Below are 71,287 nucleotides of genomic sequence, written 5' to 3' on the forward strand. Positions count from 1 at the left end.
AAACAATGACCTCGTTCTGAGTTGATGGGAATCAGGAGGACTGAAAAAGAACTTTCTAATCTTGTTGTGAATGAGAATAGAGCAAGATAAGGCATAGATGTAATTAGACAAGATGCCGAAATTTGTACATCTTCATAAGAGTTTAGAGGAAGAGCTCTGTGTAAGCCTGGACTTAATTGGCATAAAAAGGACACAGAGTTTCAGAAGTACTGAGAAAACAGGCAATCTAACCAAAATGCAAGTTTAATAGGTGCAGTGTTTGGCTCTAAATAGGGATCACACAGTTGAAGTGAGCATAATAGGAAGGACAACTAGCCAAGACGCTGATGACTACCGACCCCTAAAGAGAGTCCGACAGCGGTGGGAGAAGTATACAGATCCACTAGTAACACAGCTACAGAAATCCATTAGTAGAAGTCCTGCATCTGAGATGTTACTAAAATAAGAATGGTAAACAGCATTGACATATACAGTGTGTGAGTAATGAGTAGCCAGGGTGTCAGCTTTAGCTGGATAGTGGTTGTGTGATGCAGTGAAATCTATATTTGTTAGTTACAAGAGAATGTCAGAATAATTTATAAAAATTGAATGTCTAGATAGTCTTCAGAAATGTGCATGTCTGCTGTGTAGAATGAAATACATTTTGTGCAGCAAAATATGTGAATGTGTACCAGAACTATAGAGAAGCTGACAGGTTGATATTATGGAAACATCATATGTGTAATGCTGTTGAGAGACCTTTATGTCCCATATTTACCATGTGGACTGTTGTATTTTCAGTGTAAAGCCACCGGTTTTCAGGGTATTTGTCATGTTCGTACTTCATTTTTAGGTACATAAGCGCAGATAAGAAAACAATGGAGAATCTGAAATATCAGTGATCTTCAAATGGTTTGTTGTTGGTGTTTATACTGTGTTAGACAAAATGACTGCAGCAGTAACCAACCAGCCGTTTGTGACGAAGGAAATCTTCTCCACCATAAATGAACCATTTTCCAATCTGGGCTTTAGGACTGATTATGAAAAGAGCCACTTGTGTGAATTTCTCAGGAATTAAGAACACTCAGAATAAGTGGGATTCGAAGGTTTCCTAAAAACTGGTGTGGTGCCAAGGTCACCCAGGCAGTGACTGGACTCAAAAATCTGTAAAAACAGATTAGCAACAGAAAAATGGAAAAGCAAATCAAGGCGTGAAGAGAACAAGACACTTTGTGCCTGAGCTCCTCCAACTGTACTATGTATAAATTCAGGCGCCGTCATGACTAGTGACTGGCCAGAGTCTGCTGCTGCGTCGTTCAGGGAGGACAGCATGTTCAGTGTGTGAAAAATGCAGCAGGGCTGCTTTGCTGCTCTCAATCTACACACACAGAAGCCGAGTGAAGGACTGAGATTTGTGCAGAAAGAAGTCAGAATTTACTGCAGTTTTGAGCTACAAACAGAGAAAATGGTGAACAGGAAATAACAAAAAAAGACAAAAAATAGTGGATGTTGACGTCCTGTGCATCTCTGCCTCTTCACCATCTGTTTCTGTTTCCGTTGGAAACACATATTATCACTCAGGTTAGCTGAAGAGTCAGGTGTGATTAAGCCGTAAACACCGCTTTCCCCTCAGCTGAAAACTGAATTCGTTTCAATTCTTGAAATAAGGTTCTTGACGGTTTCGTTTCATTTTATGTAAAATCAAGCACACCGTCGGTTTTCTGAGATTTTAAGAGAAATAAAGCAGCACATCCGCAGCAAATTAAATAAATGTCACTGGCAGAGGTTCAATAAATAAATATCACCGGCACAAAATTTAATTTCGCTTCATCTTAAAAAGCAGTCTCTTTTGACAGTGAATAATCTGTGTTGCTGCAGCCAGCAAACTATGAAAGAGCTGCATCCTGCTTTGACTTATCACATAACACTACGCACAGCTCTGGTGTTGGATTGACTCAGAAAGGTTGACACCAAACTGTGCTTCAGATGTCCAGTACCATAAAATAACAAGCGTCAGCCAGTGATGAGTAGTACAGTTGCATCTGTTTATGGCTGAGCTTTAACGTAGGGTCTTTACGCTGCACACAAAATTGATCATGGAAAACAAAAAGGAGGCAACTGGATTTAGGAAGCGTGAGGAGAAATAGTATTAGTCTTTTCTTTGTTGACGGAACATGATGTGAAAAATGTCCTCGCCGCAGTGTCAGTGACAGCAATTAGTCGGCAGTTATGAGAGACTGTGGTGGGAGTTTGGAGGAGTGAGACACACTGCAGCAGACAGTGTGGTAGAGCCCACTGAATGCGATGAAATGTATCAGACTCCACAATCTGCTGGCCAGTCAATATTTTCACACTGCTGAGAAGCAGCTGGACCTTTTGTACACTGTATGGGTAAAAGCAGAACAAATTTAACTGTCAGAGATTTTTATTTTTTGTGAGCCAGCACTTTCGGAGCAGAGATCAAGCGTGATTTCGTTAAAAATCTCCTGCTGACTTTTCAGCTTGATCTCTATATTCAAGCTTCTTTTGCTGTGGTACATTTTGTGTTTTTAAAAATCGGGGATTTATTGACATTTTACTGTTGTGTAGTGTATAGTATTCTTCTCTTGTTTCCCATGGCAAGAAAGACTCTTGTCGTTATTCTACATACTGTAGGCATTGTGTTGGTGTGTCACAGGAAATCCATACTTCCCTCCATGCTCAGTCTCAAAGGTCCTTAAGTGAACCTTGTCACTACAGATAAAGCGGAGCGCTTTATGGCTTTCATTCTGAATCCCTGCGACTGACGAAAAGGAAACATACTATACAAAGGGACAGTTCACGTGACAAACTGCTTTGTCAGAAAAGGCCATGGAGAAATCAGACTGGAAATGTAGTCTCTCCACAATGCGTGAATGGGAGGTAAGTAAAACGAGTAGTTTGACGTTTTGGGAAATAATCTATTTGCATGCATGCTTGCATGGCGTTACGTAAGACACAGACACTAGCTGGGTTATTTTATCTTAACATTGAGACAAGGAGCCAAGAAATAATCCAGCATATACAAATCAGCAGCAAAATAAATCAAATAAATCACTGGTTTATTTAATGCAGGAATATATATTGAATTATTCTTTAAGTTGTTATTGTGTGTTTTTTGTTTTGCAGTCCCCAGATTATGAGCCGTTGCTCCCTGTTTCAGAGAAGTCTAATCCTCTGACACGCGACGTTGACCGAGCTTCGGCCAGTTCCATCGTGAGAATGTTACAGGCCTGCGATGCCCAGATGTTTCAGGAAGAGGCAGGAAACACCTACCAGGTAAAGTTCAGGGGTCAAAGCATCAGTTAAACAATCAGGTTTCTCTGACAAAAATTTATTCTGAAAATTTTCATTTGAATGTCATTTTTAGAGGCTTTTGAGTGACCAGATGGTGAAAACCATGATGGAAGTTGCCATGAGGGTGGAACTCATTCTCAAGGTATTATCTCTCTGTCTCATTCTCAAGGTATTATCTCTCTGTCTGTCTGTCTGTCTGTCTGTATTTCTGTTGGTCGGTCAGGTCTAAGGTGAAAGCTCGTCTTGTGTATCTTTCCCAGGATCCTGATGACAGCCTCATTGTACTGAGTGGCTGTGGGACTTCTGGTCGACTGGCTTTCCTCATTGCGGTAAAAGTTGCTGTTCTGTTTGAGAAATGTTCAGAAATGGAAAGGAAAGCAGGCCAAACCAGATCATGTCAGTTATATTAGGAAAATGACGGGGATATAATGGTCAACTCTTGCTTGTTTCATAGAAAATAACTTCCTATGTTGTGTGTGTTGTTAGTCAGGCTTTAACAGAGAGCTGAGGCAGCTGAACCAGATGTCGGTCTGTTCTTACATCATTGCAGGAGGAGACAGGTGGGACTGGCAGCTGTTTTTATATAATTGTAATTGCTGACTTTGTGAAATAAAGTATTTGTGTTGACGTGGGTCATGAAAATTATTCTGTAATATCACTTACACTGATGTTTGCTAACATTAGCTTCTAAAGGGTGCTCTGCATTAAACAAATGTGTGATTTCTGAATTTGTAAGGAGTCCTTTCTTTTAAAACTTCCTAAATTTAACATTAAAAATGTCTTTAGGTTTTATCTTGGTTATCTTCGCTCTTAATTTCCTCAGAGCTCTGCTTTCCTCCCAGGAGGCTCCTGAAGACGACCCCAGATTAGGTGTGCTCAGTCTGAAGAAGGTGAGGGATATGGTGGGAAGTGTGTAGTTGTTTTGCATTTTGCACACAGCTCCAGCATTTGACCACTGCATGTTTTTGGTGCTCTGCAGGTGTGTGAGGGAAAAAAGCGGGTTTTGTTCATTGGCATTTCCTGCGGACTGTCTGTAAGTCACTCTGATTGGTCACAGTCTGAATTCAGTGTAGATAATTAACTAACCACTGATGTGTATTGATATGTGGGCACTAGGCTCCATTTGTTGCAGGTCAGCTGGACTTCTGTTTACAGGACCCTGAGGTTTACACTCCTGTATTGGTTGGCTTCAACCCTGCACATCAGGCCAGGTGTGTGTGAGTGTGTACACCTTTACGTCCAAGAGTGCTATATAACAGATAACTAGGGTTTAAATTTCCCCTTGAGTTTGACAAGTTTATTTTTCACATGAAGATGTTCACATGTGTAGGGATGAGCCCATGCCAGGCTGCACATTCACTTTTTTCAGTGTGGTGCAAAGGATGCAGGAGCTTGCCAAAAGTCACATGGCCTTTCTCATCAACCCAACAGTTGGGGTAAGAACTTCTACTTATAGTCATCATACACATCATCCACATTGTCCACATTGTTTTATGTCTTTCACTAACTGGTCAGGTTGCATTTGTGACTAGATTCAAAATTAGAAACAAGAAATCAATTCATCTGTCTTTTGGTCAGTAACTGTTGTGTGTGTGTGTGCGTGCGTGCGTGCGTGCGTGAGTGGGCGTGCGCGTGTGTACGCTCCTGTTTTTCTATTCTGGTGGGGACCACCACCTGACATATCACTCACACCGTGGGGACCGGTTTTCCCCATGGGGACCAAGCATTGCAATCAATAGAAAACAGCCTTCTTATATGCCTAGTGCAGTTTTCTTTTAAAAGAAAATTGGACCCCAGAGGGTCGATTTTCTGGACATTTGTGTTTCGCACAGTGCCCTTAGTGGTCATGAACGGTATTGCAAGTGTGTGAATTTGCACTGGTGGGGCCCATTTTCCTGACAAAGTGTGAAAGTCTGCATATGAGAAAACTTTATATTTAATGAAAATGATTATAGTTTGCGCACTTTATATAAAAAATCTTTTTATGATATGAAATTAATTTGCATAAAATCAGCAAGGGGACCCATGTAATCACTATAATGTCATTTAAAAGCAGATTAAAACCACAAATTTTAAATTATATATATATATACAGTATATATAGTGGATGTATGGATTTAATTGTTAAATTTACCCAAATCAACAATTAACATTTAAAATAACATGATAATTATATAATTATATATAAGTAATATTTTTATCAAAATTGTTCAGTCACCCAGCCAAGTTACTCCCATACCTTGGGCTGTGGGACTGGGGTGGCTGGAGGCTGAAGTGGAACAGCTGTAGCTTCTGTCATGTTGACTGTGCCAACAGGTTAGGACTGACTTATGTATGGCCTACATTCAAAATGAATTATTTTGGCATTGTTATAACTGACACTTTGTGATACAACTTTTAACCCTCGGGTCGACGAACGCAACAACAAAATGCTGTGCTTTTGTAAAATAAAGAAAGAAGACAGGATGCGCTCTCTGCCTTCCCTGTCTCTGTCACCTCTCTGTGACCTGCTTGCACACGTCACTTCACTTCTTTTCCACACTCTCCATTGCTCTGAACTGCTGACCCTAGGTACTTAAAATCCTCCACCTTCTTCACCTCTACTCCCTGTAACCTCACCGTTCTACTTGAGTCCCTCTCATTTACACACATGTACTCTGTTTTACTGCGGCTAAACTTCATTCCTCTCCTTTCCAGAGCAAACCTCCACCTCTCTAGGTTTTCCTCCACCTGCTCCCTGCTCTCACTACAGATGACAATGTCATCTACAAACATCATGGTACACAGAGATTCCTGTCTAACCTCATCTCTCAGCCTGTCCATCACCACAGCAAACAAGAAGGGGCTCAAAGCTGATCCTTAGTGCAGTCCCACCTCTACCTTGAGCTCCTCTGTCACACCTACAGCACACCTCACCACTGTCTTACAGCTCTCATACATGTCTCACACCAAGTACTCTCCTACCTGTCTCCCTGATCACTTTAGCTGTAGCTGTCCAGTCATCTGGAAGAACCTCCTGACCTTCCAGAGCCTTTTTCAGCTCCTCCCTGAAAGCCACACAACACTCTTCCTTTTTCAACTTCCACCACTTGGTCCTCTGCCCTGCCCCTGTCCTCTTCATCGTCCTCACCACCAGAGTCATCCTACACACCACCGTCCTATGCTGTCTGGCTACACTGTCCCCAACCACCATTTTGCAGTCGCTGATCTCTTTCAGGTTGAAACGTCTACACAAGATGTAATCAACTTGTGTGCCCCTGCCTCCACTCTTATATGTCAAGCAAATCCCTGTGACCTTGGTTAAAGGAATAAGCGGGTATAGATAATGAATGGATGGATGGATGGATGGAAATCACATTTCTAAACCATTCAGAAAGGGTCGATCCCACGAGGACTGTCCCAGTCATGGGGCCCCACCATGTATTAAAAACGGGTATTTGTGTGTGCGCGCGTGTGTGTGTGTGTGCGTGTGTGTGCGTGTGTGTTCAGCCAGAAGCCATCAGTGGCTCTTCCAGAATGAAGGGAGGCAGTGCCACGAAGCTTCTGCTAGAGGTTGTCTTCTCTGCTGGTCACGCTGCTGCCTTCTCACACACACCTATCACATACGAGTAAGGATGAAAACACAATATCTCTGGTGAGGGAAAAGAAACAGGTCAGATCAGAATGTATTGAAACTCTCTTCAAAGGTCAAAGCGCTGCAGATCATTTACACACGTCATGAGTTTAATCTGTACATTTGTTTTCTGTCTCTGCTCTTGTAATACCCTGTATTTGTCTACATTTTGTCAACTTGACAAATTCTCTGTTGTGTGCACCCAGAAATGTACAGACAACTACATTATTGCATTACAAACTTAAAATCAAACATAAATTTATCTAAAACCTTTACATTTCAGCAAAATTGAAGTCACATCAACCTGGGCAAAAACCTTTTTTATTGTATTTCATTGTGCGTTTCTGACCTCTAGAGGTTGTTGCAGAAAAGAGATTCTGTGATTGTACTGTATAATTAGTTTACTGGATTGCACATGCTTTGGCACTACCAGCATAGCAGCAAATACGTGTACTAAAAATATTCAGTGTTTTCAGATGTTCTTTATTTGGTATATAATATGCACATAACAAAAATGTTATGTACCTGCCAGTAACACAGAAATTTTCATGCTTGTTTTTCTGTCCAACAGAGGCATCCTGCAATACATGAGAGCATATGAGACAGCTGTGAATATCACATACGCTCACAGGGAGGGGATAACTGCTTTGGTAGAGTCAGCTGGACAGAGGTCACACGTCCCATTTTGCACCTTTTACTGTAACCGTGATCTTTTTAAATAAGTCAACAGATTCAGAGTACTTTTTGGTGTAAAGCAGCATCATGGCTCTTATGTTTTTACTGAGGGAGAGACCTGATTTATTCTGCCCTCCACAGAGCATTAACAATATTCTGTAATTTCCCCCTACATTTTTTTGTTTGCAAAGTGGAAAAACCTCTGAAACTTTCCACTGAAATCCACAGTACTGACATATTTCAATGTGTATCAGCAGCACTTAAAGCTATTAGATTTGGCTAATCTGGAACTTATTAGTCCACTGAACTGCTGTATGTGTTCCAGTTTGCAGCGCGGGAGGTGTGTGTGTTACCTGGGCTGGGGCTCCCTGGCTCTGCTGGGCCTCATTGACGCCAGTGAATGCAACCCCACGTTCGGAGCAGGTGAGAGTAAAGAGTGAGTGTGATGTATTCACTGGCAGCAAAACAACAACGCTTCATTTGCATGTTAATTCATATGAAAGCTACGTGAGTACAAGAGTAAGTGCACCCATGATTCAGTAAATCTAAAACAAACAGTGGTTAATTATCAGGAATGTATTTTAGTAGATTTACACATTAAAAAACCTTTTTTATATATTTATATATAATATTATATATATATTGTGCTTGTGCGTATCAGACTTTGGAGATATTCGAGGCTTCATCAGTGGGGGATACAGACAGCTGAACAACAATGAGGGGCCCCTAGCGTCACTGGTATGTGATGGGAAATAATGAATTAACATCTGTTTAAATATAAGAGGACAATTTGAATTAGAGAGCAAGTAATTATTGCAAACAGAGAACAAAGGCTCTAATCTAACACAATGCACCATATCATGGTGTTTGACAATGAAAAACTGACAGATTTACTGTCCTTAAATGCCTACAGCAGCTCTGTTCATAGTATTCACAATATGGATATATCTAGCTTTAGCTTTTCTAGTTAAGGGTCTTAAACAAGTCTGAAAATCCCTTACAAGGTCATATAAAGTATTAAAAATGTCTTAAATCCAGTAAAATGAAATACAGCACAGTGTAATTACATATCAGTTGCTGTGGCATGTGACTTCAGATTAACCCAGAACAGGATTATTATAAAATTCACCCTACTGTGCCTGCTTTATGAAGCACAGTTGTCCTTGATGCCAGTTTTCAATTAATCTGCTTAAGTGTTATGCATTATAGTTTTTATTAGTTCAACTTAATTCAAATTTTGTTCAAAATTAAAAGCAATTACATGGCACTCTTTATCTATTTCCCTTTGACCCTACATTTTTACATTCCCCTATGGAGAATTATTATTGTCACTCCCCACACCATGCTGTGCTGAGCTTGGTGTTTCCTGGAGGTCAGAAACTGCACACCGAATATCGCTATAATGTGAATTTCAGCCCATGAATCGGCTGACTTAAATATGATTTCTTAAATGTTTTGCCTCAGAGCATAAAGATACCAAAAACTGTCATAGCCCTTTTTTATGACTTTATTTTAGGGTCCCGAATTTTACATAGCGCATGAGGATTTTCTGCTTTTAGTCCTTCCCAACCTCAGTGACCAGGACACTGTTGTGCTTATCTACACCCACTCTGGTGAGAGCGCATTTTTTTCCACATTTGTCTGTCCAGATAAAATCAACTGTGTCTGAACAGCTTCTCTCCACAGACGATGTCAGTGAAGTGGTGAAGATGGCATGCCTAGTGAGAGAAAAGACCAGTATCCTCCATGCTGTTTGTCATCAGACCGATGGAGACACTGCAGCTTCTGTGCTGCAAGTATCTATCTGTCTATCCTTCTATCTATCTATCTGTCCATCTATCTGGCTAACTAACTATCTAACTATCTGGGGTTTTTTTTTTTTTTTTTTTGCAGGATGACGTCAATAGACTGTGTTTATCTACGCTACAAATCACTTGGTCATCACCAGCCTCAGGAAACTTACTACACATGGTACATCAAACACTTGTACAAACACACACTCATTCAGTCACTGGAGCATGATAATAAACCATTTTGCTTCATTTACTCTTTTCTTTGTCTTCCACTGTTCTTTGAGAGGGTGTTTTGTAGAGCTGCAGACACTGGACACAGACAGACTTCTACCTTTGTTAATTTTCTTGTTCTGTAGGTCTTAATTAAGACAGTAGGTTATTTTTTTATGTTTTCCTTGTTGTCTCCCAGTCTAGCTTACTGTAAATATACTGAAAGAAATTCCATTCCTTCTTTCTCTCAGCAGTGGGAGCTGTCCACTAAGCTGGTGCTAAACGCTGTGAGCACTGGAGCTCACGTCTTAAAGGGGAAGATTTACCAGAACCACATGATCGATGTGCAGGTCACCAACAGCAAACTCTACCACAGAGCCACACGTTTACTCCAGGTGAGTAAAATTACACACTTACCTGGACATAAACTGGATATTAACCACAGCTCCACCAGTGTACATGTCTTTATGTTTGTCTCTTTGATTATATTCGTATAGAGCTCCTGTTTCCGAGTACCTTCTGCATTTTTTTTCTTTTTTAAAATTGTGTTTTTTTATCATAATTTTCACTGCAAACTCACCTTGTGTACTTGGAAATGAGGTACTACACTGTTCATTTAGAGGTGAATACAGGGGCTCTCTCATTCTCCTCCCAGAAACTGTCTGGTTGCCCAGAGTCCCGGTGTGAGGAAGCACTTCTGAAGGTTCTCTACCAAATGGACGAGCTGTCAGCGGACATTACATCCTCTGACATCACCACGCACACACGCACTGCCAGAAACAGGTCCAGGGTAAGGAGGCAGGTAACATGCAGGAGGTGCATTGATGGCAGAACAGGTTATATTAAAGTTTGTCTCTCTGTCTTCAGGTGGTCCCTCTGGCTTTGGTCTGCCTGCTGACTGGTTGCTCTCTTGTGGAGGCGGAGTCCTATTTGGAGCTGCAGCCAATCATAAGGGAGGCCATAGCTTTAATTGACAAAGCATGAAGTTGTTGTCAGAGTCCCTACACACATACAGTACATCTCATTTAATGCCTATCTCAGATGAACAGATACCCACTGCAATGAGTAATTACAGCTGAGCTGTTTTAAAATCTGTGGCTGTGATTGAGTTAATTATTCAAGTCAAAATCTGAACTATGCTGCTTTGAGGCAAATTTAAGCTAGAATTTTGTTACATGCAAATAGAGACATCTAATACAAAAGGAGCAACTTTATCACAATAATCTGGAATTATTCCACAGTAAAATCAGTAAATACATTAAGGAGAATTAATTTTTATGTATTTATTTTGATTGTAAAACAGGTTGACGACTGAAGAATTGACTCCAATGTAGACACATATGTTTTATTCTGAATAAATACAGTATATTACATAACTGAACAATGTTAAAGAGTCTAAAATGGATAATGGTTGTTTGACTGAAATTTTCATCCTGTGTTCTGTAGCAGTTTTTTTTTTTTTTAGAGGCACAGGCTCTGCCGTGTTTGTTGGCGTGATGTAAGTCAACCTCAATCCCTGTGTGGCTCAACACACACAGCTAGGTACTGGATTAGTGTGACGTGTGAGTGTATCTGTTGAGCAGCTTTGGAAACACCTTTGGAGCAGAGCCACAGACAGCATAGGGAAGCACAGGAAGGTAAGATGCACATCGGAACCGGATCAGAGAGCATTCGTACTGAATTCTCAGAATATATATGAAGTCTTCCCCTTTAGCTGACAGTCACCAACTTGTGCATACATTTTATATATAACAATATTATTACATTCATATATTCATTTGCCCTAAGTACAGTATGTGATGTTCAATGATGATGCCACAGTTTGAAGGACAGCCAAACAGACCAATAGCAGCATAGGCACACTCAACCTCTTAGTACCACAACTTGGAGGCTTTTGTCAAACTAACCAATAAAAGACAGTATTTGCAGAGGATCTTTGAAATTGAAGCAACACTGGAAGGTTTACATCAATGTGACAGTTGTCTGACATTTATTGTAGATACTCTAGTGTGCCAGAAACACACAGGTCTGCTCAGTGTCATTTTGTGCTGTTTTGCAGGCTTTTTAAATAGATTCCCAAGGAAAGACAATGATGTTTGCTGTACATCAATGTCACAGTAATTGGACTTTGTAACTATAATGAGATACATTTTCTGCCCCCCAAAAAAATCTGACATAAGTACTTTTGAAGTGTTCAAACACCTGAGAGTCTAGCATGAAGTGAAGTGATACACAAAATAATTGATAGACTTGTTCTGTGAAACACCACTGGAACAGCCAATTAACATCTAGCGTACCTCTGAGGTACTTGGTATAGTAATGGCTTAAATCATTAAACCTTGAGTCAACTAAGTTTGATTTTTTTTTTTTTTTTTTTTTCCTCTTTTGATTGTTTCAAAAAAATATATTGTACCGTATGTGTCCATATACAATACAGGAATAGATATATCACTTCATAAGTACCATTAACTTCAGAAATGCACAGATAAGTATAATTTATATGAGTAAATCAGTTAAGGTGGTGGTTTTAAGTTTTAAAGTCTACATGTAAATCACTCCTACTACATTGGATCTGGAGTTATAAAGTGCTTCAAGTGTCTGTTTTTGGTTTCAGTTTGTTGGAGTCTTTGGTTTCAGGTTTTTAAACCTGCATATTACCCATGTAGTCAGAGAAAGCAAAGGTTTGCGGGCGACCTGGTTAAAACTGCGAATTCACACAGCTGGTTTCTCTGTGAGTTAAACATTATCCAGTTCGACATCGCTCTCTTTAGGTTTGTGGCGTCTGACCCTGGCCTGTGAGCAGCTCCTCCTCTGGCCTGTACCACCACCAGTGGATACAGCATCCGCTGTCTGGGGCAATTCTGTGGAGTTTACAGAGGTTTGGGGTGAGTCTCTGTCAATGTCCTCCAAGGAACCGGGCTGGGACTCCATGGAGGTCCTGGTGAACTGATGAAGGAGAGCACCATCCTCCCCTTGGTTCCTGTTCACTTCCTCTTCATCCTCTTCGTCAGGGTTGAGGTCCTCCACAACATCTTCCTCCAGCACCTCCTCCTCTTCTCCACCTCCCCCTCCATCTTCCGCCTCCTCATCTTCTGTGCTCCCTACATCTTTCTGCCCCTGTTCATCCACACCGGAGTCACCTGGACATTTGCTTTCAGCATCTGAGTCTTCGGCATCGGCCTCCTCTCCCTCTGTCACACACACAGCTGGAGCCAAACCTTCGGCCTGAGGGTTAAACAAGATGACACTTATTTATGTCTGAGGAGTAGTTATTGCTGGTGCAGTTAATTATCACTAATTACAGCCACATGTTATTTACTTAGCCAGGGAAAATCTAATGGTGGGTTTAGATTGAGTTTTATCAGTGTAGGAAGGCTGTAATAAAAAAACATTAAAAAAAGTTAACTGTTTGAAATTTGTGTCACTTAAGAGGACAAACATCGATTTCCAGATGAAGGACTTGATAAAGAAGGTGTTTTATTTCCTCACACAGTTGGTGAGTGACAATAACAGCTAATGTCCTCAGTAGAAGCACAGCCCTGCTTCCAAATAAAACAGGTTTGTTCAGTCTGTCTAATTGGATAGCAAGATTAGCTTTTCCCACAGGCTTAGAATTAGCATCGAGGCTGCAGTAGGTCAGGTTCCTGATTTGGGTGCAGGAGACTTTAACCCTGTGGTCATGTCCAGGTGCCCAGTTTAAAATACAGTAGCTGGTGCTACAGTCGGTATTTTTGGAGGTAAATATGGAGAGTATGTTCTCTTACAGTCGTTTTGTTTGCACTATATTAACCATATGTTGGAAGAAGGTAAATAAATGTCTCAGTAGGCTGACTGTTGACCTACAGACTGATGGGCACCTACAGACATTTTAAATAACTTGACCATTTTTTAATGTTCTTCGTGTTACCTGTGGTGGCGAGGTCCTTTCCCCCTCGGACACTTCTCCTTCCTGCTCTTCACTTTCTCCTCCTTTGTTGTCTTCCTGTGAGCCCTCCTCCCTGGTGCTGTCGTCCCCTTCTTCCTCAGCGTCTGCTGAAGCACCGACATTTTCCTCTGCGAACTCCTCCACCAGTGTCAGTTCTTCATTTGTTGCAGTTTTTCCAGCATTGTCACCCTCTGTCTCCCCGGATGCCTCTTCCTCTCCACTTTCTCTGCCTGTCGTTTCTTCTTCATCAGCGATAAAATCAGACACCTCACCCTCTTCCACTCCTGCCGCCTCCTCCTCCTCACCTTCCCTGTTTTCAAAGGTTTCTCCTGTTGCAATTTTTACTGTCTCTTTGTCACTCTCATCTTCCCTAGTTCCTGTCTCGCCTTCATCCTCTTCCTCCCCTGGTCTCTCTTCATCATCTACTGTCTCATCTTCAGCCTCTTCTGTTTCTCCTTCTCCTTCATCTGCTTTATCGTTGTCCTCATTTCTGACACTATGGCACTGGCATTCAGCCTCCCTCTCTTCTCCATTTTCTCCCTCCTCCTCCTCCTCAACTTCTTCGCCACCTGTTTCTTTCTCTTTCTGCTCCTCAACTGAACTATTTCCTTCATTTTCATTTTCCACCTCCTGCTCTTCTCCTGCCTCACACCCATTTTCTCCCTGTCCTGTTACTTCATCTTCTTCTGGGATTGTCTCCTCTAAAACAACATCAGCTTTGATATCCTCTTTGGTTTCATCTTCCTCCTCTTCCTCCCGCACTACATCCAAACTCCTCCCCTCTTCGGCTGTGACCATGGTGTCATCTTCCACCTCTGCAGGTTCGGGCACAGCTGTGGGTGCAGGTGATGGGCTTTTCTTTAACTGTAGTATCTTTAGGAGGTCAAACTCTTTCATTACTGGCGCTTCAGCAGCCATTGGGTTAGTTTTAAAAGGCCGGGCAGCCATTTTCTTGCGGATGCAAGCATCGCAGGGGCAGTAATCATCATCACTTCTCTGGTCACTGAACTCCCCTGTCATGTCTTCATCACTGACAGAGTCAGCAGTTTTCACTGACTGGTTTTTCATGACCTGAAACATAAATTAAACATTATTTTTTTGTCACTGACACTAATATCTACCAAGGTGTAAGTGCAGTTTGTCGACTTACTTTCAACATTTGACGTCTTTTCTCTGTTATGGTGGACTCCCTGGAGAGGTTCCCCCCTTGTGGCGGCCTGGGTGACCTCCCTCCTTTGCCCGCACGACACTGAATCTTCCTCATCTCACGTTCAATGCTGCCTTGAATGCGTCTACTCACCTCGTCCCTGAGTTCCAGGATCATCTTGTCCAGGATGAGGCTATCGTTCAGGTCCCAGCGAACTTTAAACTCTGTCATGGCATCAGTGTAATGGTTCATGAACTGCTTCTCCAGCTTCTTCAGAAGGTGCAGGACCCAAATTGGATCAGGGTCTTGCGATAGTCTTTTGGACAAAGGTGCTCGCAGGACAGTTGGAGGTGTACCTGAGCTAGTGTCCTCCAGTGTATCTTGCTCGTTGTCAGTGGGGGATTTGTAGCTATCGTTGGCAGAGCTTTTGTCTGGTGATGGGGGGTCCTCAATAGCCCCTGTGCTGTCTGCACTTGGAGGATCTGTACTTTCTTGTTCACTCTTTACGTGTTCCTCTACTATGTCTTTTGTAGCTTGCTCTGTGGATGTTTCCTCTGGTTCTGTCTCCATTTCCTTGTCTATATTCTCGGCATTAGACACTTCCACCTCCTCTTCAACAACTTTCTCCGCTGCCTCATCCTCATGTAAAGACTCTGTCTCTTTTGGGGGTGTTTCATCTCCTTCTTGATTTCCATTGTCTTTCCCTGATCCACCAGAACCGCTGCTCATATCCACCCCAGATGAGGACCATGGTGGAGTTACCTGCTCTATGCCAGCATCCTTGGCCTCAGGATCCCTGGGATTGGTGAGCCAAAGGGATTGCAGGATGGCCATAATGTCCTCATACTGCTGGCTGCGGTCCTTGTGTTGATCATAGCCAGGGCTCACTGTAGGCTCAATGAGCTGGAGCTGTGCCAGACAGTCCAGAAGCCCCCTGGCTGACGTGCTCAGTCTACGACCATAAACTGGAGACACCTGAAGAAGACGGCAAATTACATTTTTAAGTTGTTTCCTGTTCCCTGCAGATATACTGTAGCATACTACATGTTTTCTGGTAAACCAATTGATGATTAAAACATCATCAAAGAAAAATGTCAGATATTCATTGTTCCTGTTTTCTCTGTGCTTTAGACTGTTGGTTTGACAGGAAGATTTTTCTAAACTGAATTGATTAGCTGCTAAAATATACGATTATGCTACAAATTGTTTTATGGTTTTGTCCTAAAGACAGAAAGAGGAGAACCTGAACATCAAGAGTTTTTGTGATATAGGATAGGTTTTGTACGACAATCATGTAGACAAAACTCTAGGCTTACCTCAGGCATACTCCGGCATCGACCCAGAGAAGAGCTCAGAAGAACTTTCATCACAGCTGCAGAGGAATGCCAGTTCTTGGGAAAAATTTCACCGCTCAACAACAGAGCGTTAGGGTGAGAAGGCGTACCCACTTCATGTGAAGCTGGATCTGAAGACTTCTTCTCTTCCTCTTCATCACATTTAGTTTCTCCTGCTGTTTCTTCTTCCTCTTCAGGATTAGATTTCTCCTCCTCATCCACCTTATCATTTGCAGGACATTCCTCTGTCGTTGTTGATTCTTTTTCAGGTTTCTCCTCCATTTCCTTCTCCTGATCCGTGTCGTACAGCTCGTCATCAAGTGCGAGCATGCTGCTGCTATCAGGAATGCTCCGTAGCCACTCACTGATAACCTCACTGGGGGAGGCATTGGGCAGACAGGCTGGTGCCAGTTCCAGCTCCTCCTGCTGAAACATCTGGTTCCCACTTCCCTGATACCTTGAGCTTTTCTCACTCCTGGGCTTGTTGCTGGATTTACTGGCCTTCGACTGGCAGCTCTGTGGACGCGCAACAGCCATGGTTTCCTTCAGCAGGTCAGCAGCAGACAGAGAGTAAGACAGTGCGCTTTCACTACGTGTCTCCACTTTGCCGCATGGTCTGGAGTTGTGTAAGGGATCAGGGCCCGAGGGTTCAATTGTTGTTTTTTTCTTTTGAGACTTTGACTTTTTGACATTGCCACTGTTGCTTCCTACGCTGGATTTTGCCTTGTGACCTTTAACTGAATTCAGGCAATCTAATTTGACTGAAGTCTCTTCTTTACTTTTCTTTGAAGCTTTCATCTTTGACCCCGATTGAACAGAAGCTTCAGACTGAGGCCTGAGGGAACATGGACTCTTGGAGTGAACGCTGGATGTTGTATTGCTCTCTGTGATATTGTCATCCCCTTTGGCCTTACTAGCTGGTTTATTAGCATGAGTGTCATCATTTGTGCTGGCACTCTGAACTTTAGCACTTGCTGATGACATTGCAGACAAGGTCCTGTTGTCAGGGGTATCCAGATCTCTAGGTTTTGTTGGTGAAGCAGAGTTCACACTCTCTGTTTCAAGATCATTTTCTGCTTTGGTTGGGCTGGCACTAGCATGTTCCTTTTTAGGCTCATTATCAGGGCTTTGGACTGCTACTTTGACACTACAGTTACAGGAAGACTTGTGAGTCCTGCTGCTTATGGTTGAAAATCCACTGGCTGCTCTTTCTGCGTTTTGCTCTCCACCTTCATCTTCACATCCTGGAGTTTCAATCGTAGGGATATCGACTGCTGGAGGATTGTGAGATAAAGTGCTTTTACTCTTATTACTTTTGGACTTTTGAGACACAGGGGACACTATTCCATCTGCACCTTTCTTCATAGAGGATGACTCTGTGCTCTTGTGGACATCTGGACTTACTGTCTTCATTCTGCCCTTGCTCTCAGTGTTTGTGTGAAAAGAAATTCTGGACTTACCACTGTCTGAATCAGCTGTGTCTTGGTCTTCTGGTAGGCCAAGAGACACTGAACCTGATGAGTTTCGACTTAGTGGCTGCTCTGTGCCGCCTGTTGGTCTTCTCTGTCTTTTGGATGATGACGATATGATGCTGCCTGCTTGCTCAGATGCCTCGCTTTTCACGTCTTCATTCTCCTCCTTTTTCTCCACCTCCTTATCCTCTCCCTCCTTTTCTTTCTTTGATTTTCCCAACGCTGAAGCTTTTCCACAGCGACATTTGGGCCTACCAGATTTATTAGAAGCTGTGGAGTGAACTGACAACGCAGTGGACCCTCTTGTTTCTCCATCTGGGTCAGGTAACAACTGAGCTTTGGGTGAGTGGGTCTGTGGGGGATGTGTCTTCCTGGGTGAGAGTCTTTGGTCATGAATGTCTTCAGAAACTTCACTTATCGATACATTGTCTCCCACCACCGTTTCGTCTTCATCTGTAGCACCACCAGCTGTCTGATTATGACTGGAAACATTAGATTTCCTTGATTTAGCTGATGCACCACTCAATGGTCTCTCTGTTTCCTCATTTCCTTCCTCATCAACCCCTTCTGGGGCTTTAAAGGTAATAACATTTGAACTCGGCGACACTGTTTGGAAAGTCTTGCCAGAATTTAACCTCAGTGAAGTACTGGACTTTTGTGAAGATTTTGACCTCTGTGAAGATTTTGACTTTACAGACATGGCACTGGAAACCAGCTCCTCATTTTCATTTGGCCTCTCCTCTCCATTTGCCCCAACAGAAAGAACATCAGCTTCATTTGGATTTGGAGTTGCTGTTGTGCGAGACTTGAAGGACTTGGCAGAAGTATGTGATTTCCCTGACATGGCACTTGGGGTTCTCTCCACCAAGTCATCAAACTCTGTATGGTGGGATTTTGTTGATGTACCAGCTAAATCACTGGCAGCATGGTCCTTAGCTTTTTCGCCTTCTTCCGTACTGTCTTCTCTTTGCTCATCTGCTTCTGTGTTGCCATTACAGTCAAATATATGAGATCTAGAGGAAATGGCACTGGCTGTCCTTTCTTCTTTTTCTGATTTAGCAGACATTACACTTTCTGATCTCTGCTGGGTTTCCGCTTCTACCAGCTCATTGTCTTTGTCCTCAGAGTCCCCTGCTAAATTTAAGTTTGGACATGCTGCAGTTTCATTGCCATTACAGTTAGACTCACATGGCTTTGCAGACTTAACAGACATATTAGACTTAACTGATCTAACGGACATTTGACTTGTTGCCCTTTCTTCACCATCACTTTTAGCTTCTGGCCTGGGAGAAAGTGACCTCTCTGAAGCTTTGGTGGACTTATGGGATTTATTAGACTTGACAGACAGATTGGACTTGGCTGAACTTGGACTTGTGGCTCTCTCCTCTTCATCCTGTTCTGTTGCTTTAATGACAGCTACCTTATCACCTGTATATATTCCTATCTCACAGTGGCTGCAAATGGAGCTGGACTTTGCTGTACCATTTGATTGAGCTGTAATGGCACCACTTGCCTTCCCAGACTTCGCAGAAGTATTAGACTTAACAGAAAAGCTACTGGGAGCTCTTTCGTTTGTTTCACCCTCTTCTGTTACCGTGTGGTCACAGACACCCGCAGTATTTAGACATTGGGACTTTTGAGAATTGACTGAAGCAGCAGTCTTTGCTGAAACACCTGATTTAGCTGACATGGAGCTCATTGCTCTCTCTACGACATTATCTCCCTCTGCTCCCTCTTTTGTTCTGATGTCAGTAGCTTCAGCTGGTCTGCTTGAGTTGGATTTGGTTGACTTGCTGGACTTGGCAGAAAAGTTGGACTGAGCCGACAGCGCCCTGGGACTTCTTTCCTCTTTTTCGGCTATGACTCTACTGGCACTATTGCAGCCACACTTGTGTGATTTATTGGAACTGTGACTGGTTGCACTAGGAGCTCTTTGTTCCTCATTTACCTCTGGCTCAGGAATGGAACATTTGGACATGGCACTGGATGCTCTGCCCCCTGGAAAATTTGATGTTGCAGAGATGCGCCCATGGTCGGTGAGATTGGTCTTGTTGGAATGTGTTGAGTCTGAATCATCTGAGGCATCGTTACCACTGCCATTATTGGCATTTTCTTGGTTTGAGAGAGGTGAAGCAGGGTTTGGAGAGCCTTGGTGGGCTTGATGTGCTGACATACTCTCAGAATCAGAGTTGACCCCACGTTTACAGCCCCCACAATTAGGACACACACTGGAGGTTCCTGATTTGTGGGACCCTGCTGAAAGTTCAGTGTGAACAGACAAACCACTAACAACCCTCTTTATCTCTTCATGGTCATCAACTGTTGAGATGTTGCTTGTTGGTTTGTCATTCTGAGATGTTGGGGATGGTAATGGTTTGTTGCCGTGACTGCACTGTGAGGCGCTAGGTGGCAGATCATCATCCTCATCCTCATCATCCTGGTCTTCTTTGAGTGATTGCAGGACATGTGAGGAGCTGCTGACTGCAGACAGCGGACGCTCCCCCTCACCCTCTATCATTAGCTCATCATCAGCCTCAACCGACTTCCTGCTGAGAGGTCCCAGGTTACTATCCATGGTGACCACTTCACTGCGACTGCAGCACCGACTCACTCTGCACATCTCGACATGGGTGTCTCCATCCTGCTCCATCTCTACCCTGTGCTCAACCTGCTCCGTCACACACATCTCCTCCTGGACCAGGTGGCTCTGTTCTGTGTCAGAGCCTCCTCTGCAGCTGGACAGCTGTGCTCGGCAGCGCACGATCCTCCTGGAATTACATGATGAAGAAGAACTAGAGGAGTGTGTATGTCTCATCACAGTCTGACTGTGGCTGGGTTTATGTGGATGCTGCGGTGGGACAGGAGGCTGTTTGTAACTGTGCACAGGGTTTTCCCACAAATCATACCGCTGCCCCTGTCTCTGGTAGCAGCAGGGGCAGTGGTTCGCCTCTATTGCACACTGCAAAAGTTGTTTGGAATAATCCACAGCCTCTGTTTCAAAGGAAGTGGAATCAGGATCGGAACAGCTTTCTGATTGGCCCTGCTGCAGGTAATGAGGCTGGGCCTGGCTCAGGGGGGACGAGTCGGTTAGAGATGGGGATTTTTTAATCTGTGTGGACCACTGTATAGACTCCTCATTGTGGAGGCGAAAACGCACCCTCATCTCTACTGATAGGCTGCCATCCTTATTGACGAGCACACGTTTTTCGATGTCATCATTCATTATAGCAGGTCTGGCCTGAGAGTAGGCACTGACACCATTATTGTATGATTTCTCTGAGGATAAAGAAAAGCGAGTGGAGCGGTTTGAGGAATCAGAACGAGGGTGTATGATGCTCTTCTTGGTTTCCAGACCAAAGTTCACTAAAATGAGAGAGAGAAAAGAAGATTTTAATGCTTTAAATCACTTCATTTCACATTTTCTTAGTTATTTTAGTTCTGTTTTTCTCTTATTTAATAGTGTCTAAGTAAAAGCCTGTGCCTTTACACATTTTGACCAAGCAACTTACCATTTTTTTTACTGTCATGTCCTTCACTGTACTCGCTGGCTCTGGACTGAGCTCCATGAGGTGGGGATCTTGCTCCTTGAATAGCAGGGGATCGAGCCCCATTTCCAGGTGTCCTGGGGCCAAGACCAGGCAGTTTTTCCTCCGAGCTCTTCCTGATAAAGTTTACCAACACTGGGCTGAAAGCTTCCCGGCCGACACACACCAACACACCAGGGCAAGTCATCAGGCTCTGCACGCTGTCAATCTGGAAACAAATTCACAGTGTCAGTTTCCACTCCACTGTGGTGTCTTCTGTAATGCAAAACTAAATTGTAACTATATGTTCAAGTACAAATCAATTTTACCCTGCGTCCCTCTGCAGTATAGAGTTTGCGGACATGAAACTGCATCACCTCGGACACCTCCTCCAGAAAAGCTCTCAGGCTCCTTGCTGACCTCCTGCTCAGCACCACGCTCCTCCTCATCCCCGGCTCACTGTTTTTCACCAGCAGAATCCGTCGCTGTGTGTAAGACAAATGTCCTGGTGGTGTGGTGGATGAGGTTTCAGGCCGCTGGGGCCTCCGGCTGTGGTGATGCCAAATGCTAGGGCGTTTGTTGGCCAGCTCCATATTGATTGGTTTAACTTGGTGCCGGTCAGAGCAGAGGTAGCAACCGCCATCCTGGAGCTGCTCTAGTTGTCTGATGGTGTGGGTGCCACGTGGGGTGGTCACGGTTCGCACACCAAACGGCAGGGGCACCTGTATGTGCACACATATATTTTATTTACATATATATTGTATTTGTCTGTCTGTTGCTGGTGTATCTCTACATTAAATTTATTATAATCATTTATTATTTATTATTTTATAATTTCACACTTAAAGACAATAGAGATAATGCAGTTTGGTGAAAATTTCAAAGCGCAGTACACCTGCAACTACACAGTCAGTTTTAAAAGAAATCTCTACATCACAGCTCAGATACCTTTCTCACTAACCTTTTGGGAAAGGTCATCCAGCAGGGCATCGAAGCATTTGAAGCTGCGCTTGTGGATGGCCATCCTGATGCCCCCGAACTGGCTGTCACCACTTTTGTAAAAGGTGATCCTTTTGGCCGGGGGGGCTGTGGTTACATGGGTGTGACGGAAGTTGAAGGGGGTTGACACCGGGATGGGTGAGGCATGTTTAGATGGGGGCTGGGGGTCCCACATCCCTGTCTGGACTGAATGCATTTTGCACTTTTACACACACCTAAGAGGCACACACAAATTTGTTGCTTAGCATTGGGCTTTTGTTTTTCTGTTCACACACTTTAATGCTTCATGATATAACGTAAACCGACGATACTGAATGCAGTTACGTCATCATCTACAGTATATAAATGTTTAAGACAGGGCTTCTCACAGGATGCTATATTTGGTGGCACAGCCCAGGAATCCTATTTGGAAGGGATGTTATAAGTTTCTGCCCTGCTTCTGGACGACCAACATAAACCAGCTTGCATAATAGACAGTTCATACGGTTTCACTTTGTTTCATAACCTCGCAATGTACTGATCAACACAGTAGTGTAATATAAATATACCAACAGAGCTTAAATATAACACAAAACCGAGTGTAAACTCTACAATAGAAATCACATTTCTATCAATATGAGCAGAAATAATACAAAGGGACAACTTGTATAAGAGCAATAAGCTTGGAGTGACAATATAGTGATAATGATGTTAATCATGTCTCTGATGACTTTGGTAACCTAAGTAAAAGGTGAATGTTATCAGCAGGCTTAAGTCGCATGAGGCTAGACCTCAGGCCAAATCACTGCTCTTAGCTTCAGACACTCCTTACATGAGGCTCTGCTTCCTAATCCCTCTTCAGCTCCATGTCTCTTAACAACCTGACACCTAAAATATCACCATACTTGTTTTATTTGGACTTGAAGGAAATGTCACAGGTAATCCAGTGTTTAAGTACAAGCTAACTACAGCTAACTACTAAAGTGCAGTGCGTGTTCATTTCTTGATTTTTGTTGATTGACTCATTTTTATTGACTCATTTTTATACCAATTTTCATCTCCCTGTTCATTGATACAAACGACCAACAGCATTTTAACAAGTTATATTATAATCGATCTGTAAGGTGACAAACAATGAATAAACAACAAATGAGAAAAATCTCATGGCATGCAATGAATCTTAAGGACTTTTATAACAGCAATAACTTAAAAAGTATTATTTTACCACTACTCACTAATTACCTGCCTAAAGAACAATATGTACCATTAGTTTGATCGCTATTATTACACTTAAAAAGAATTTTTACGCTGGTTTACCACTCTCTTATGTCTATTTACTCACATATTCAGGAAACATGGTCCAAAGAGATGTGAAAAAGCTGCAGGGGAGTCTGTGGATGAAGTCCGAGCAGGGTCCAACCGATGGAGTCAGACCAGGAGTCAGCACCATGTGAGTGAATGTGTTCATATATTTGTGTGTGGGGGTGACTCTCTCTGCAGCCTGAGTCATAGAGTGAGACGTAGCTACAGCAGAGCACCCGGCTGCACGCCTCTCAGAGTAAAATGGCAATTGGTAATTGAGAGCACAGAGGAGGGAGGCGGCGGATGGATAGGGGAGAAATGAGATGACAGGATGGGGGGAGGCTAAGGATAGAACAAAAAGCCTGCTTAAGAACCTGTGTGGGAGAAGGAGGGGGTTGCTATGGCGAGGGCGAGACGGTGGTCAGACAAGTGGTTTTCTTATTCACTTCCCACCTGACCCGGAGAAGAGGTGCATGCTAATTTGCAATTCAGATTCTTTTTTTTTTCTTTGATTCTGACTTATGGGGGTGTTTTTTATCAAGGCTGACTAGAACATTGGGCTGTCAATTTGCAGCTTACCTCAGCCTGAAATGTTCCTACAGTTTGTGTTATATTAATGAACGTAAATGAAGATGAAAGTTTGGTGATTGCCAGGTAAAGTTCATTTGCTATGTGGGATAGAAAGGTTTTCCTTTGAAGTCAGAGATCTTAAGTTTTTACCACATATTGCTCCCTCTTTCTCTCTCTAAACAGCTAGTCAAAGAGGATTGTAATTACAGTCTGTTTCACGGCAGGGTGCCTCATGTCTAGAAATCACTGAAAACACCAACTGTTCTTGAACTGTGTCATGACAAATTGCTTACTATTGGTTAAAAACATGGTGGAAAATCAATGTTGAACAAATGACATTGTCATCACAATCTGGGAAAACATCGTTATTAGGAGCAAAAAGCACATTTTGTTTTTATACCTTATAATTTCATCTCAAATTACATGTGGGGTATAAAGTTGGAACTATAACTTTCTAGATGTATGAAATGTAACTTACGGGTAGTGGAAATACGTAAAGGGGGGTTCTGGCTGATTAGGGTGAAACTGGGTGGAGTTTTCCTTGGAATTGCATATGGTTCAGATTGGGTGGTTGTACATTTACTCGGGTACTTAACTACCATCATGAGGTATTTGCAGTTGGGTAACTCAATTTTCTGCTACTTCATACTTCAGCTTCATTACATTTAGGAACCAAGTGTACATGTATTATTCAGATATTATTCAGATAATCATTAGAGTCAAATCGTCTCCAATCAAGTGCTGCTCTTCAGTCTGCAATGGGTTCATGGTTGACCCCTTGTGGCCACAGTAGTTTTTACTTGTTTGTCCCATTGTTAACCTAAAATATTGTTGATTGTTCTACTGATCATTTGAGTCCAAAAACCGTCTAATCATTTAACATGTGTAGTTATTTTAAGTGAGCACATACAACAGTAGATGGGGCTTGGATGTTACAGGAAAGTTTTGTGAGAGAAGCATTTTCCATGTTTGTTTGCAAAGTTATAGGCAGAAAAACTAGACATGTTTTTCGTAAAACAAAATAAAATCTCACCAACTATTTTTTCCCAACCCTCATTTTGTGGTTTTTAGAACAAGGGCAACAATTTATTACTTATATTTACAGGATATATGTCCTTGAAATAAGAGCTCTCATAGTATGAGCAAACTATCACATCATTTGGATTTATCTTAGTCCTTATTTCACCGATCTGTATCTGATGAGAGACAGAAAACGAGCAGGTGGGCCTCAGAGAATTCTGGGTAGACAGGAAGTCAAGGATGAGTAGATCCTGTGCTGACAGCAGTGAGGCATCACCGTGAAGTGTTACACCTTTGCTAATTCCTTATGGATAAGTCATGGCTACTGTATACTGCTGATGAACAGAGCATTTCATCCTGCAATAACCAAAACTCTTATACTTCAGCTCCAGTTCCTTCTTCTCTGTGTTGAAGGCCCTGAATGATGGATGTCAATTTTCATCTCCATAAAATGAAAAGAAAACTGTCAGCAGGTCAAAGAAATACAAAGGAGAGACTATTTAGCCTACTTTAGGAGGGCCACTCAGTCCTCTTTGCACCTCCTCAGTCTCTTCTGCTTCCTTTTATCCCATAAGTAGGAGTTAGTGACTCAGCTCATCCCCACAACTGGATCACACATATAAGTACACACTGTACATATGCAATGTTTTCCACTATAGGGATGTTGAATGGGAGTTTAGAATAGCATTTGCATCAGAAGTAAAGAGGAAAATAGACTTTTCTTACCAGAATAGACTCATAGCAGTGATCAATAGTCGATTATAGATCCAGATATAAGATATTGGTTATCAGCCGCAGTGAGCATGAGGTTTGTACAACAGCTGCTTCTCTGTGCCTTCACTTTCCTCCGGAGATCGCAGATATGAAGCGCATTTTCAGGCAGACGTCAGTCGGCAGGTAAACCGAGGACACCGCCGGTGTACCGTGATTGGACATCCAAATTAAAGGGCCGCACACGCACGACTCAGGTTGTGTGGGATGACATTAGTGCATTAATGCCAGAAATTCTGAAATAGCGTGGCAGTTATTAATGTTAATATATAAGGGGGTATGGCCTATTCAGATGAATAAGATTTGCAGTTGAATGATTTAAAAAATTAATTCAACCAATAAAACTTTAAATGTCAACATTTTAAAGGACCGGAAGTCGTGTGTTGTTGTTATGGCTATCTTGACATAATAAAGTCCGTCTTCTTTACATTAAACCCACCCACACTACTTTATTTTCTGAAGAGCCAGAAGGGAAGAGCAGAGGAGGAGGGTTCATGTTAAAAAGGATTAGACCCGCCTGAGCCACCTGTCGCTCCGGACTGATAATATGGGAAATCTGTCGAGACTGTTTGTCAGCGAACAGTCGCCCAGAAGACCAGGAGCCGCTTAACGTCGTTATATTCATGTTTTATAAATTATATTAACATTTTATAAATAATAAGTTAATGTAAATCCTTAAATAAATTACGATTAATTCTATTTAATTTTAGCGATATGACAGAAACATAAATAAAACCTAAAACTGAAAATCCATTCCATCTGCAGCCACACGTCGTGCGTGTGTCTGACGTAATCGCGTTAACAGATTACGTAGCACGTAGCCGCGTCCGTCTCTAATGGCAACCAAGCTTGTGTTGTTCGTGAGGATGGGTTCTCTTACGGAGGGAGAAATGGCCCAGATAGCCGGGCTGCAGGTAGGTACTTTGGATTCGATAGAAGCAAAGAGTAAGTTCTGTCTAATAGATCCCTCAGACGATGCTAAACTCCACCCATACAACTAACGTTAGCTAGGTTCTACCTTTACATTACTACATTTCAGAGAAGCGTTTTTACTAACGCTAACGTCAATCCATTTCTCGGACTTTATGTACTTTACAGATATTAATACAAGATTCATGAGTTCAACAGGCAGCGTGTTACCGATGTTTAGCATGTCTTTAAGATCATTTTGTGCTAACATACATGATGTCTTTCAGAGAGACGCTGGTGTGCCGAGGCTCAGCTGTCACTTCTCGTGGCCTGAATTCTCTGATGAACGGCGGGGTTTTCATCAAGAGTTTGTTTACGACGTGGCTATGTTTGCTGCGGGCCGTGGCTTCACCTGGACTAATGTGATCCGGGCCGCAGTGCTCGCCAAAGGCATCTTCCTACAGCTGGACGGTAATAACACACTGTAAAGAGACCTTACACACATTGTTTACTGAGAGCTTTCAAAGTGCAGCAAAGGCTTCACTCTACTATCTGTTATGATGTTGATGATAACACTTATGTGATTCATAACTTGTGTATCTTATTAAAACCTTCTCTTACCCAGTATTAGTAATGTAGGTCCTCTATGTGTAGGCCTGGAGGCGATTTTGGGTCCTGGGCTGTGCTGCTTTTTAAATTCATATTGCACAAACTTACTTTCACAGGGTTTGTTTTAATAAACTCCTCTCAGGCTTTTGAACTATATTGTCGTCTATCCATTAGGTCTCCATGTACCCAGACTCCTCTCCCTGCTGACAGATGCACTGTCTGAGTGTGTACCAAGCCTTAGCCCTGTCCACCGCCAAGAGCTCACCCAGTTCCTCACAGACACGTGTGTCACTCGGCGGAGGCTTTTTCAGGCGGTTGTGAGCGGAGCTGCTAATCTGTCCGTCACTCAGCTACACTTAGAGCTGCAGTTGCCGCCCACACCTTGCCCTCTAGCACAGGTAATTAGGGACTAGAAACAAGACACAGGGTTAATATCAAATTTCTTCCTGAACATCTTGACTTTTACTTTATGTAAAACTAAACCTCATACCAGCCAAACATCCACATGACAACATTTTTAATGACCATCATCTCCATGTTGCCCATGCTGACCCAGACATCTTCTTTACTTATGCTGCAGGGGACAGATGTGCATGAGTGGGAGCATCAGCACCAGCAAGCCCAGCTCAGCTCCATCCTGGAAGGAGGAGGAGCTGAGGAGTCTCAGAAATGGGTCAAGGGTCACTCTGGGGGAGGTCAATCTCCCAGAAGATGAGCAACTTGACAAAGAAGTAATCCTAATCAAGTGATAGACACAGAAAAAAAAAAACACTAAAAGCATTTAGGAGTATGTTCTCTAGCTCTAGTTCGTGGTTTTCTCTGTAGGGTGTTATGGAGTTGGTGCGTGCAGCGGTGAGGGCCACAGAAGGCCAGATGCTGGCAAGTCTGAACCAAGAGATCTTCCTACTCAGTGACATCCTGTGGCTCAAACTGCAGCTGGCAGCTTTGGCCACAGGGAGGCTCCACAATCCTGTTCCTTCCAATCCAGGTCACACCAGCTTACTTTCTACACATTCCAGTAGAGGCAAAAAAAAAAAAGATTGACAAGAAATAAAATGTCACAATTTGCATCTTAATTGCTTGTTACATGTTAAGTAAAACATCCTCTCTAACCATGCAGTGTAAATTGAAAAGCACTAATTCTCAGGCACATATATCCCATAATTAATGTGAAGTGGAGGAAAACTCACAAGAGCTGGTTTCATACAAGGATTTTTTTTTAAAAAAAACATCATCCTTTTTATTTGACTGGGAAAGCTGTAAAAACAGAATTATGAGCATCAACATAAAACAACAGTGTTCCTTCGCTTCACTATACAGCTCCAAAAAAGAGGAGCTTTGTATTCCTCCATGAAGGAACATGACTGCTAATGTGTGTATTGATTTAACAGTCATAAATATTTAGCACCCGAGAATGCAGCTTCAAAGAGAAAGAAACAATGGAAATTATTGAAATATTAATGAAATAACAAAACACATTACAAGAACCTCATGCAATGGTCTAGTAGCTTTTGTAAGGTCTGCAAGGCCTGCAAGGTTTTCCTTCCTGAAAATACAACTATAATGAGAAAACTGCAGAAGGCAACTTTGGTTAAAGAACCTGTATAATGCTGGCTAGTAAGACTGGTTTCTATAGGAACAGTAACTGAGGTAAAGCCTTTGAGTGTTTATAGTACACACAGTACGTATTGGTGCCAGCTGGAGTGTAGCTTTTATTGGAAGCCAACTGGTTTTCAGGGCAGCTTAAGTGCCCTGAAGGCAAACATGTACCTGCTGCAGATGACACACAGCAGGCTGGCAGTCACTGGCATACTTAAACATTGTTGCATCTGATGTTTATATCTTAGTTTCGTTGTCAAATTGGTGTATGTTTTTTTGAATCGCCTCAATTTTTTTATTTGGCGTCTTCAGATTTTAGATCAGACCTTTAAGACTTTTTAAAGTGCCATAGTGTGCTCTAAAAACACCCTTCAATCCACAGCATCAGTTGGCCTGTGCCAGCTGGTGGCCTTTCGTGATGTGAGTGAGCATGGTCTGCACCAGCTCAGGGAGGTCGTATAGGTGCTTCCAGCCCCAGTCTCGCCTTGCTGTGCTGTCCTCCAATGCCATTGGCCAGCTGTCGGCTGGAAAGGGGCAGAAGAGATGTTTGGTAATTGTGCAGAGATCAATTTGTTATAGTACTCTCAGCAATATTACCTATAGCCTGTCTGACAGGGTCCACATTGTAAGTAACTCTGATGTTGGGCAGGACTTTCTGTATTTCCTGGGTGAGCTCGTGTGGTGTAAAGCTCATAGCATTGATATTATAGGTACGGCTCACAAGCAAATCTGCTGGAGCCTCCAGGATCTCTAAAGTAGCCCTGAGGCAGTCATCTGATTGACATCAGGGCAAAGATAAGAGAAAGAAATGAACAAGGAAACACCACAATTCTACCATAAAAAAAACCAAAATCTGGCATACCAATGTACATCATGGGAAGCCGTGTGTCACTCCGCAGGTTGCACTCAAAATGACCGGTCTTCACAGCCGCATGGAAGATCTGGACTGCATAGTCTGGCAAATGGAGAAACAGCTAAAGATGAGGACAACACTGACCACAAACCTAACTCGAAGTAAAGATTAAGACGACCATGGCAGGGGTTGGTGTCAAACCTACTTTAATACTAATAGTAAAGAGGCTACTTCCATCTCAGACCTTCTTACCTGTGGTTCCTCCTCCAGGCCGGGTGTCAGCTGAGATGATGCCTGGATACCTGAGACAGCGGAAATCCAGCCCATACCTGTGGTGGTAGTACTGAGAAAGAGAGGAAGGACAAGGGCTCAGAAATGCCAGAAATGAAATGTAGGAATGGGCTTTTGGAACTTTTTTTTATGTGTCTCTGACAATCTGTATGTATGTCTGTGTGAACTTATGCCTCACCTCACCCATCAGCTCTGCATGGACCTTGGAGACACCGTAGATGGTGCGGGGTCTCTGCACACACAGCTCAGGGGTGGGGTCCCTGGGCGAAGATGGACCGAAGGCACCGATCGTGCTGGGGACAAACACACGCAGTTCATGTTCGGTTGCGATGTCCAGTATGTTATGGAGACCTATAGAGGAACGGACAGAGAGTATGAATGTGTCATGTTAGGATGGTCTCGAAACATCTGTCTTGTGTTTTCACAGCAATAAGATGTGTACCTGTGATGTTGACCTCTTTCGCCAGAGCGACGTTACTTTCTCCCACAGCGGACAGCACAGCTGAGTAGTGAACCAGCCAGCTGATGTTGTTGTTGACCACAGTCTCCCTGAGGTTCTTATAGTCCAGGATGTCTGAGAAGATGAACGGACCTGTGAAGGATCCACACATGGTGTCAGATGTTTGACACTTTTCACCTGCACTGTTGCTACGGAACTCTAAAGTGCCCAGACCTGTCCAGGGTGTACCCCTGCCCTGCTTTTTTTATGCTTAATATACCAGTGACATACAAGTAAAATTGAATTTTCAAAAGTTTTCACCGTCATTATACACATGGGTGGGTGGTTTCCGGATATCGGAGAGGATCACGTTGTTTTTTCCCAATCGCTTCCTGAGTGAGTGAGAAACATGATTAGTTCTGGACAGTGAAATCAGCAAACAGATAAGTAGATCAGCTGTATTTGGCACAGGGGTGCAGTATCACAGGGAACAGCAGATGTTTATAATGACCTGTGACAGCTTCACTGAGCCACTTATCATATCCCAGGTTATACAGTCTGTGGTGTTCTTGGTGTTCCCTAACTCTTTACCCAGAACAGTTTGTTATGGAACACAAGTACAAAAACAATACTCTACTTTTAGAAATAGCTACAAAGGACAGAATGTAAAGTCATTACCTCAGCAAATGTGCAAGTCCCACTCCCAGCTGTCCAAGTCCTCCTATAGCAACAATAAGTGAAGGAAGAATGAGCTACAACAGAGAGTAAAGGCCGTATAGTCGATTCAGTGCAAAGACTGACCTGTGATGAGGACTTTGGGGCATTCAGTACCACTGCAGGATGAACACTGAGTTTTCCCAAAAGCAGGTAACTGCTGTGAGCTTGAACTGACACTACGTGTTGCTGATGTAAACTGCTCACCCCTGTACTGGGGTCTTCTCCCAGCATGCTTCACTGCACCTCTCAGTAATTGCAACCCCAACATCCTGCAATTAAAAGCATGCATTATTGGCATAAATTCTTATTTAAGGATCTAGATATTTCCTTGATATACATGCATTACTGTCTACTCTGTCCTGATCTGTACTAAGACTGTAGAATTTATGTTTTTATGTTGCATGTCCTCTAATTTTTGTACCTTCATGTAAACATTTAGCGATTACTCAGGAGACATGGCATGTCCTCGGTGCTGAGCTTAATTAAACCTGCCATCATTATGATGCTTAGCTTAGCTGTCATTTAGCTTATAATAATTTATTAGTCATTTATTCAAGGTCTGATATCAAATTTAACTCGCTAAATCCCAGTGAAGTCGGCGCTAATCGCTTTTATAAGCCGTGACATGAATCGTTCAATGGAATTAAATTGATACCTTATTTTGATGGAAACTTGAAACAACCTCAAACCCTCTCTCCCCTTCTCCAGCCAATGTTTGACACCATGCTACTCACACGTGGCTACAGGAGGGGTCAGGCTCACTGTGATTGGCTAACAGCTGCAGGGGCTTGGCTGCCCAAACAACAAGAACTTCCTGCTTTAGCTTTCAAAATAAAATCCGTATTTGCTACTTAGCTGAGTCCCGGTTATTTGTAAAGTCTTTTCCTAAATACCCCGTCTCCCTGTAGTTCAACTAGCGATTCTCTCTGTTGCAAACTGTCGTAACACCATCAGCTTAACGCTGAAACGCCAGAGCAGACACTCTGGAACTTTTATTGTGAAACCCCCAAACCACATCCGCTTTAAATCAATTTTCCTAATTAAAAAACCTGGGATGATTATAAACAGTGAAAATGGTGTTTTTCTTATGAGACATTTCTTCTCTACAAGCACCTGTGCTGCGCTGCCTGCTTGGCATGTAACCTTCACTCGGTGTCGGATATTTAGACGCTGGAGGTAATATGTCTAATAAATCCGTTTTTCAAGCCTGCGTTTATCTAAACCTTCCCTTTGCTGTATTTGCTTCATTTAAAATAACGAAACTCATTTTGATATACCAGACATGTCTTATTCTATATACTGCTGTTTTTTTATTACGTGTTAGACCTGTGCGTGTTTGCCTCATCTGGACAACAGCTGCAGGTCTGTGGAGGCAGCGTTACACACCTGGCGCAAGGAGAGCAGGTGATTTTAATAAAAACGCTGATTGACGCTATTGCTGCGGTATGAAACTACGGAAAGTGCGCAGCTTTGAAAAATAAACTCTCTTCACCTGAACTCTGTTTTTTTTTCTTGTTTTGTTTTTGTTTTTTGTTTTTTTTCAATAAAGGAAATTTTTTGCAACATATTTAAACCAAACAGATGACAACACACACTCAGCAAAGAGGTGCAGCGAGACATAAACTTCGCCTCTATGAAAGAAAGAAGAATGTACTTCAAAAACGTGAGTCTGATTCCCTCCCTATACTTTTCCTTCCCGAGACTTATTTAATGTGCTTTCGCTACTGAAATATGCGCTGTACTGTACTGCACTGTACTTTACTGTACTATAGTTTTATTCTGACACGGTCAAGGTGGCGCCATCTGCTGGGTAACGATAAAAGTGTTAGTTTAGTAATAACCATTATCAACTCATGCTGCTTTCCTGTTATATAAATGCCGATATGTTTATATGTGGGGTAAATAAATATATATGTTTGTGCAGCAGTAACGTACGCAAAAAGTCGCCCCCACTCACAATAACCCGCAAAGTGCGGAGGGATTCTGCGCCCAAAGCTTTATAAGCCCGCCCCGTTTTCAAAACCACGTCGACGTGCGACGACGTAAAGAGTAAGCGTGTGGGGTGGTCACGTAATATTTAGGACCGGTGAAGCGAGACTTCGGAACGTTTCACCGCGATATCTACGCTTTTAAAGGTCCGCGCGGTGGCTGAAGCAGCGCTGGGTTTAATAAGCTGTATGTGCTTAATAAGAGCCTTTAGTGAATCACTGGCTTTAATAACTGTCTGTATACACAGGGCTATGTGACTTATGTCTATTTAACACATGGATTCATAGTTAATATGAACACATTTTAAATGTATCAATGTTTACTACTCATCAGACCACTTGATTTAGTTTCTGATCTTTAATACATTTGAAAAATCTAATAATAATGATGATGCTGTATTTTTGTTTATCCCCCATGTGTCTGTTAACGTGGATCAGTTTGAGTTCCTAACTGGACGTTATGCGGCTCGATGTGTTGCACCACAGTAATATCCTGCCTGCCGGGTTTTTAATTTTGTTACTGAAATGAGAACTTGTCCCGCTTTATTATTGATTAAGTGACGTGTGTCTCAGCCTGGTTTTTGAATCGGTAAAATGATTTAATTAATTTCAGAGATAATTAAAGTGACCCATATAAAAGTGTCAGTTGTCTTTGGTCCGGCCCCTGATCCAGAACAGCCACTACATATTCAGTCCGGCATCAAATGGTGAGTCAGCTGAGCACTACGCAAATGTTAAAAAACAAAAAAAACAGTGCATGCTAATTATAAAATCCAGAAATTCCCATAAGAATAAATTAAGTGACCACCTTGTTGTTGTGAACGTCTATTAAAACAGTGACAGATGTGATTAACTTAGTTGAGATGTGTTCACGCGAACCCCCATGAAATTAATGGAACAAATTTCCCTTCTGTAATTAAGATGAAATTCAGTGTCACTTCTAACCTTGCCCCTGCTAATTACGTACAAATGATTTATTCTCTGTTGCATGTTGGAAGATTAATCTTTGTTTTGCGTCACCAAGTGAATGGTGGACAAGTACACACACACACACACACACACACTGCTAACTTGAGTGTGTGGAGGTGTACCGATTTAAAGGACTGCTTTGGAAAGATCATGCTGTTGAGCTCTGTGTTCCTTAGAATTGTCATATCTGAATCTTAAATGTATTTTTACTGTACGTCAGTTTGTCATCGTAGTGTTCTGGATATTGTTTTTGGGATATTTTGTAGACTTAACAATGAATCAACTAAATAATGCATAGAGATTAAAGGCTGTAAATCATATGTGATGGCACAGAACTGACTGTTCTTCAAACAGGCTTTACTAACAGTCTGTTGTAGTTGTTCATGCCTGTCTGCCTGCAGCCACCAGGTGGCAGTACATACCCAGACAACAAATCAGGAGGCCTGCAGCTCAGTCTGCAGCCTGCTGGCCCAGTTAAGACAAAAACAAAAAAGAAATATCAGTTTGATCATTTTCATTATTGTCTGCTGTAAACTATTTTAACATATATTTTCTGTTTTTATTCTGAAAGCTTTTAGAAAAACAAGCAAGAGACAAGTGGATTTTTTGTTTTGTTTTGTGTGGTTTTTTTTTTTTTTTTTAAACGAAAGATGCCACAACAATTATTTTACTCTTTTAATGTTTGGGTCCCTTAATCCTCTGCACAATAGTAAACTTAAATGGATGCAGCACATTTAAACGCTATAATACAATGTCCTTGGAGTAGGAATGGTTAGGGCAGGATTTATCCATCATGAGCATTACAATGGTCCTATTTAGTGCCACATTCCAAACATCTGGATATGAACCAATTTTTCTTGTGGATTCAGCTCCAGACATGCAGAGTGAGCCACAATAGATGATTCATGTCTTATTGTTCATTTGCCTAAATGGCCTGTGTTGTGTTGCTATACTGGAAGTCTGCCAAATAACTGAATTTGTAGTATACACATATCCCAGCCTTGTTTTGCCATTGTTGCCTGGTGTACATACTTGAAAATGAATAAAATAAATAAAATAAAATTTCTTGTGACAGCCATAGTCCTTCACATGCAAAAGAAGGCGTTTCTTTTTCTGATGTAAGATGCAGAATGGATGAAATGTTCATATACACAGACATGAGTCAGTCTACGGCGAAACAGGAGTCATAATTTATTGGTTGGAAAAAAAAAAAAAGGTGTTTATCCTCAAGGTAACACAATGACACAACCAAAGCCATACGATTTTACAGTAAATTATTAGTTTACATATTGCACTTATTTTTTTTTAACAATTTGCTATATACAGTATAAACTAAGAAAAATGTGGATGTGAAAACTGAGCTATAGTTGTGAAATATTGTCAAAATGTACTGAAGCATAAAAAGGAATATTTTGAAGTAAAAATACGACAAAATAGATTTTTATTAAATTGGCTTGTATTGTTTCCATGCATGACAAAATAAAAGCACCCCAGATATAACATGTCTCTATTAAATTGAAGCTGTCTTCTGTTCATTTAGCACCATTGTTGCTCTGCAGCTACAAAGACTTCCAGTCCAAGCACCATCGGCACAGCCTGGACACACAGAGTCCCTCTAAGTGACACGGCTCATGCAGTATGTGAGTGAACTCCATCCCAATGTGTAGTCAGGGTCCATCCTAATTCACCATCATGACTCTGGCTGCTAATGGGACTGTAGTCAGGCCTATTTATTGCCAGTAGGGAATTGAGGTGACATAAAGTGGGTGAGGGGTTAATTAGAAACAACTGGAGGGGTCAGAGGTGTTTATATGTGTGTATGTGCTGAGCACATGTGATCATGACAGGGCTGGACCTTCGGTAATAGGGGGCGGATTTAAACAAGGATTGTTGAGAGAAAATTTATCCACTGGCTGTGACACAGGGACAAATAGTCCTGGTAGGTGAAAGCCTCTTGGTGTAGAGTCCGGTCTGGATGACAAATAGCTTGTGTGTGTGTGTGTGTGTGGAGGAGGAGAGGTGGTGGGGGTCGGGGGGGTAAATAGGATGCTAGACCATATTCACTTATCACTGAGTCAGGTCCTTCCTTGAATCTGCTCTCAACATCCACCAGGGACCCATTTGCTTCTCTCACTCGCCTTTCTTGTTTTGTCCCTGCCTCTCTCTTCCCTCCTATCTATCTCTCTTCTCTTTAATACTCACTCCCACCCCCCCCCCCCCCATCTCCTCTTTCCTCACCTCCACTCCTCCAGTGCTCTCAGCAGTATCTCTCCAGCCTCTCAGCTTCCCATATTACACCGCCAGATAAGAGAGGAGAGGGCCCCGACTGACAGGAACCCCAAATTAATTTACAAGCAATGATGCCGTTCCTGGGCTGATAGACCAGTCTTTATACAATATGAAGGGACGGGGAGTGACGCCTCAGAGGCTCAACTGGAGAGGGAGTGCGACTCTGCTATCTTTGTAATTATAGAGAGAGACCATGATCCTTCTCTGTCTCTTTCTGTCTCCCTTGGTCTCCTTCTTCTTCTTCTTTTTTTTTTTTTTGTGATAAATGTTGTAGAAAGAACCCCAGAGACAAATGCAGGCTTAGTGCAGTAGATATATACGCAATGAAGAAGTTGGTGGTTTGCTTTCAATCTCAGGGTTTCTTTCTTTCTCTGGCTTATATTTAGCCTGATTTGATCATACATTACGTAGCGTTGCTTTCAGAAGACAATTGTGCCACAGTTGTTGCTTCCTCCTCAGTCTCCCACTGGTGTTACTTTCAGCACTTAGTGCACGATTCGCCACAGCTCTATGGCCTAATAGGCTTACTGCACTATAGGATCGAAAGACATGGAAGTGGATTAAGGAAATCAGTTTTCCAGTTTATGTAGCATTCATTAGCCACAGCCAACAGTTGATGCTGGACCAAAGCTTGTATGGGAGTTATTACACCCAGGGCTTTTTGGTGTACATTCTTCAGGGTCTCCTGACAATCACACCAGGATGAGAAAATAATAAAGGAAGCACTCATGGCTTCCTCTTGCACAATCCAGGGCTGGTTCTTGAGTCTTCACCTCGATTATCGAATGGCGTGTGGGCAAATGTTATATCTTAGTTGGTATCTGAAAAGAGATACAGAAATAGTTTTTTTTTAAAAAAAAAAATCTGATAGCAATATGTGGGTTAAAGAGTTTTGATATGGATCTGTGTGATTTGGTATTGTCCAGCTGTCTTCAGACAGCCTACCTTCTTTTTGCCAAATAAATAATAAATAAATGTCCAACTAGGTCCATCCCTGATAGAAATATTACATTTCTTCCAAAAGCACAGGAATGGATTCGTTCACATAGTTTGGCAGCTAAATGCTTTGTGAGCTGTGAAATGGGTAATTTGTTGAAGCCAGTGTTTGGCGGCAGCTGCACGCAGTTACACAGTCCTGCCCTGATGGCAGTCCAGCAATCCGACACAGGCAAAACCTGTTTAGGTCCAGTTAACACATTAATGTTGGATTCCCAGCATTATCAGCTCTCTTGCTCACAGTGTAATAGCTGTTAACTCACAAGAGGGCGATGCTTGCCTGGGACATGCTGCCATGTCAGAGGAGGCTTTTGAAAGCCTCATAACCTGCGACCGCACTTTTTCTTTTGTCGTCAGGATGGAGGCTGTGAGGACATTTGCTGATTTATGTTGAAGTATTTTTAACATGCTGCTTCCTTTTGTCGAGCTAAACGAGGGATTAAAGCAAGATATTAAATAATGTTAAATGCAGACGGTGAGCGCAAGTGAAACATGTAATGATGCTTTAACCGCCGTTGCACAGTTAAGAGCTTTAATTGGAACTAAGATATTACTGCATGGATTTCCTCTCAAGTTGTGTTTTGTATTCAGGAATTACTATCCAGTGTGTAAATCTGTTTGGCTCCCAGCTGTGGAGCAAACATGGCAGGAGGGGAAGGGGTTGAGGTAAGCTCGGAGGTGAAGCAGGCCATACTTAGTTGCAGGATCACGGTGCAGCCGTAGCTGCCACGGAGAAGTGCAGCAGCCAGATCGTGCTCATGTGCATCTCCACTCCTCTCGCAGACGGAGAAGTGTAAATCTAAAGCTGAAAACTCCATTAGGCCGAGTCAGTCATGCATCTGTGTGCTCCGATGCCAGACAGCTCTGTAAATCAGCTTCCCCTTTTTCTAGCTCCACTGAAGAAGACAATATGGGTAGTGTCTGGGTACTGAGCATCAGGCCCTTGGGTTACACACACACACACACACACACACACAGACACAGACATCCACCCACACACCCTAGGGGCCTGGCTGCTACAGAGTGAGACCAAATGCTCTGATCCAGGTTGAACAAACCACTGACATGTGCACCTGTCAGACATGGGCTGCTGAAGGTGTGTGTGCATTTATATGTATAGACAGCATATGTGTGTGTGTGTGTGTGTGTTTTATGCTACAATGATATCTAGATGGGGTTAGTCTTCTTAAACCATTATAAGAATGTAGCTTTTTCTACCAGATCATAAATTCAGTGCCAGTGTTTAGGCGTGTGTTTTTGAACAATACATGCACTGACACAGTCTATTGACGATAATTTGTGCGCCTGAATATTTCTGTTTATTGCAGAACAACTTCCTTCTCAAAATGGATTTTCACATTCTCTAGTTCTCTTCTTTTTCTTTCCGTCTCTCAGAGCCACACACACAAAATACACAGACTGTAAAGTAAATGGATTTGGAGTGTGTCTGCCTGTCCTAATTTGTTGGCCAGTAAAGGCTGACTGAGGCCTAGCAGGTGCTAGACACTTGTCTGTGGAATGTGGAGGGCCAGACCTCAGACCTCCCACCAGGACTGAGCTTCCTCTGTGCTGTGTGTGTGTGTGTGTGTGTTGGAGGGTGCGTGGGTGGCGGTCACCACCTGCTCTCAGCGTAATTTCAGTTTTTATCAGGACCAAAACATTGCATTGCACTGTAGGGTTGTCGTCCAATTATGATGGACTGAATTGCGAAACTGGAATGAACTGAAATATCCCAAATGTATAAAGGAGCTAACTGTATCTAATATGTAATCAGGCTAAATTTATACCTTTGATATCTAAAAATACAGGACATTTTTTGTTAATCAGATTTTTCAAGAGACAAGTTTACATAAAAATACATATGTGTGTTTAGCTCTGTTCTCACGTTTCCCTACTTTTCTCTACGCAATGACGTATAGTCTTTATGCAGCCCGAGCCAATTAATACTATCTGTTTGCATGTAATGTTAAGACAACAGGGAGTTCACCGCAGACCTCCTTCTTGTGGCTCAGCATTAAAAATACTATTAATTCAAGCTTATCAGCGTAACAACACACTGCATTAAATGAGTGTGAATCAGCAGAAAGGCGTCGTGTGTGCTGTCTGCGAGCTCTTTAATGTAGATTAATGCTACCTGCTTGCATTTCCGTTGCCTCTGTGGACGGCAATTAGGAGCAATAATCACCTTTTCATGGTCTGCTCTCTTAGTAGGTCATTACCCCCCCCAACCGCAGGGCCCGGTACTTTCACCACGTATAAGATAATGAGGAAAGTTTGGAGGGTGTCGATGTTATTGTGTGCTGCTTTTTGTGGGCGTTGTTGTTGCTGCCGCTGTTGTCCTGCCTAACCGTGGTCACATGTTACATTCTGGCCAAGGTTGTTTAATTCAAACTGTCACACCTCATCATAAGGTGCAAACATTTTTGGATCCACTAAAAAGAATGAGTGAGCACTTACATGTAAATATGCAGAATATTTACAACAGGTCCGGCTTGTATGTTATAACCCAAACATGTAGCATTTCACTTACAGGACAGTCAGCTAGAACTGAATGTAGGTAAAGGGTTGAACCACTGATTTCTCTTCCTCTTTCCCTCCCTTCCATCCTCCCTCTCTCCTTTATCCCCGTGTCACAATGACTGATGGTGGCCAGCAGAACTGGGTGTCCAGAATTATACCTCCGACAAATGGCTGTGGCCTGCTCGGCCAGGCCTTGGACCAGACAGAAATCAATATTTCACCATTTAAAATCTATCAAAAGAGGATTTTTGAGAGTGATACAGCTGCCTGCATGCCCTTCCAACCCCCCTCCCCCCCTCCTCCACGATGCCACGCCACAAACACTGAATCAGACACTTTATAGTTACAACTAGTAATCAATAAGGCAGCACCTTCACAGATCCTAACCGCGGTTCCCTCGGAGCGGTGATGGATGGCGAGGAAGGCCACGATTCATTTTGTCAGGCCATTACACCGGCGAATTCTGTCCACTTCATCCTGCAGACGATCATTTTTCACACTTCATAAGAAGCAGAAATGGGTTGTGATGGAGAAGAGCAAGAGAGAAAGAGACGATGCAGACAAAAAGGAGGCAGGCAGAGGAAGGGATTTGACTGAAAAGGGAAGTAATGAAGAGTATGGAAAAAGATTGAGAGGGAAATACAGAAAGGATGGGAGGAGGGGGGGAGAAAACAAGAGTGATGACAGACAGAGAAAGCAGGAAAAAGAAAGAGAAAGCAGAGATGTAAAGCAGAATAAATGACTCCTGCAGCCATTTCTGTTGATTTGGGTGGGAGGGGGGGGAGGACAAATGCCGTTCAGAAAATGTGACCAAAATCAATTTCTGTTTGATTGTTATCTTTTAACCTTGGGCTGAGACGACGGCCTTTTGATTTGTTAACACCTCTCTGAACTATATGGCACAACAACAACAACAACAACAACAAAAAAAAACTATGTTTGTTGAGCTAAAAACAAGACAACAGAAAGCGAGACCATGTGTAACCAAATCAGTCAAGGGGGAAATTGATTTTTTTATTTTTTTATTTTTTATTTTTTTATCCTTTGCTGAAAGCATTTTGTTGCTATAAAGCACACAAGGGCAAAGTAACCATGAACAAGTCCCAGTAGTCAAACATATTATGTTTACAAAACAGCAAAGTGGTAAATTAGTTGAGCTAAAACGCACGGTGCACTTCCACACAGTGAAATATCGTGCTCTTGCTTCACTTCGTGTTCAATTATAATAGCCACGGAGCACTTTGTGTAAAATCTCGGCTTGTGTTAGAAAATGTTATGGTGGCAGCAAACAAGGCAAATAAAAACCCTGCTGACAGTGCTTCCTTTTCTCCTTTACCTCCTGTCATTTGCATTAATATATCTCTCCCACCTTCCCCCCCCCCCCCCCCCCCCCTTGGCCCAGCTCCCAAAGACCCACGGTGTTCTTGTTGGATCGCTCTTGCCTCGGAAAACAAGTGACAGCTGCTGTGTGTGTGTGTGTGTGTGTTCGTGCTGTCCCTTCGTTGTGGTCTCGCCCCATATGTTGGCCCTCACCTGCTGATGGCGAGGATTATTAGCTACAAGCCCTTATTAAAACTGGATTTGTTTACCCTCCTGCTTGCGCGCATCCACAACAAAACCATCGTGATCCTTCTGATGCTCGGGCCGCCTGGTCGTCAGAAGAGCCAGGGGTGGAAAGATTGTAAAAAACTGTTTAAGTTCAGGAGAGGCAGTGTCCGTGTGTGGCATCGTGGCCTGAAATGTCTGCAGGTTTTCATTTCAGCCAGACTGCATGTTTTGCATTTTCTGTGTGGTGTTGGCATGTTTCCTCCCACAGAGTGTGAGTTAGGTAAAGCGGTGACCGGGAATAACCCTGGGTCTGTCTGTCTGACTCGTATAGTGACTCCATGTTGGAGTTGGTTGTATTTTGGCAGATATCACATACATATAATGTATTTGGACAAATTTGATTTGCAGCCCACAATGGACTAATACTGTTATTGTTAATGGCAGGAGTGGTACTTCAGTGGAAAAGGTGCAGCAACATCTTTGATGGGAGACAAACTGATATAATCTCATTGTGCATAATGTAATATCACCCTCCAACACATCCTGTATAGACTGCATGAGCGACTGTTTACTCTGTGCGTTCAGTTTTGGTACCAGCAAAAGAAAATGGTAATTTTTCTTTCTGCACGTCCCCCCCCCCCCCCCTCTTCACCTTCTTCTGCTCTCTGTAGTTTATTGAGGTACCCTTGGATCAGATGTAATCTGTTGTGTTACAACCCAGTGCCCTTATTCTTTCTTGTTTCTCTTTCTTCATATGTTTCTGCTTGGACCATGACAAGGACAACAACCTATTTGTAGCTCATTTTCTTTCTTTCCTCTTTTGTCATCCCTTCTGTTTACTCCCATAGACTCATTTCTTTCTTCCTCTTTTTTTTTTCTCCTTTGCTTTTCACTCTAATAGTCTCCACCTTCCACTCTCTACTTTTTTCTCTTTCCCTGCCCTTTTTTCTTTCTGTTATCCAGCCCTCTCTCTTTTTCCTTTATATCTCACTGTTCTGCTTTCTCTTTTTCTCTTCTCGCTCCTCCCTTCTCTTTCCTCTTTTTATTTCCCTCTAATCTCGACCTTCATTGCCTCACAAACCTCTGTGTTTTTATTTTTCCATCATGATGCTGCAGGGTTCCCCTAATAGAAAGCCATCAGTCAAAATAACATTTATGGCTGTGGGTCTTCTCCTCACTGCCACCAGTTAACACCCATGTTAATAGTGACAACTCCCATTGACTCTCTCACCCACATCCATACCCCCACCCTCAGCACCAACACTGAATTACTGCAAAGTCAGCATCTCTTCTATGGAAAAGAATGGGGGAGTGGTAATGCAAGTAAAAGGAAATTAAAATAACGACAAAGGGATAAAAGTCGGGCAGGAAAGCCGGCGCAGGTAGCACGTAGCAGAGAAACAGACAGAAAAGGGTGAAATAAAAATAGGAATGATGAATGGAGGGTAAGGTAGAGAGGCAAAGTCAGCATCTGTCATGGAAATGAATGGGGAAGGTGACAAGAGGTGCAGTTGGAGAGCGTGCACAGAGGTGACAGTGGGGAGACGGTGATTTGGTTCAGGTTATGTTACTATGCCATGATTTTGTCCTTTTGCTGTTGCATCTTCACATGACACTTGGAGCAAAGTGGTTTTCTGCTGGAACATCCCATTACTGTGTGTGTGTGTGTTTGCGTGTGTGTGTGTGTGTGTGTGTGTGAGTGAGTGAGACAGAGACTTGTCAAGTTAAAAACAGGATGTTATTAGTTTTAAGCTGGTGTGGCTCCAGATGATATAAACTCAGTTGTATTGGGATCTGTTGTCTGATCGAAACACTCACAAATCTGTGGAAATCTGAGAATATAATAAGGTTGTTTGGGTGTGGTGGTTGGATGGAGGCTGGTGCCATAACACTATAAGCTGTCTGTGTTTATCCCAAGTGTGTCAGCTGGTCAGTGTTTGCAGAATTGCCAGAAGGGGGCACAAAACTACTGGCTTAGAGTGAGTCCAGGCCAGACAGAGGAACTGTCAGGCCTTCACCCCTGGCTGGCTGGATTTCGATTCGAAAATAGTTTGTAACATTTTTATTTATATGCACATCTGATTTATATTTCTCTTTTTTTATAGTTCCATAAAAATGTCCAAAATTAGCTGGAATTTTTGGGTAACACCACTTGTATTATATTATATGAAAAAAGAGAATAACAGGCTGGTTAAGGTAATTTTCACATAGCAAGACCAGATTTAAATGTCTCATATAAACACTGTTTTAAAAGAGTAAAAATAGTGTTAAAAGTTCAGCAAAGAAAATCATTTAAAAGTTTTTTTTTTTACTGCAATAAAATAACTATATGACACTACACAGCATGAGAATATATAACATTAGCAGATAGACGACCATAAGTATTAGCCACAATAATTCATATGGCTAAGATCCAATTTACTGTATTTAACTAATATCTAAAAATGACTATAAATAGGTAAATTAAAATCTAAGAAGAACAAAATCATAAGAATGACCCATCATGCAGTGTGCATTTAATTGTGTGTGTGTGTGTGTGTGTTATTTATTTATTTGTCAATTACAGTGTGGACAGTTTAAGGTTTCATATTTGAGAAATCAGGCACAGGTTAAGGAGCTCAGAGGCGGGAACAACAGCCCGTGTCCTTTCTGCTTGTCACCTATTTTGCCAAAGCACATTGGAGGACTGAACCTGTCAGTCAAGACTCAAACCAGCATGTTGCCCCTGCAGCGGGACAATGACAAAACCCCTTTGTCAGGCTCAACCCTTTGAAGGGGATTTTAATGGTATTTTAGGGAAACAAAAGCGAACACTCTGTCCACATGAGAAACAACACACAACGTGTCATGTTGGACAGCACTGTGAGATGCCACGTAGTTTTTAAATGGAAGATTTCCTCCCAGAAACCCTTTTTACACCTAAATCCAGACAGAATTATGCAATTTTTCATTTTTGAAAAATCTAAAGATTTTTGCCAATGAATCATTAAATCATTATAGTATATGATTTCATAACTGATTTTATCAACAAGCCTCAGCTTTTTGAGGTGATTTAACTCTGCATATTAACCTGTTAGTATTAAAACGCCTCTGCGTGTGTGTAAGCAGCGCTGTGCAAGTATAATAAAGTATCCTCTCCCGTTTCATTTGAGAGGCCACACATCCATTTAATCTAATGTTAAAGATATTATAGTGCATGTGTGAGAAAGCCATTCATCATGGTTTTTTTTTAGTTCTTTGGTTTCTCAGCAGGGAAGGGGCTAGAAAGCATGAGGCTAAAAACCAGAGAGAGGGAATTGGGTGCTAAAGCACAGATTGCAAAAAGTTCCCTCGGCCGGCCAAGCATCACAGACATCAAAGTGAAGACATTGTTTGAGAGGAACAATGGCTGCCGTCACAGTCCAGGAGTTTGTGTGTTGTTGCGTGTTTGCGCTCCCAGAATCCCCCTCTGATGGCGAAATCACTGGATTATCAAACCAGCAGATGCAGAGGCAGAGAACAATATCATCGGCAGCCCTCAGAGGGGAATCCTCAAAGGCCCGTCTTTAAGAGATGCACAGATAACATCAAACAAAGAAAGTCGGTACTTGTGCTCAAAGCCAGAAAACTCCAGACCTATTCACTTTGAATCAATGGGATTTTTGAAATGTATAATTTAATTAGGCATTTTAAAACCCAATAAAAGCATTAGAAAAACTATTCAGTGTGACAACTGACTAAACTACCCTTTAAACTGGATTCACTTTCTTTACTTCTCAACCGTAATCATTTGCGTTTCTAAATGGATATTTAGCAACTCGGTGGTTTTAAAACATTATAAACATTTCACTTTAAATCCACATTAAGTTACTGGTTACAACCTTGAAATAGAATTTGACTGTTTCAATCTTGGGTACAAACTCTTTGTTTATATTTTCAAGATGCCTCAAATTCAGAATGTTAAAATTGAAAGTGTCTAAGTTAGTAGTTTTCGTTGGCCCTATAGGATCATTCAATCCATCACTCCAGTTAATTATAACAAAACAAGCTGAAAACCACCTGGCCGTCTTTAACAAGGCTGAAACAAATCAGAAGAATTATTAGGAAACACCACTGAGCCATAATGTTAGATTCTGTTGAATGGACCGTCCCACTCAGCTTTCAGCATATGGGAATACCATCAAGCTGATTTGCTGTGTCGACATCCTTATAACCTCTGGGATGCTTCAGCCATGGAGGTCCAGGCTACCATGCCTTCACTGACACTGATAGACTGGTGGGGATAATGCAAAACATAGAGATGAACTGGAAGAGAGACAGACAGAAAGGCAAAGAAAAGGGAGATAAATGAAGGAGGGTGAAAGACGAGCTGTTTTCCTGCCAGTGGTGCTCTGAGGAAAAAAAGTATTATCATGCGATTACAGTTATTTTCACATTAGCACTGGGGGAACTGCTGTGATCCTGAAATAGTCTTTTTGAGAGACAGAAATCCTTGGAGAAAGTCCACCTGGGCAACTACTGGCCAAACAGAAAATCAATAAAGATCAACATAATGGCAGGACACACACACACACACACACACACACACATTCACAGAGGTTCAGTGAATAAAACCAACACTAATCACACCTTATTAGCAGAGGCCTGAGTGAACGAGAAGAGAATTGATCGCTGGGTCCATTAATGGGAGTCATTAGCTTTCTAATGAAGCCAGGTTTAGGAGGGAGAAAGGTGGAAGTGGAGACAAAGGAGTGAGGAGACAAGGTGGTGAGGTGAGGAGAAACAAGGTGCAGATTCAAAGCAATAGAAAAGTGTGTATATGACAGGGAGCATAGAAACTGTTATCAGACACATCTCTTCCCCACGATACCTAATATTAGCATGTAGCATGTAGCTTGTGAGCTCTATTAAACTTGCTGACAGAGGCAACAGCTTGTTGAAGGATACAGACCATAGTAAGCAGGTGAACAGAGACTGTCACTGTGTTTTTAAACAAATACATTACAGGTGGTAATAACCTCACACTGACCGTTCATCTTTCAACCGATCGGCAACGAAAAATGAAAAACATTTTGTGACTGTTCTAGTTTTAAAGTATTAGCTTCTTCAGTTTTAGTCTCATTTTCGATGTGAAAGCAATGAGGTTTTTTTTTTTTTTTTTTTTTTTGCAACAGAGGCTGACTTTTAGTCAGAAGCGATTAAGATCAAAATGTTTCACAGAATGCATCTCAATAGCATCTTTCATTAGACGCCCCTCCAACCCCTCTAGTCCCTCTAAATATCCAGTTTAGTCAAACTCCAAACTTTTCAGCGTGTGACGCAGAATGTCTATAAAAAGCCCCCGCCCAGCTGAGCTAATCCTGACGGTCCTGAGTTCAGATTTATAAATAAAAGCTTTGCCGAGAGCCACTAAAAACATTACAGTATCTGACTGTATTCACAGGCTAATTTGTAATTTTTGTGCTAACTAAACTGCTTCATGTAAACCTGGTTTCCCCTTTGAGTCCCTGAAAGTATTTGTCCTCTGCTCTGCAGTGTGACCAGGGTAGAACTCCTGAAACAGGCCTGAGATCCTGACTTAGAGAAATGCTGACATATACAAATGCAGTTTATGCATTTAGCTGAGACTGTTACCCAGTGCACTGTAAAAGAAACACAACAGTGGGGGGGGGGGGGGGAACTCCCAAGAAGCTGCAGTGCACCCAGACAATAGATGTGACAAACATTTGTCTCCCACCGAAATGATGATGGGAAGTGAAGAGGAGCTGGGTGAAGAAATACGAGCTGGGGCGCTTTGGTTTTGCAGCATTTATTTTGTCAGGTTTTCTCAGCGCTTGTAGAGGAGGAGGAAAATACAGGAGGAGGCAGATGTGATTCAGGAGCGAGATGGGGGCTGTGATTGCTACAGTGTGCCAAGAGTGAAGAAAAACGATGTGCATAATAGTTTCCTGTCTCTTGCAGTAGCTGATGGGGTGTTTTATGCCTGAGTGGGGCCTCAGAAAACACACTTAGGACTGGAGGGTCCTTCCTTTTGACAGCAAAACCATTGAGTTGTGGAACACTGTAACCAGTGTTTATTCATAACTAGTTAGTAGGTCAAACACATTTCATTCATAAGGCAGAAGCTCATTTATACAGTAATTAGTCTGATTCATAAACAAAGAGGGATGCGCCTCTTAATTTTGAAGGTCTATGAAGAAAAACCTTCACTTGCTTTATTTTAAGCACCTACATTTATTTCCTACATAGTTTATACTAGAATATGTTCTCAAATATCACAGTCATATAGAAAATAGCTTAAATAAACTACACTTACTTGAAAATGCTCTTTACATTAGTATTAATTAGAATTTAATTAATAAATTTATAATTTAACATAAGCACATTGAGCTGGTAATATGTCATATTGCAAGAAAAGCTGCAGAAATGAATGTTAGTACTAATGGAATATATTTACTGTCAAGAAATTCTGCTTTGGATTTATTACTATAAATGATCAGATCATCTGCTGGTTATTGTTTGGTCTAAGTAACTGCCTGTTAGAATTTCCCATAGTCCAAGGCGAAGTCTTAGGCTCATTTTGTCTTACCCACAATCCAAGTTCCAAAGATATTCAATTTATAATAAAACTGCATTGAATCTTCTCATTAGCAAAGCTGAGATGAGTGAATGTGTGGCATTTTGACTACAAAATGACTGATTATCAAATCCATCCTTGCCATTCTTTTCTTTTCCATCCCCTAATTCCTCCGCTCTTCTCTGCATCCAGTGTGATATTTTCTGGAGCTGAATGTCAGCAACCGTCAAAAGTGACTCTCCAGCCCAAAACGGTATCAATTTCAATTTCTTGTTAGGCCTCCATGCTTTTATATGCACGCTGTCACACACTGGCCGGCCAGCAGCAGACAATGTAAACCAACCCCTCTAATGCTGTCAGTGAACAAGTGGCTACCCGCTGGGTGAAAAAAGGGCACGGTGAGAAATGCTCTCAATCACTTTCAATTAATCCCCCCCCCCCCCTCCTCTCTTCTCCGAGCCACTTTAAAAGGACAGTTTTTCCATGGGGTGTGTGTGAAGAGGCTCTGAGGCCGCCTCCTGGCCACGATAGCACCACAGATATTGATTTATTTTCCTCTTCAACACTATTTTATAGTTAGCAGGCCTCACAGCCAGACCTGTTGGCATCGGGGAATCATTTAGAAAAGATCTGACTCCCGAAGTGCTGATGTGAAATGTGTACAAATATATTAAAAACATTTTCAGCCACAGTTTCCTCAATAATCTCTTTCCTACATGAAATTCACCCCGTTGTGATTTCCAGACAGTTCTTATCTCATGCTAATAGTGTGGATAATGATAATAAAAGAGTGGATGTGTGTGTTTGGTGGCGTGCGAGATCAGAGGTGTCCCTGCTTGAAATGATTAGAAGGCTGGGGCCATTATGAGCTCCTCTCTGCCTTTTGTATCTGCTGTAATGAATATTGAGGGGGGTATTTGGAACACTTTGAGGAACTAACAGCCTTTTTAATCCTTTAATCCTGAGGAAAACCAATTTCACCCCTATACACACACACACGTACACACGCACACACATCATTTGTAAGGATCCCACTCTATGTGTGTGTGTGTGTGTGTGTGTGTGTGTTTAACCTGCTCTCGTTAATTTCCCGGCTCACAGACCTGGTGATCCTGGAGATTATGTTCATTAAAATCACATATTGTACGCATCGCGATATGTGTGTGTTTGTGCGTGCGCTGGGATCAAGCGAACTGATAGAGAAGGGCCACCGGTGTTTGGGGTTATCAGCCTTGTAGGACCTGCGACACACCCCACACCCACCCCCCTCGTGCTGCAGTTTGACCCCGACAGGCTCAACTCCTGCTTGTCTCTGAAGCTCCCTGCTGTGCCCAGTGCCACAGAAACCTTAAGGAGATTTTAGCTTTTAACCTTTACTTAGCGGGGGCCCAGAGCTCGGGTGACTGAGGCGCATCACACACCCCTTTATTTTAAAGATGCGCTCCAAATCTTGTCACTATGCAGCCGTATTATTCCTCTCATTACCAGGTTAAACAGCATTGTAAACCTAGAAAACTAATTTTACTGGCTCCATGTCCAGGCTGCAGTTTCTCAGTTAATTGCGGAATAATACTGAAGCATTTTGGTCTTATTTTGTCCGACCAGCAGTCAGCAGTTCTTTTTTTTTTTTTTTTTTTTTGGTACTATAACAACAAAGAAAAGCATCAGACAGTCAGATTAGTAGCATTAGTGTTGATCACCTAATTGATTAATCAAAGAATGGCAGCAGCTCTTCTTCATCTGCACTTTTAACTGCTGGTAGTTTAACATAGACACAAAAGTGAAACTATAATCTGCAAAGTGACTTGGAGTCAAACAGACAGTGGAGGAGAAAGAAGATTTTTCTCTGAGGACCTGAGTAGGTGCATATTGGAAGTACACAAGTAAAACTGTATTACAGTGCAGTACTTGAGTAAACGTGCTTAATTACTTTGGGTCTGCTGTGGTCCCGACATGATGGAGGAGTGTCTGTTGGGCTTTGGGGGGGCTCGGTGCTCGGGGGGTCCTGCTCTGCTATGATGCTGAGGAGGTGACTGAAGTGAAGAGAGAACGGGGAAATTCTGCTTAGCTTCTCATACGTGTGTGTGTGTGTGTGTGTGTGTGTGTGTGGGGCTGTGACAGAGGGAACATAAAAGTCAAGAGGGCAGGACACAAGAGAGCACCAGAGAAGAATAGTCATCCCAGCATGCCACAGGGCTTCCCTTACTCCCTCCATAGGTGAGTAGCAACATAATTAGACAGATAAAAGCCAGCACTGAATGTGGAAGCTCAGATAAGGTCTAATGAAGGAGATGGGACGGAGAGGGGGATGGAGACGAAGGGAGAGAAATGAAAGGAGGTAGACATGAGGAAGGAGGGCGAGAGATTCAGATCCGATGAGGGTTATTAGTGTGAGATGACACATCCGAGGAGTCCTCTCTTTCTGTCTCTCTGTCTCCCCCCCCCCCGCTGCCACCAACTGCTCCATGTCCATCCGGGGACATCCGCTCTCTGGGAGGCGTCGCTGTTTATCTACATCATGCTGCAGCAGATTAGCCGACACCTCTCACCCCTCCTGCTCTGACCTGCCCTGCTGTCTAACCCTGCATGTCAGTAGCTCCATTCCTGAACACTTCTCTTTGGTTTTATGATCTTAAGTGCACAGTGTGAATCGTTTTATTTACACGTGTTTCTGTTTCCACCATAGTTACAATAACTGTGGAGATCGTAGCTAACTTTGCACCAGCATTGTACAGACCAAGTCTGGCTGACAGGGATCACTAACTAGTGCTTTCAGAAACTTTCAACTCCTTTGTCTTCTCCATGACACCTGAGCCAAACATGGAAAATATGAAGTGATGCGTGTTTTTTTTTTTTTTATTCTCATGTGCCTTTAGCCGACCAGTATTGTTTAAAAACATGAAACTATCAGGTTTGGTGTCATTCAATGGGCCAACTCGCCACAAGTCAGTGTGTTCTGTTAATCTGCCAATACATGGGACAGGGGATTTGTCACTTGATGGCACCAGAATGTATCTTTGTTGTACCTGCTTACTGATGGGAAGCCCCTGAATGTCTTCCAGCACAGCTGTAATACACTCAGCAGAGAAGAACGAACGCCGCCAACTGGCAGTAGCTAACATGTCTGACTATCGAAGTGATGTGGCTGTTTTGCAGAGAGTAGTGGGTTGAATGAAATGTGCGTTAGCTGGTTCAGTTCTATCTGAAGCTGCTCACATCTTGGGTCCTGGGTTTGTTAACAAACCAGTGTTTAATCCAGAGGTGGTAATGGTATCGATTAACACAACCAACCCGGTTGAATACCCAGCAATAAGATGATCAATCATATCTTTTTTTTGGAGTCCTGGGCCACATGTTTTAGTCCCTGCATTAATTCAATCCCCATTATCCGGTCTAAGGAGGAGGCCATAATGGATTTGTGCACTCTAACAGAAAATGGCTTTTTGAACCAACACACAATTAGCACAAAGAGTTTTGGCAAACCATACCCATATGATCAACATAATGGGAAATAAGCCTGCAGCTTTTCAAATGAGTTAGAAAATTGGGGGGATGGGGGGGGGGGTAATAATGTGTACAGAGAGTTTTCAACTTTAATTTATCTTTCCAGGGGAGACCATTAATCACAGCCACGGTGAAGTGATGTTTTTTCCTATTGATTTTAATCTATAATTTAATCCCTTCAGCTAATTTCCCCACAAACTACTTTTTGTGCTTTTTAGTTTACTAATAGTAAGAGACACGCTTCATGTGTTCATCCCCGCAGCACTGGAACAGGTACAGTGAGCCTAAATATGAAAGTATGTAGTTTAAGTCAGTTCAGAAAATGGGCAAACTTTGGCAGCAGCATGCAGTCATTAGAGGAGAGCAAACATTCCTCACAGAAGATGCACAGTTGACTTGAAATACCTGCATTTATCCATCAAAACAAAACACGTTCAAAGCAAATAATGAAATAACTAGAACTGTTTTAACATCTGCCAAAATATTTCTCAATCTATTGTGTTTCTATGGTCGTATGTTTAAGTAAAGGTTTCTTTTATTTAAGTTTTTTTTGTTTTTGTTTTTTATTCCTTTTGCTCATTTAAGATTTAGGCTTTAGAGGTTTTGTATTTATTTAGATACACATACAGTTGATCTAACAGTTCTCCTTTCTGTTTGTCTTAATACAGCATGAAGGGCGATTGTGCAGTTTGGGATGAGATTCAGGAACATGGATAAATAAGGGTTCAGTGTCACTGACAAAGTGAAAGAATAATTCCCTTACAAGTGGCTGAGGAAAAAAGGAGAGAAATGGAGGCTAGTAGGGATTTTATTAAATATGATGACTTGTCTGTCGGGTAAACAAAGCCTCCTCGCCTGGTGGCCTAATACTCTGAAAAAGTGCCAGATCAGCCGGTGAGGATTCAGTGTCTGTGGGGATTAAAGCTAAAACCCGCGAGGCCGTGGCACCCCTGTATGCAAACACAGTCCGCTACGTTAACCCAGTTTGATATCACAATGCATAATCTCTGCTTTTTTAAGAACACACACACACACACACACACACACACACACACCGAGGCATAATCTCTTCCTCCCGCAACTGTCAGAGTGTGACCTCCACAGCCTGATGCTTGCTGAGTGACGGCCCGCTCATCTCTGCATAGCACGCCGTGTTAGGCTCATGAACAATACACACACACTTTTCTACATGCACATGTGATATGTAGTTACTTTGAGTGCTGATATGTAGGCCTGTACTGGTTACTCGACTAAATCGATGAATTCGATTGCAAAAAAATCGTCAAGGCAAATTCTTTGCTTCGAGTATTCGTTTCATTACTATCACTCGCGTTATCGGATCATTGTTCCACACGGACCGTAATCACTGTCGCACAACGCATTTCCGCATCAAAAGTTATGGCGGAGAGCGAAACCGTCCGTAAAAGGCAGAAAATGTCCATATTTTTTGGGATCGTTTCAAACTTATAAAAGATGACAACACGGTGTAGTGCGTGACCCCGTCAAGCTGTAGCCTCACAAAGGGGTTTTCTGTCCATATCCCAAAAGATAAACTTGGTGTTTAATTCTTTATTGCATCTTAGTGGACAAGAGTCATGGGAGCAGAGTTTAGCCAGTAAAGACACATGTTAATTATACAGATGATTTATTTGAATGCATCGAGACTCTTTGGTGATGACCCGTCAGTCAGTCCACTTGAGCGCCGTAAACAGCAGCCATTTGTAGAGCACCCCTGGGTGTCCATGGATGAGGCCTTTATCAGTGTCTGACAGCAGAGAGACTTATGATAAAATGAGAATCACGAATGTTTTCCTGCTTCAGCCTGAGTTAAAAGCTGCTCGTGTTGTATACCAATAAAATAAGTGTTACGTGTGTTGATGAGGTGTTTCCAGGGGGATCAGTCTAATCGCTGCCTCTTTTCTTCAGTGATGTTTCAGGTGATAAACATGGTAGTAATTCCTGTCCCTGCTGGCAGTGTTGATTAGCAGTGTTAACATTATACAGCCTGTCTTGTGCTGGACTTGGCCAGGCCTCAATGGGACTGTTTTGCACATTGAGGCCTGAGAATAGAGAGTAAACAGAGTCATTTAATTTTTCCATGCCCGTTCTTTCTGTTAAGAGCTGGCATGGATAATTGATTTAATTGTATGAAAGGTCTCTATATCTGTGTCCATGCTTAGATTTTTTTCTTTTCCCCCCTCTATGCTCATTTAGAGCCTGTTATAATACATCTTCAGCTTTGTGTGTGGTTCTGCAGTCGTGGCAACGCAGATGTATTTTCAGCAGCGCAGCACCAGTCCGACCTGCCACCTTGACGTTCACGGCACTTTCAAATGGTTCAGCAACTTCCACTCATATCTGCACCTGGCACGCATCGGACCTGTGGACTGACGGCAAATACCCATTAGTTAATATTTACACAGCATTTACAAAGCCACTTTTCCAGTCAGTTACAGGTGCTCTGCAGATGTTTATCATTGTGGGCATTGATCCGTGTCTTTCCATGCAAAGGTTGGACCCTGGAAAGGTTAATTGGAAAACAAGGCAGCAGAACCACTGAGACTTTGAGTCATGCTAAACTAAAAGTTTGTAGATTTAGTGTGTTTTCTGTGGGAGCTCTCATGGACACGGAAGGTGAATGGGGAAATAATCGTCTGTGTGTGTGTGTGTGTGTGTGTGTGTGTCAGATTTCACATTTATTTTTGACTGCAAACTTGCCGCAGAGCAGGATCTTGCAGGTTCACTGCACGTCACATTGTGCAAGAACAATGTTATTATTATATAGATTTATTTTGTAGGTTAGTCAGACTGCAGAATGAAGCTGATGGCAGTTTGTCAGGGTTCAGGAGTGTAGGACTGTGTAGCTGATGCTGTGAGTGGTCCTGTCACTGCTCTGAGTCCAGAATTGTTTGTAAATGCTGTTAGTTTTAGGTTTGTGCTTTCTATCACTTTGTGGAAAACCAGAACTAGAGCCAGAACAAGGATCTGAGAGGCCCTTGAGCTAAAGAGGCCACTTTACAAGCAATTTATCACTTTGCTGCGGCCTGTCTCTCTCCTTTCCCCTTACGTCTCTCTCCCACACCCTCTTTTTCCACTACTCTCATGTTTTTTTTTTTATCTTCCTCACTCTCTGCCTGTTTGTCTCTACAAAAGCCTCTCCCTTCCCCTCCAAACCCTCTCCACCGGCATCTCTTGGTCTCTGTCTAATCCTAGAGGAGAAAGCTTTGGTTGTGTTATGGCGCACTGGTATCTGACCTCAGCATCGCCTCTAATCCGGCTTAGTTCACTTAATGATGCCACTTGTGGTGCCATGAACGCCACCGAGAAGTCTATAAAAGCCTTCCATTAAAATGCAAATCCGACCTGGCGGAGAGAAGCTGAGCGACACAAAAGTGGGAGAATTTGACCGCAGACCCCTTCTTTTTACGTCTCTGAGCTATGCAGCCAGTGCAGCAAACGTTCCCTCCAATAATAACTGATTCTCTGATTAGGACCACTGCTGCATGTTGGCGATGAAATAGACTCCCGTCCTCTGTGGAACAAAACGAGAAAGAGGGAAAAACTGAGTCCATTCCATTTCAGAGGACACTCATACTTTTTTTTTTTTCCCTGTTGTTGTCAGGAAATGAACAAATGGTTATCAATGTTCGGAGGGGAAATCTCCCATCTCTCGGCAAGGTTTTCCTAGCTGATACTATTTTCTCCTTACAATGCAGGAAATGAAATTTCTCTGTGCGCTGTATCACTGCACGTCCACCGCCCCCCCCCCATCTGCTTTACCTTTTTATCAGGCTCTCCTTTCCTGGGAGAGGAAAGAGCTTTCTTTCCATCTCCACACACAGAGAAGTTGTTTCGAGCAATAACACACCATACACATCAAGGCTGATACACAGCAATAGAGTAGTTTCAATTTACAGAATTATTTGGTGGAGGACGGATTCTAACCTTTTTTCTTTTTTTCATTTTTTTTTATTCCTACGGAGGGATTATACCATATTATGTACTTCACGCTGCTGTCTCTGTGTGATAGTGAATTAGGAAAAACTATATTAGTGCTTTCACACTGGTGTCTGTCAAGACCGTAGGTGCACTTGATTGAAATGAAAAAAAGTGTAACACATAATGACTTTTTTTGTTGTTTACTTACGCAGGAGAAACTAAAATCATGAAATATTGAGTAATAATTTTGTTTGTTCTTTATGTTCCTTCTTAGCTGCACAGTAACTCATATGTCTGGGGAGCATATATAAAAAAAAAAAAAACTAAAAAAAAAACGGAATAGTCTGTTGATAGAAAATTAATTACTAGCCATTATGATAATTGATAAATAATTTTGAGCCATTGTTTTCAAAGGAAAAAATACCAAAATTAAATGCCTGCTGGAAAAGTGGGTATGTGGTGTAACTTAATACATTAATTATTTAAGTTAAGTTTTTTTTTTTTTTTTTAAAGCACTAGGTTCATATTTTCTTGCAGTATTTGACAGTTCCCATTTCTGCTTTGTTTTTCAGCTTTGTACTGTGTAAATAGAGAAAATACAAAGGAGAAGCAGATTGACTAGTAGGAAAAAAAAAAAAAATACTCAAGCTAATTTGAGTCCTTAGTTGTTAAAAGAGTTTTATCAGCTCAGGTAGTGCTTCTCACTCCAAACAGTGTCCTGGACTGAAGGTCTTCAGACAAGACGAACACTGATTTTGGCAAAGCGGACTGATGAGGCAGCGCTGTGGGCTCTGCAGTGAAAACAAGCCCACTGAGAGTCAGGAGAGTGAATTCTGGGTCACTTCACTGCCCAGTCGCTTGCTAGTGATTGGCCTGAGTCCCACTTTCAGGAATGTGGACATGCTCAAAAAAAACACACTCAAACACACTGAGCAGAACCTGACATGGGCTGCTGCTGATAAACTGCATGTAACATGGAGCAGTTAAAGCAGATTAAAATGACACTATCAAAATGACAAAAGCTTTGAACCAAATAAACCTCAGATATATTCAGTACAAAGCTGAACTACTTTTTCCACAAAAGTAGAAAAAAAGAATTTTACAACCAAAATGTTATTGTCAGGTCAAACCAAACAGTGTCAGGATTTGCTGAGCTCCTGCCTAAATATTAAAAGGATTCCAGTTTTGCTAATTTCCCCTGTGATGATGATATACGGTCTGATTTGATCTAACCAAATAATTATAAAATAAGGTAGATCAACAGTTCCAAATGGTCTTGTAGCTAAATGGCATCTATAGAGTAGTTTATTATAAAGGGAAAAAAAGCTGACGCATCTGTGCAATAATAGAAACTTGTTTTATTTCTGTTAGTTTTGATGGTCTTCATTATATTTTATGATGCTGATACGTCAAAAAGTTGCAGCTGTGTTCTCCCAGTCAATATGGTTTCACTGACTTTTTGTTTATGATGCTCTGAGATGAGACAAAGTGTGGTATGTAGAGTGTGAAACAATAATTTTGAATCCAAATCAGTCAAATGAACTGTTCTAAATTACTGAAATTGTCCCATCTGTGCTCATTTGGCCTCCAATTGCCCAGGGGGGAATTCAGAGAAATGAACAAATGGCATTTAGTCAAAATGGCACTGTAACAAAAAAACATAAACTCTCACAGAAACAGCCGTGTACAGTACAGCAGGGACGTATAAGCTTTAAAACACGAAGTAGACACCAGTAAAGTGTGTGTCATCTGTTATGCCTCTGTACATGTATGTCAATACAATCCACAATACATAGGAGCAAAACTTTTTACCTCACATCTTGAGTTTATAGTGCGTCCAACTTCGAATTGTAATCGACTACAGTGACTTTAAAAGTCCACCCAAAATGGTGCAAATGTAGCGTGTGCCTCGTTGGAGCAGCAGCGTTCAGTTAGCTGTGGGAAATGGAGGGTGTAAAGTGGGAAGGGCATGATGAGAGAGAGAGAGGGAGATGTGGGGAGCATCTGCCTGTGGTCATGGTTCATTCACTTTCGCTATGGCCTCTCAGCTCTTTGAAAATGCAAGCTGGTGAAAGAAAGAGAAGGGGGGGGGGGGGATTTGCAGCGAGTTGGCATGGTACAAAATTTTCATCTGCTACATTCATCATGTTCTTGAGTCAGTCGCTCCTTACTCTTTTTTTTTTTTTAAACCACCCTCATTGCCGGGACCCGAGCTCTCAGAGGAAGTAACAAAAAGACGGGCGCTGCACCAAAATCAGGAATGATGAGCGCTTGATCTCTCAGCCTGTACAACCCAGGGGAGCGGTGCACTCCTTGTTCTCCTTTTCAGTTGACAGTGCTTGTTTCCTTCGAGTACATGTAAAATAAGGGGGAAATGGTGAGAGCAGTTCTCAGGGTGAGATCTGGGTCTTTTTTTTTTTTTTTTTTCAGTCCTGCTTGCATGAGCCAGACCCTGTCAGGAGAGATAAACAGAAGCTTTGGGTACAAACCCCATGAAATGTAGTTGCAATCTAAAAGGGCTCCATCATGACTTGTCTGAGGCTCCCCTCTGTTTCTCAGATAGGCCTAGGGTTTTGGGTGCGATAGGGGGCAGGGAGTTGATTTGTGTGTATGGGCTGACAAAGGCACTGGGTTTGCATGTTAAAGAAGACTTGTTGGGGAAAGAGAAAGCTGTGAGGTCATTGTTTCGTAAGCCTTTGGCACAACAGCGATAAGGCAACAGAAGCCAGCGTGTTCGACAGGGGAAGATGTATCAGCTTGTAATACAGCGTCACACCCAGGTCTGCCCTGCCCCGGCTCCGCCCTAACCCACTCTTAGCCGCCCCTCACCAGTCTCAAATCTATAGCATCAGGAAGCAAGCCGTCATTCACCAACTCCTTACCAATCATACGTTGACCCCAGGGCGAAACCGCTCCGAGTAGAAACCACAATATAAGCAGCATATTCGAAAACACGAGTTGAACAATGACATTAGGTCCATCATGGCAGACAGCACTGTTCTATGTTACTTTTATACTTCTTAGGAAAGCCGTACACATTTGAACATAGCTTGTCATTTGTCAGGTCACCGGGGTTGTTGTTGGTTGTCATGGTAACAGTACTTGCCAAAAAAAACAGCAAAATAACTGAAGAATTAACATGTTGAAGGGACAAAGTGCTGAATAGACAAAGGAGAGATTCCCCATTGGGCGTAAATTGTGCTGTCAATAAATTTTGTCTTTTTTTTTTGTTTGTTTTCTGATTCTGACCTTTCACAATAAACTACCACACAGAACAGAATGTTCAACATTGCTCATGTTAGCACCTTTAGTTGGCATTAATGTGGGGTTTGACATTTGTGTGATTTCATGTGATTTATCTACACATAGAAGTCAACCGATGCATTGTGTATAGCTAACATCATCCCAAGTTACATTCCAGGACATGTTTTTAAAAAATCCGTCCAGAATAAAACACAGCAGCTATTACTTGGTACTTTTGAGCCAAGACGTCATAAACTCATTTCTTTTTCACTGCTGCATGTCTCCGTCAGCTACACTCTTTCAATTGTGAGTCCTTTGTCTTCTTACACGCCTCTGTTTTGTCCCATTAACTCAGATGTGTCAAGGCATGCCCATTGCTGGCTGTGCCCAAGCCGGAGCATGGCAAAGCAGGACAGATGGTTGCTAGGGAGGTTGCCAGGGTGGATCAGTGGGTCTCTGTGTGTGTGTGTGTGTGTGTGTGTGTGTGTGTGTGTCTTTGCTATCTCAAAGCCACGCTTCACCGTTGGACAATGGCATCGCTGGCCCACACAGGGGCTGGGTTGTGGCACCAAACCGCGACCCAATAATGCCAGTGCCGCTGAGGGTTGCGACCTGGAAACGGGGGCCGACTGTGATAACAGCTTGGCCGAGCGGCAGGAGGACACCTTGTCAGTGTCGCCATGTCGTAACGCGTGAATGTCACTGTCCAGCTTGCCGGTCTGCTCTCCGCCATTTTTTCCCTCCAATGAACCCCTCCCCACCTGCTTCCAAACCCTCTGAACATAGACATTCCTCCCTCCTTCCTTCCTTGCAAGCCCTGCGCCTCCATCTTGAGGAAAAACAACATGACCAGTCAGATACGAAGACCAGAACCATGAGGAGAATGATTCCTGTTGGTTTACCGTGGCACTCTGTTCTCAGCTTGGTTTGGAATCCACGTCCGCCTTTGACCCTTTCTAGACACTACAGTCTTCGCCTTTTGGTTCGAGGCACATTGTCTGTTTAGTGCGTCTTCATCGAGAACGGTCTGTCTTGTGTGTAGCCATAAAACAGCCACCAGCAAATTATGAGATTAGAGAGCTGTGTTTAGGGGCCTGTGGTGTCTCTGCCATCCCTGAACTACAACACTGACTGTTATGACAAGTGTCACTGTTGATCACGATGCATTTTGCAGAGGTGGATATAAACACTTTGAGAATAAAGTCGACGTAGAGCACTTGAACGTGTCATATGCTAAAACACTCAGTTACTGCGAAAAGTTTCTGTGGTGTCGTTTGTGGAGGCAGAAAGACCTTTGACTATGTGTAGATTTAAACTTGGCTTAATCGTAACAGGACAGATTAGACTCAGCAGGTGAGTCTGTGGGTAACAGGGACAGGCTGCAAGCGTTGGCACGCCGCTCCACCAGCAATAACTCTAATGGAGCACTTTCAGAGCTCCCAGGAGGAGAAATCAAATGATGTCAACCGTGTCATAATCCAGGCCTGGCTCAGGAAGGGGTGGATCGGTGGGAGCGTCTGGCCATTTTGTCTTTTCCGATCATCTATGATGTTAGAGGAATCACCGTAAACCTGAAAAATGGATTATATTCGACCATTATTGTAAACACCATTGTTGCTAAAAAGATATCTGTAAACAAAGCCAGCATTGGGTGAGAGTGTTTCAACAGGAGGCTTCGTTCTTCAATTACGGACCTCTAGCCTTTACAACAGAGATATTGTTATCGCTGTCTGCCCGTTACAATCCATGTCTGATGTCTTGCTCTCACAAGTGGCTCCCTCAGGTTTTTCTCTGATGAATTGTGAAGCCTCAGTCTTGTATTTTTGAAGTTAGCACAGTGTAACCACAACACCGTGCTTGGCTGAGAAGCTAAATGGAATCATTCGCGTTGTGATTACGAGGTCTTCCACTGCGAACAGTGACGGCTCAGGTCACATCTTGTTTTGTCAAATATCGGAAGACTAGAGGATTGCCGATGATGCTGTTTGATGTGTAGTTCTATGAATAGCAGATTCAAAGAAGCTCTAAATGGTCCAGTTTTTAATGGTTGTGTGAGTGAAAAAAAAAAAGCTAAAGCCTGATACAAAACCATCAAAATGCTTCCAGTAATAATTTCAAGGATGAGGTGTGCTGAGATGAAGACAGAGATTTAACACTATGCTTAGGTGCATAATTAGCTTTTGAGTGTTAATGTCTGAGTAGAAATCTGACACATGGTTGTGCTCAGCTTGAGAGGGACGGCCAAGAATCCATCTATGACCCGTCATCCGCATGATATTAGCCCACTCATACTCGAGGAGCAGGGAGAGCTGCCTATTGAAGCACCACGGGGTGCCATCAGATTCTCGCTCTGATAGGGCCTCAACCTCCAACCTGTGTGTGTGTGTGTGTGTGTGTGTGTGTGTGTGTGTGTGTGTGTGTGTGTGTGATCTGACTCAGACCATTCAGCCAGTGACTGATGACGTTCCCCTCTAGTGCCAGGCGACATTACAGCACAAAGGACCACTCCGGGTGAAACAAAGACCCTCTAATTTGGGCTTTGAGCAAGCCGCTTGGTCAGTCAGCTGGTGGCTGCTGGATCCCTCGGGTCCGGCTGTCCTACAGATTGGCTGAGGCCTGGGCTGCTGCACTGGGAGGAAATTGGGAAAGAAGGGGCTTTGTGCATCCCATTTAGTGCTCAGCTTCTATTGTTTACTCTTGAATCTCACATTTTTGGATGTTTTGTAAAGTAATATTCTAACAGCATGGCAGGTTTTATTGTGAAATAAAACAAAACAACACATATGCAAAACATCTAATGGTCCCTTCCAGGGTTAACGCGTAGCAAAATTTAGTTGTAAAATAACAGAAGGCAAACAGATTTTCCCTGTACGGTGCAAAAACGAGGCAAAATGCAGCTGGATACCCTTCAGCCCGATTGTACACAGATTAGAGGAAGCTTAGGAAAAAACCAGGAATGAAAGTGTTGTAATGAGCAAGCACACACAAAAGTGCACGTTTAAGTGCCGTTTCAGAAAGGGAGCATGTCTGCTGGCTATTTATGAAACACAGACCAAAAACAACTCTGGACAAATGTGCACAAACATTGAGATAAAATTAACTTGATGCTTTGCTGGAATGCACATGCTGCTGTATATTCACTAGAGCGCCATATGTGTATTAATCCACAGCTGAAAGTAGTTCTCAACAAATGCACAACTCATTCCTGTTCGTGTAAAGTACAGGGTCCTGTTGGTCCAATTGGTTTTCGGAAAACAGAATATTTTTATATTTCATATTAATGGGTGTCTCATTAATATAGTAAATCACTGAGGGTTATAGTTAGGGTCCATACCCATACCCTGCTTGTGTTTGATAGTGGATGTTCATGTATTTAAAAAATGCCAAAGCAGACTGAAAGAGCTCAAGCTTGTTATTCAAAATAGAGCATATCAAGCAATGCAGCAAAGACCATCATGCCTCGCCACCGTGACTGACTAGAAAATATACAGTGCCTAAATGCGGGGCTCAAAATAGTGAGTCACGTCTTCCAAATCTTCCGGGACACCGGGAGCGTCCTGACGATGATGGATGGTGGATGCTGGCGGTCTGTTGTTGTGGATGTGAACAGCCAGGCCATTTGGTCCTATTGTTAGCCATGGTTAAGGGGGGGCTATTGAAGACTAACCTTGCCTCTGTGCCTGAGGTCAATGAGGTTTGATGACGCTGTAATGGATCCTGAATGACTCTTTAAAGAAGAGAGCATGCTGCAATGTTTTCCCATCTAATAAAGTCCAATTTTATGGAGAGCTATATCCTACAAGTTAAAGTAGCAGAAACATAACGAGAAAATTAACCATTTTGATTGGTCAAAACAAAAGAAGGCAATTTATAGCATCAGCCTGCTTGGTTATTCTTACAGCAGAGCTTCACAGAATCCACACCACTGGCATGACAACTTCTCCACATCAAACCATGTTTTCTTCAAAACCAGCCAGCTATTTGTGGCCTCTCCCATGTAGCGGCATGTCGCAAGGAGAGTGTTTGTTGTTGTGAAAAGACAGCCTGCTCTCGGAGATATATTTGTGTGTGTGTGTGTGTGTGTGTGTGTGTGTGTGTTAGTGTGTGAGGAGTGAAGCGGCGACAGACGACCTAGCGAGAGGCTGTCTGCTCCTGTTGAGCCTGCACTGCTGTGCTCTCGACACACCACTAGAACGTGCTCTTCTGCAGATTATACATGACTCACTCACTCATATAGTCCCTGCTACACATTCCCAGACATGAATAAATAGCACAACCCACTTCTGTTGGTCTGCAGGTGAAAAACCTTATTGGCACACCTGGCAAAAAGAAAAGAGTAAAAAAGTACATTTTTTGTTACAGACTGTGAAGCTTTGCTTTACACAAGCAAAGCCAAAGTAAATTTCAAATAAGGAAACAGGTACTGCTACTGAGCAGGTCACATAAGACGGTTATAAACTATGTCAAACAGTACGATGATATGCAAATCCTCAATGTAGGATCTGTCACTGGTGATTTCGTCTGTTGGGTTCAGATGGATTAGTTTGATATGGGAGATAAGAGGAGGGGCTTGAACCCTGCAACTACTAAAGGCTAAAAGGGGTGAGTGGGACAAGATGGATGGAGCGAGGGTTTTCATCAACTCCACTCTCATACAATCGGTCTCTGCTTTGTGGTCACAGTCGGCCATAAACCTGGCAAAATCACGCTCAGAAAAGAATCAGAGTAGCATTAATTCAAGTGAATTTCATACTGGTCTGTCCAGTCTGCTTCATAGTCTAACTGGGATAAACCCATGCATTCACACGCTTTGGACTGTGGTTACAGAAGCGTATACTGGCGTGTGTTTTATGTGCCATGCCTCCTCAGCAGGGTGATAAATGTAAATAACAGTCTGCAGAGAGATTAGGGTCGCCATGCTAGGCTGCACAGCCAATTGAAATCTGCTGAGGACAGGCAGAGCACCAACTGTTCCTCAGACAGCACCACAGAGCCGCCAATCCATTGCCATTTGTTATCGCCACTCGTACTGTACACACAACCCAGTCTGCTGGGGTTATGGTCCTGGTCTCCCAGTCTGTGTGTGTGTGTCTGTGTATATTGTTCTGTTATGACTTTGAACAGTAAGTTGTGTGTGAATGACTGTCGGTCCCAATGAAGCAGACAGGCAAATTCCCAGTGGACCCACTGACTCCCACTGAGACTTTAGTGTCCCAGTGGAGTCCCGTATTTCCCAGAGTCCCCAGTGTCTCCTCCATCACTCTTAAGACAGTAATTATTTTCCTTAGTTTTCAATTAGCAGCCGTCACCCAGTGTGGACACCGAGCCCACTGAGAGTGGCTATTTCATAAAGCCTGAATTCATCAGAATTAAAACATCTGGCTTTTTTGTAGCTCTTACTCAGACCCGTCCACTGGTAGTGTGTCCCACTCATGTCGTCTCTTCTCCCAGCTGCCAGTTTCAGCTCTTTCCACAGACGCTGGATCTGGATTAAAACCAGGACTCACAGCAACAGCAACTTCACAACGCTGCCGTGTTTCCTTCTCGTTTCACTCTTGCTGCTTTTAGATGCTTGTTTTTAAGTCGTTCTACTGTTGGAGGAGAAATGAGCTGTGACTGAGGCAGATCTCTCTGACACTGGGTGCTGTTTCTCTCCAAAACACCTTGATAAATATGTCAAATATGCTGTTGCCTAATTAAGTCCCAGCTCAAACTTCATAGTTAACATGAAGATATGAAAATGATATTAATTTCCTCATCTAATTCTCAGAAAGAAAGCCAGTTAGTATATTCCCCAAAACGTCGATCTATTACTTTTTCAGCATTTGCTGTTGGAGCACCCGCCATCTGGCTCGACTTTTCTTTGTTACAGCTAAAATTATGCATTTGTTTCTGGCTCACTTGGAATAAATTGAAAAAAGAAACTTAATAGTTCAGGCCACATGACTGAAGGAGCCATGTGTACCACAGTAAGGGATCTCCCCGGTGCCCATTTCAAATCTTACTGAGTAGATAGTGGTGTTGCGTCACTGCTGGTTATCAGCTCAGGTCGGAGTTGACCCAGAGTTGACATTGTAAAGGTCCAATGGTGTATAGCATCTGTTCTGAAAATGCCCATATGGTCCACACTCCAGCTGCAGTCCATGCAGCAGAAACCACATGGCTCACATTGGAATACAGACTCTAAACACTTCACTACATGGACCATGATGGGAATGTGGACCATGTGGTCTCAGATGGTTATATTGAAACGATGTGGTGTAGCACTGCAGATCAGGGCTTTAACTTTGACAATTTCTACATGAGCCATTTCCGCTTGGACTTACTATTTTTGGGACTGAATTTCCTTTGAAAACTCGTTAAATAAACATTTGCTTCCTTCTGAGCATTTCGGAAACACCACAAACCACTTTCATTTGTATATTAAAGTAATCACCAAGCAAATGCTGAGCACATGTAAAAAGTAATTTATTAACACATTCAAAGATTTAGGCAGACAGGCAGAAAACTGAATCAGAGCAACTTTATGTTCTTCAAAAGAACCAGGACCTACTCTCCGATTTCAATTCAAATAGGGTGGCAGCAGCCCAGAGGTTTGAGAGGTTCTCTGTGGACGTTCCCTGGCTCCCATCCCTCACTGGAGACTGCTTTTTTTCCTCGTTTAGCAATTTCTGTCAAGGTTGAACCAGCAACGCTGTCAACCCCCAGTGGCTCCAGTGGAGCTGCAATAGTAGAAGTGCGGTTATACTTTCTGCTGGGAATGTGTGTAACTGAATGTGAAAGGGAGTGTTGTGGAAATGGAGCATGAGTCAGCTTTCCCTGGATTTTGGTGAAAAAGAAATTTTTTCTAACAAGGTGCTGAATAAAGATCAAAAGCAATTATATAAAACTGACTGCACCTATGTGCTTTGGATTCATTTGAAGTTGTAGGGAGCTGAAACAAAACGCACATTAGAAGTTGTGTTGAGGCGCCAGGCGTCCAGGTTGTAGGAAACGTTGGTGCGTGATGAAGTGAAACTCGTCGATGCTGTCCCACTGTGAATAAACCGGCGTCCGTGTTCTTAAGGGAAATGTCTGCGGCATTATATTTAATTAGCTTTCCTTAGCGCGTCTATAAAGAAAACAATTAGTCTTAATTAAAGTCGCTGCCTGCCGTCGTCTGGTTTCAGAGTAATAAACCCACAGCGCAGTCACACACGTACTGAGCATAAATAAACAATTTCTAGTCATTACACTGAAGAGCCACTTTACATTTACCACAAGCTCTTTATATTTATTCTAATTGGCGTTCTGTATCCTGGCATGAATAATTGATGGACTTTAATCAAATAATATTGGACTAAATACAATATAACCTGTAGTGGAACCTGCTAAAACCGCATTTTATGCTGTGAAAATCCAATTATTTAATTGTCAGTATCCCTTTTTAGCTTTGGCACTCATTCCATGTATAACTATATTTAAAGCTAAATAATGTCATGTGATATGACAGTAAAAGTAAATGACTGCAGTTGCTGAATTAATTACAATTAGTGGATGACTTTTCGCCTTAAAGCTACTGGAATATCTGAAGCAAAAGACTGTCAATAATTTATTTTTAATAGCACAGCGTTTATTTTTTTTTTCTACAGCGTGGGAGACTGCAGACCACAATAACACAATAACAGCGCAGGCCTGTGACGAAGGCGACGGCTGAATATTGTGTATGTTTGAGAGCTGCTGAGGCGAGGCAGTAGCCTAAAGATGTACTCAGGAGGAGAGGGGAGTACACACGCATGCAACACACATGAATTTGGTTTAATATGTAGCTTCTCCACATGGGAAGTGAAGCAGAACCCTCGCTGCTCCTCCACCAGAAGGCTGGGAGAGTACTGTGTGTGCAGCCTCACAGTTGACTCTATTATTCAGCCTCTTCATATTCTCCAGATTGCTCTAGGAGGGGAAAATACGCAAAAAGCCCTGGAGAGCCCTGAGATCTACTGTTCTGATTATTATTATTGTTATTAAACATTGGAGGAAGTGGAGGCAACATGGAAAATAATTTAAAAACTGTCTGACGGAGGGATTCATTCTCCTGAATACATCAGTGTTCGTGTAAATAATTGCTGGCATCAAGGAAACTAGTGGCACAGTAATCACAGTGTGAATAAAATAATCATATTGCTAATATTTATTATTATTATTATTATTACCAATATGTATTATTGCTCATTTTGACACAGCAAAATAAGTAATTTAAACCTGGAGCTGTATTTAAGTTCATTTAGTGCAGGGCAGTAAAATCAGTATGGCTGATAGAGAATATGGCACAATCTATAACCAGAAATGTACTTTAGTTTAATTCTTTTTATGGGAAAGGTTTTTGTATTCGTAGCCGTTTAGTAGTCTTGAACAGGGCTGTCCACTTCAGCCAGTCTCTTTCCACTTTTCACCGTCAAACTTGAGGTGTAGGTGAAAGTTTTACCACTTTAACATGTGGGTGTCTTACAAAGAGCTTAATAAAACTAATTATCCACCCAGAGTGATGTTAGATATTCGGAGTGATTAAAGTTGAAGTCCTTCTGATGGTGTATTATCAAAGCCATATAATTTGCTCCGTAATAAAGAATTAATTGGAAGTAATATGTACGGTGCACTGGGCACATAGTGCGGCCCTCTAATCTATGGCCTTTGTAAGTGGTTGCGATAAAGCTAACCTTTCCCCCTTTCATACAGGTTCATGTTAATTAAATCTTCCTTTAATTGTGTTTTAATACAAAATGCACATTAACTCCGTTACCATGTCTCCTCCAGACTGAGAAAAAAAAAAAAAAAAAACTAATAGAGGGATTGAATTAAAAAATGGAGTCGGAAGGAAAAAGTAGTCATTTTTCCCCCCTTCTTCATTTTCTGAGAGAAGTGAAGTGTCAGCGATTTCAGTGTGGCGAGGGCAAAATTAATTATTTCAGCTTGATAAAGCTTTTCATCTCCCTGACTCCTTGCACTGAAAAAGCCAATTAATGATGTCAAACATGCTCTCCCTCTCCGGGGACAGCCTCCGCTCTGATGAGTGTGTTTACCGCAATGGGACAGACTGTGTGTGTGTGTGTGTGTGTGTGCGTGTGTGTGTGTCTGTGTCTGTGTGTGTGTGTGTGTCTACCACCCCACCCACTGCAGGACCTTCCTTCCTAATCAGGGCCCACCTGTCAGGCCTCTGCCTCATTATCTATGTACAGAGAGGCCATTTTGTCAGGGCAGCTTCTTGTGCATCCAGCAGCCTTCTGCCTGCCAGCAGGGATCTATGGCACTGTCCTCTGTGAGATAATTCACTTAATTATGGGCCAGAAGTGGCCTTAACCAGGAATAGGTCAACACAAACTGACATGTAGCTCAGTGCATAGCTCGTACACCTTCAACTATACGCGGGCCCTGAGACAAGAGCATACAAATTTCTCCCATCTGAGGAAAGGTTAGCTTACTAATTAACTGACTGGGTTTCTTCTGCTCCTGCTGAACTGCAGGGTTAGAGGTCAGAGACAGCTACAACAGCAGCACTGAAGGAGGTCTTTAGTGTCTCGCTCAGCTCCACTGAAACATTAAAATACTTAAAGGCATGATTAGTCTTAGAACTTGGACCTGGGTTTGCTAAAGTCTGTATTAGTCCAGTTGTGACCCCTTAACCCATGTCCAGTGCTCTGTCTTAAGACCAGTCACTGGGTCAATAATTAATCACACTGTAGTTTATTGTACATGAGCTGTTGATATTAATTGATATTTCAGATGCTGATTTCTAATTGCCTACCACTTACTGTGCTGGTAACATTCAGTTTAAGCAGTTGTACCAAAGACAAGTTTTTCCTTTTGAGGTTCTTTATTTTGAAAGTTTTTAGAGGCTCTAGAGAAAGAAAATGATTCAGCACTGCACTAATGAACATTAAGAAACAAATTTTGCAAACCTCTAAAATTAGCCCAGGGGTGCCTCAGGGATGCCTCAGGGATGCCTCAGGGATGCCTCAGGGGGTACCTGACAGTGAGCATATTTAGCATGGTAGCAGAAATCAGTGGATGCTGCACATTCATCGTAAAGTGAACAGGATTGTTTGCATCAAATGTCATGGCACTGCATCTAATTGCTGGGCAGACTGATGTTGCCATCCATAGAGCCACAGCACAGGTCTAGCTAAAACAGTAAAGTGAAAATCATCATTGGAATTTTTTGGCCCAGCACATCAGGAAAAAACTTAAAAGCCATTTATCTGAGAGTGTGGCTTGAGTTTCTGAAGGTGGAGGTGCACTTCACCTGTGATATTACTCACTGCTTATACTATTTATAGATTTTTAAACCAACCACAACAGTCTTTATTTATCTTTAGCGTCTTGATAAGTAATATTTTATAACTACAGGAACAATATTAACATTCAAGCAGAGGCAGGAGAATATGTTGGCCACGTCTGTCATCGCAATGTGAAACTGCATCTCTTTCCTGTTTATCCACTTACTAACGACGTGTTTGTGTGTTAACAACAACCCTCCATGTGTTCAGACAGATCATCCGCAGGACAGATCACTGTAATATGTGACCCGTTCAGAGCTCTTTTGCTCAAATGGGGTGTGTGTGTGTGTGTGTGTGTGTGTGTGTGTGTAGATGTTTGCGGATAAATATGTGTGTATCTATGTGTGTGCATGAGGTTGGACAGGGTGAGAGTGAAATATGGGGCTTGGGACGGAGAGATGAGGGTGCTGGCGCTGATCGCTGACAGCGTGATCAAGATGTACTTGACTGCTGTGTGTCTGTGTGTGTGTGCGTGTCTGTCTGTTTGGGGGTTTTGTGTGTGGAGTGTGTTGGCGTCTAAATATCAACTGCAACGCGCCTCCAACCTCTCATCCCCCCCTGTCACTCGACTCGACCCCCACAAACTTCATCTATTCCAAAAGATGATGATGATTTAAAGTCCCATCTCACTAATTCAACACACACACACACACACACACACACACTAACAGTGTGCACACATTCACACACACTTATGGGAACCATGTGGGACAGACTGTCTCTGACATTACAACCATCATCTCAGTCACTCTCCTACCCATGTCTCCCTTGTTAAAACTTCAGCTTGGAAAGGTTGTGCGTGTGTTCAGCCATCATTTGGAAAAAGCCCTAGTCATCAGGCTCCTCCAAACATACTGATAAAATTGTCTGCTCATTTATGGGAATGAAGTCCTCTCTTTTTACATCGCGCCCCTTTTTTGTGATTTAGTCATCAGTCGACTGCAGTTTGCACACACGGACAAGTGTCTGTTTGCATTTGTGACATGTATGTTATGTTTCTGTCAAAATACCTGCATTTTTTTTTGGGCTTAAATCCCTAAGGAAGCAGGACCAGATGCAGATACAATTATCTTTTTTGAGATATTGAAATATCTGACCTCATTAAAGTGTGGTTGGCTTGTTTTATTAGGCATTCAAGGATCTGCTTTCTTGTCTTGTTTATCAGCCTCTACTTCTACACTGTAGAAGTCATGCTTATCTTTCTTCTTCTGCTAAAAAAGACAATGCTTTGCAGAATTAAAGTTAGAATATAAGATTTTGGTCAAATGAACCCCCATTCTTTCACCAATCAGCATTCAGTGCATTTACATTCAGCAGTTACCTCACCACATAGTTGTTTTTGGTGCCAGTGGCAGGGTTCACCATTCCCACACTGGGTTCAAGTTCCTTCACATGCATGAGGAATTCCCAGTAAAAGTATGCGGCATGTAATCCAGCATAATGTTATCTCATTAATCACAGCCTCAGTTCCTGTTAATGCAAGTGGAACGTTTTCTTCCACCACTACTTTAAATTAAAGGCATTTAACTGGTGAAGCACGGGATGTTTTTTATTGTGAAGAAGCCACAGGAAAATGCAGTGTAATTACAACTACTGCTAGCACTAACCGTAGTGGATCGACAGCACAATCTCAGGGACTTTACAAAGTGATGATGATCTTCGAGACTGAATTTCATTTTTTTGAGTTTCATGAGACTAGACATCCCAGCACGGCTACACTCTAGAGTCTGTTTCTTCGCTTCAGACCGAAACTATTCAACTTTTCAAGTGAAAGTGCCAGTAGATTTGCATTTAGTATAATCCCAGTATCGTCATTTGTAGCTGCAGTGGCTGTTGTCTCACTGAGGAAGTGGAAGTCATACCAAATAGTTCAGGACTCTTTGTGATCATTTTTGAATTTTACTGTTAGGGGAGTTATGTATTGGAGTCTGGGTGTAATGGTGCATAGTGGCTTTACTCTGTGTGTGTGTGTGTGTGTGTGTGTGTGTGTGTCTGCTGCGTCACGTATGCTCATGCAGAGATGCTGTATGTCTACCTGGATGCTAAAATGTCCACCTTAACAAGTCATTTAATTGAAGCTGCCACCAGTGGAATTTGAGTCTTGATGAGTTCTGCGACCCTCAGAGTCCCTCAGCAGCAATATTTTACATGAGCTGTCTCAAAGCTTTTCTGCAGCCTGCTCCGCAAAACCCTCAAAATTAATTTTAAAAATGATGAGGTTAAATATTCTACACACAGGACTTTCATTTACTCCATGAAGTCTTAGCATGTTTGGACCCATCAGGCACTGGAAGGAGATGTTCAGAACAGCTGCTGAGTTTAATGGCAGATTATTGTAATGTAATGTAGATCTACTGTATCTGCACGTTAGTGTTAG

At 42.4% G+C, this 71,287-nt stretch overlaps 4 protein-coding genes across 4 annotated transcripts; 2 read left to right on the plus strand and 2 right to left on the minus strand.

Annotated features, from left to right (window-relative positions):
- Positions 1–2,865: 2,865 nt before the first annotated feature.
- Positions 2,866–10,928, plus strand: gckr (glucokinase (hexokinase 4) regulator). The gene is made up of 19 exons (XM_026302286.1): positions 2,866–2,880; positions 3,127–3,276; positions 3,368–3,436; positions 3,555–3,623; positions 3,781–3,854; positions 4,118–4,184; positions 4,274–4,327; positions 4,411–4,505; positions 4,625–4,730; positions 6,784–6,902; positions 7,479–7,577; positions 7,908–8,005; positions 8,244–8,320; positions 9,099–9,195; positions 9,269–9,378; positions 9,476–9,553; positions 9,837–9,980; positions 10,241–10,375; positions 10,453–10,928. Exons 1-19 carry the CDS (start codon positions 2,866–2,868, stop codon positions 10,567–10,569), a joined length of 1,773 nt encoding a protein of 590 aa, XP_026158071.1. The 3' UTR covers positions 10,570–10,928.
- A 1,393-nt stretch (positions 10,929–12,321) lies between these two features.
- rp1l1a (rp1 like 1a) lies at positions 12,322–22,182 on the minus strand. The gene is made up of 8 exons (XM_026302288.1): positions 21,949–22,182; positions 21,317–21,709; positions 20,973–21,216; positions 17,138–20,826; positions 15,974–17,104; positions 14,661–15,632; positions 13,493–14,581; positions 12,322–12,810 (listed from the first exon to the last, which is right to left on the minus strand). The coding sequence occupies exons 1-8, from the start codon at positions 22,180–22,182 to the stop codon at positions 12,322–12,324; spliced, it is 8,241 nt and encodes a 2,746-aa protein (XP_026158073.1).
- Positions 22,183–26,454: 4,272 nt separating this feature from the next.
- Positions 26,455–28,214, plus strand: c2h8orf74 (chromosome 2 C8orf74 homolog). Its single transcript, XM_026301762.1, is given in 6 exon segments — positions 26,455–26,542; positions 26,825–27,008; positions 27,321–27,544; positions 27,727–27,785; positions 27,787–27,877; positions 27,972–28,214. Coding segments are annotated over 6 exon segments (855 nt in total). The 5' UTR covers positions 26,455–26,464; the 3' UTR covers positions 28,191–28,214.
- Positions 28,215–29,068: 854 nt separating this feature from the next.
- Positions 29,069–31,766, minus strand: LOC113127302 (L-threonine 3-dehydrogenase, mitochondrial-like). The gene is made up of 10 exons (XM_026301763.2): positions 31,701–31,766; positions 31,130–31,314; positions 31,007–31,049; positions 30,650–30,720; positions 30,332–30,481; positions 30,068–30,240; positions 29,851–29,941; positions 29,608–29,700; positions 29,343–29,519; positions 29,069–29,269 (listed from the first exon to the last, which is right to left on the minus strand). Exons 2-10 carry the CDS (start codon positions 31,311–31,313, stop codon positions 29,130–29,132), a joined length of 1,122 nt encoding a protein of 373 aa, XP_026157548.1. The 5' UTR covers position 31,314; positions 31,701–31,766; the 3' UTR covers positions 29,069–29,129.
- Positions 31,767–71,287: the final 39,521 nt, after the last annotated feature.

Source organism: Mastacembelus armatus, chromosome 2 (genome assembly GCF_900324485.2).
Source record: "Mastacembelus armatus chromosome 2, fMasArm1.2, whole genome shotgun sequence".
Lineage (NCBI taxonomy): Eukaryota > Metazoa > Chordata > Actinopteri > Synbranchiformes > Mastacembelidae > Mastacembelus > Mastacembelus armatus.

Bases quoted from the DNA above. Each gene is read 5' to 3' on its own strand.
- gckr (XM_026302286.1), top strand. The intron at 6,903-7,478 runs GTAAGGATGAAA...TCTGTCCAACAG, and splicing joins CACACACCTATCACATACGA to AGGCATCCTGCAATACATGA. The intron at 9,554-9,836 runs GTACATCAAACA...TCTTTCTCTCAG, and splicing joins CAGGAAACTTACTACACATG to CAGTGGGAGCTGTCCACTAA.
- rp1l1a (XM_026302288.1), bottom strand. From the start codon at position 22,182: ATGCATTCAGTCCAGACAGGGATGTGGGACCCCCAGCCCCCATCTAAA. The intron at 21,710-21,948 runs GTTAGTGAGAAA...GTGCACATACAG, and splicing joins TGGATGACCTTTCCCAAAAG to GTGCCCCTGCCGTTTGGTGT. The intron at 15,633-15,973 runs GTAAGCCTAGAG...CGTCTTCTTCAG, and splicing joins GATGCCGGAGTATGCCTGAG to GTGTCTCCAGTTTATGGTCG.
- LOC113127302 (XM_026301763.2), bottom strand. From the start codon at position 31,313: ATGTTGGGGTTGCAATTACTGAGAGGTGCAGTGAAGCATGCTGGGAGA. The intron at 30,721-31,006 runs GTAATGACTTTA...TCACTCACTCAG, and splicing joins GGACTTGCACATTTGCTGAG to GAAGCGATTGGGAAAAAACA. The intron at 30,482-30,649 runs GTGAAAACTTTT...GATCCTTCACAG, and splicing joins CACCCATGTGTATAATGACG to GTCCGTTCATCTTCTCAGAC.